Source organism: Sorghum bicolor, chromosome 6 (assembly GCF_000003195.3).
Source record: "Sorghum bicolor cultivar BTx623 chromosome 6, Sorghum_bicolor_NCBIv3, whole genome shotgun sequence".
Lineage (NCBI taxonomy): Eukaryota > Viridiplantae > Streptophyta > Magnoliopsida > Poales > Poaceae > Sorghum > Sorghum bicolor.
Window position 1 is genome coordinate 46,249,397 of NC_012875.2, and position 58,410 is coordinate 46,307,806.

The following is a 58,410-nucleotide window of genomic DNA, read 5'->3' on the forward strand; positions in this document are numbered from 1 at the left end:
GTCTACATACACTTCATCGGGCCATATACACCATAAATCTAGAGATATGCACCCATGTTCTCCAAAATCCAAATAACTTGTCCTCCTCTTCATTCAATCTGAAGTTTTCTAGCAAAGATATCAAATTCTCCCATTCCAACAACATATCCTCCACCCTAAAAGCTCTACTGAATTTCACCCTCCAGTTATCCTCCACCCAACGGTTACTTACCAAGCACTCCTTATCGCCACACATAAGATATAATTTGTCAAATTCCAATTTCATGGAACTTCACAAGCCATATATATCATCCAAAAAAGAGTATTCCTACCACTATTTACTTTAGCCTTGACCTCGTTCAAATTGTGTTTTACTTTAATTAGCCCTTTCCAGAATTGCAAAACTAGTGTTACTCTGATATTGTGCTAGAGCTATTGTGTGTGGATATTCCCTCCTCAGGATGTTGCAACCACTATTACATGCATGCTTTTTAGAAGTGGATGAAAACAATTTGTAGAGGCGGCTATTCGAGTTGCCTCTACTTATGCCTATCTAGAAATTAGTGATTTCTAGAGGCGGGTATACAACAGCCTCTAGCAAGCAATTTCTAGAGGCGAACTTAATTCCTACTGCCTCTACAAATCATTTTCAAGAATTGGTAAATTTGGGAAAAAAGCAAAAAAGGGAAACCCTTAGTAGTACCCCACTTAAGATTTCAAAATTAAAAATAAAAAATTTTAGGCGAGCCACCTCTAAAAATTGATTTCTAGATAAAGTAGGTTGGCTCTTAAACAATTTTTAGAGGTAGATTTTAATAGACTCGCCTCTACCCAAAAAGGTAGGAGCATCTGAAAATAGTTTCTATAGTAGTGAACACATGTCCTTGCCATCAGCTTTCAAGATTCTCCAAACTCATTTCCCTAAAAGAGACCTCATTGATTAACCTTCTGTTGAGAATTCCAAGGCCTACATAATCTTCTGGAAGGCATAGGATATCTCATTGGGTCATATGATATTTGAACTCTTCCTCTGCACCCTTTCCCAAAAGTCTTAGCTCTAATAATATCAAACTGTTGATAGGTGCCCACATATATCATGTATAGCCCCCATGGTATCAACAGATATGCTGCTTAATAAAGAGGTATTCGTCAACATCAACCCGCCCTAGAAGTTAGTCTTTTCCCTTTCCATGACTAGTCTTTTTCTCAACTTCTCAACTACACCTTGGAAGGCCGATAGACCCAAATGTTTATCACTAATTGGAATCCCTAAGTACTACATTACAAGTAGACCAACTTTGCAATTAAACATGTTAGCAATCTTTAATTGCTCATCTCCATTATTTTCCTCTAAACAAGCACATCTGTTTTTGTGATAACTTATTTCCAGTCTAGTCAATCACTCAAAACGATATAAAAGAAATTTCATGTTGATAACTGTTGTGAATGACGACGGATAAACAACGAAGAACACAATATATCAAAATACAACGGAGACACAAGATTTAACGTGGAAAACCCCTCCAATGCGAAGGGGAAAAACCACGGGCTCCAGCCAGCAAACACTCCTCACTATTATCAAGAGTTGGGTTACAACGCCGTGCGGCGGCTTACAAAATCCTATATTCGGTGCAACCCTAATTTGGGTATATGTAGCCCGGGCTACTCCCTCCACTCCAAATTATGAGCCGTTTCGATTTTTCTAGGTACCGAAGATTTGACGAGGGCGACACCATGTCAGAACCTCTGAACGTGACTGTAATTACGGAAACTGTAATGACGAGGGAGTAGCGCGCGTACATGTTATTGCAAATTTGAATCATCTCTGTAACTGTTAATGGGGCTTACATGCATGTGCACGTATACGCACTGCTCCAAATTGCAGCACTCATCCAATCGACGACGGTGTGAAGGCCGATCGAGGAGATGATGCATCCAGACGCTATAGCTCCGAAGAGGTACTAGCTACGCGTACGTGATGTCGTGATGATCACAGGCGGTTCAACTGTCGCTGTTCCAGAAGTGAACGAAGCCCCCCTTCACATGATCAGATCGATGGATCTCATTACTCCTCAGGTCTTGTTTAGTTGGCAAAAATTTTCAAGATTCTCCATTACATCGAATCTTTGGTCACATACATTGAGCATTAAATATAGGCAAAAGTAAAAACTAATTGCACAGTTACCTGTAATTTGTGAGATGAATCTTTGGAGCCTAGTTACTCTATGATTGAACAATATTTGTCAAATGAAAATGAAAGTGCTACGGTAGCCAAAAACTAAAAATTTTACGAACTAAACAAGACCTCAGCTGAGCTAGCTAGCTGGTGACTATCTAGATGGTAAAGGAGGTCCATCCTAGCTATACTAGCTCCGATCCATCGATAACGCATGCATATGTAGTACAACGGGAGACAGGGAGTCAGAGAAAGGCACACCATGCAAAAATTAATCAGTGCATTGCATGTCGCAATGTGTGTGTGTGTGTACCCGCGCGCGAGCGAGAGCGAGCGACTCAGATCAAGCTAGAGCCCCCGCGCGCGCGCCGGCCAGTACGTACGTACGGTGCAGCAAACTCGATCGAGCGATCGAGCCAGTATAGGTACTCCAGATGACTAGCTAGCTAGCTGCTTGGATCTCGGTTTCGTTCCAACGCGCGCCTTCGTCGTCGTCCTAGCAGCAGCCAGCAGCTAGCTAATAATGGAGGGAGCCTGCCGCGGCCGGCCGATCGATCGATTCGAGCGACGTCGTCTGCCTCCGCCCTGGCTCTGGCGGTGGCCTAGCTATAGCTATAGCCAGTACGCGCGCGCGCGAACCCTAGGTAGCTAGCCCGGCCATTCGGCGTGGTCCTCTCGTCCTCCCCCGGTCGGCCCGTCCCCGTGCGAGCGAGCACAGTGCCATGCACATACGCGCCAACAGTTGAGAGGGCGAAGAAAGGCGCGCGCCCCCGCACAGACAGACGACGGCACGAATCGATCGAGAGATCGACCGAGCAACATAGCCCTAAGCTAACCTAGCTATCTAGCTAGGAGTACCACAGCCTAGTCCGGCGATCGATCGACCAGCTGCAGTGCAGATCATCGAGCAGGCGGAAAGAGAGGCCGGCGCGCCGCGAGTTTAACCATATAGGAGTTCTCCGTACCTAGGCACGCGCGCCCCTGATGGATTCCCCTGCCGGCCTCGCTCGGCGGCCAGCAGCCACGCACCGAGCGATATGATTTTACTGCAAGCGTTTCCTGCGGCACCGTCGACTGTTGTGTTCAGGCAGCGGTTCAGTTTCCCGACAGGGACAGGCCAAAGGCCGAACGACCACGTACCCCACCATGCGGCCGGCCAGTCCTCCGATCCAGAGTGTGCGCCAGCGGCCCTCCCGCCCGCCCGCCCGCCCGCGCCCCATGATATATCATATCATGCCGCGCCGGAGCCTCCCTCGGCTCCCTCCTCCAGTGGGGACTGGCTGGGGAGCTGCCACATTCCTCCTCCACCCCGGATCACGATCACCTCGCGTGTGTCCGGCCGGCCGGCAGCTGCTTCCTGCCTTCCCCCGGCCCTCCCCGTTGCAGTTGCATTGCATTGGCTAGCTCCGACTCCGACTCCGATCCGATCCATCCTGCTGCGCTTCTGGTTGGTTGCCGTGAGACCCTGACCTCCGATCTATCCGTCCTGAGGCGCGGTACGTCGTACGGCAGCCAGCGGCAGCAGCAGGCGGCCGGTGAATTAGTTAGCCAGCCAGCAGCGGGCCGCCGCCTAGCTAGCTAGCCCCACCAGGCCAGCCGGCGGACACAGCCCCAATGGACAGGGGGATGGCGGACAGGCTCCTCGCCTCCTGTATACCGGGCGGCATGGAGGCGGCGGCGGCGGAAAGGGAGGACGAGGGGCTGGAGCTCAGCCTCTCGCTGCACCCGTCGCCGTCGTCGCCGCCCAGGTTCCAGGCGGTCTTCGCCTGCTGCTACTGCCCCAGGAAGTTCCGCAGCTCGCAGGCGCTCGGCGGACACCAGAACGCGCACAAGCTGCAGCGCAACCTGGCAAGGCGAGGGCGGGAGGCAGCCTCGGCGCCACCCGCGCCGCCGGTATCCGACCACCACCAGCAGCAGGGCAGCAGGGCGCCCGGCGGCAGCGAGAGCGCGCCGACGCCGCGCTCCAGGCCGGAGCAGCCCCCGGCCGGCGCCGATGCGTGGGGAGAGGGGAGGCACCACCGCCGTCATCAGCACCACCACCTTTATCAGCGCCCGCCGGCCCCGGCGGGGGGTGCGGAAGCCTCGTCCGGTGCGTCAAGGGGCGGCGGAGAGGATGCTGCGGAGGAGATTATTGACCTGTCCCTCAAGCTATGAACTGATCCATCCATCCATGAGCTCGAGCTAGCTTATTAGCTAGCAGCCCAGCACTACTAGCAGCAGCTCCTCCTATCCTCTTCGTTCTCTTCCATTAGCTTATTGCTTAGTTGTTTCTTCATTATTACGTCATTATTTCTTGTTTAATTTGATGATCTACCGTATGATGCGTGTTATTCCCTTTTGCCTCAGCTTTTGTGGACTCATATGCGTGCATGGTTGAGATATTCTCGTGTTCAGTTCAGGGAGCACGTTGGGTGCACGCATCAGAAGCTTCTTCGCAGAACTCTTGTAGTACTACTATGATCGCTCGCTCTGTAAATAATGTTCTGTCCTAGAATAATTGCTACCTAATTTGGACTTAGCTTTCCTCAGGTTTCAGGTAACTGACTGCCTTTATTTTGTTGCTTTAGGTCTTGTTTGGATGTTGTTAGATTCACTTTAATTCACATGTGTTGAGATGGATTATGGAAAGATTTAGTTAAAATTTCACTTCAATCCACCAAACACAAATATAGATTGATGTAAATCTAGCTACAGACCCAGAGATTCTTTATTCTTCCTTTCCATGTCCATCGTATCTCCCGCTCCACTAGCTAGTCCAAGTAGTCAATTTGTGCCATAATAAACCTCATGCCTAATGCTATGTTGAGTTAAGAACTATACTTAAGATAAATCCATGTTGCCATGCTTTTTTAGGATTATAGTTACTGAAAAAATACTTTAGACAAACACTATCACATATACATTCATCTAGATATTCTTTTATTCCCTAATAAAAAAATCCTTATTGTTTAAGAACGTATCCCCTTCATCAGAATAATGTGCTCTTTGAGTCCATATGGAGTAGTGTACCTGCTATTGGTGAATTTATTAGTTCATTCTTCATTATTGGGCACAGACATATATCCCTCACGTCTCATCAGCTAGCACTAGAAGCCTAGAAGGTGCTATTGTAGCTAGTCACATGCTGTGATGGCCAGAGATGCCCAGATATATATACATTATGCATGCATTCCCTGCTTATTAATTATCTCCTGAGTGACCACATATGAATGACAAGTACGTGGAACCACAACTTCAGGTGCAAAAACACTAGCTAGCTTGCACTGCATCTCTAGAATATCTACATAGATTGCCGCAGCCAGCATACAATTGGTCGAGTGAGCCGTGTTGTATGTGCATGCTGAGAAAGTAAGAGGGAAGCTGACACAATCACTATGAAAGAACAGCACCAGCATAGATGTTTCATGTTTCTCACTGCTCATGCATCTTCTGTTTTTCAAATTAACGTTTAATTAATTTGATCTTTCTTGATGTCATACCACTAATTACAGTTTCAAAGACTGAATTGAATAATTCTGATATTTTATTATGCATGCTGGAGATCGATAACAAGAGCTATTTTAGTTAATTTAATTTGATGGTGCAAAATAGCTCTTCAACTAGATGCATCTGAAGTTTTTTTTTGCTCAGTTTTAGAAGCAAATATAAGGAGCTAGTTACAACCTACATTCTGAAATATAAGACATTTATAGATTTGTTCTAAGTCAAAGTATCATAAATTTGACCAAGTTTACATATAAGTGGCATCTATCACATCAAAGAGATCGGGTATGAAAGTATATTTGTTAATATGTATCGAATTACTCTTATTTAATATCATAGATATATCATTGTTCTTTTTTCTATATACTTGATCAAACTTAGGATAGTTTGACCTAGAACATAATCCCTTGTATTTCAGGACAATTAGCTAGTGTACTACTGATCGACTACTTAATTAGTGGGTTCTTTTTTTCATTGTGTGTTTAGATTTTCATGGGTGCTGAGATATTAGACTCAGCAGTTCTTATTATGACCACACGCATGTTTCTCCATTTTTAAATATATGATTTTAAGACAAGCCAATTAATTAAAAATGTAAATAGCTTGTCCTGAATGTCATATATATAAAAACAGAGAGTAGTAAAAGAATTCTAGTGAACCTTCATACAGTTAAATGTATATTGCATGTTATTTATTTTCAAAATAACAGTAGTCCACACGTACTCCAGGCAAGAAAAAGGGGCGAAATGGGATATTATTAGGCCATCTATTCATTTTTCCCATTATATCTGCCTTTTCTGGAAGAAAATTAACCAAATGTTTGATCAAGCTACTGGAAAGAAAAAGGTTCTGCCAAAAATGGGTACAAACTATTTCTACACCCCAAGTTACTAGTAGTAGATTGTAAAAGATTCTCTTGGTACGGTGTTGCTAGGAACAAAAGTGAGCTAGAGTGTGATTGGTGGACGAAAGATGATGATAAGCCTTTTTGTGCTGCAGCCTGCAGCTCTGAGCAACCAATCAATAGCCCTTAATTACTTTTAATTTGGAGGATTTGCTCTATAATAATAATAATAATAATAATAATAATAATAATAATAATAATAATAATAATAATAATAATAATAATAATAATAATAATAATAATAATAATAATAATAATAATAATAATAATAATAATAATAATAATAATAATAATAATAATAATAATAATAATAATAATAATAATAATAATAATAATAATAATAATAATAATAATAATAATAATAATAATAATAATAATAATAATAATAATAATAATAATAATAATAATAATAATAATAATAATAATAATAATAATAATAATAATAATAATAATAATAATAATAATAATAATAATAATAATAATAATAATAATAATAATAATAATAATAATAATAATAATAATAATAATAATAATAATAATAATAATAATAATAATAATAATAATAATAATAATAATAATAATAATAATAATAATAATAATAATAATAATAATAATAATAATAATAATAATAATAATAATAATAATAATAATAATAATAATAATAATAATAATAATAATAATAATAATAATAATAATAATAATAATAATAATAATAATAATAATAATAATAATAATAATAATAATAATAATAATAATAATAATAATAATAATAATAATAATAATAATAATAATAATAATAATAATAATAATAATAATAATAATAATAATAATAATAATAATAATAATAATAATAATAATAATAATAATAATAATAATAATAATAATAATAATAATAATAATAATAATAATAATAATAATAATAATAATAATAATAATAATAATAATAATAATAATAATAATAATAATAATAATAATAATAATAATAATAATAATAATAATAATAATAATAATAATAATAATAATAATAATAATAATAATAATAATAATAATAATAACAACAACAACAACAACAACAACAACAACAACAACAACAACAATAATAATAATAACAACAACAACAATAATAATAATAACAACAACAACAACAACAACATCAACAACAACTTGACCTGGCTGAGCTACATGACTAGAAACTTGTTGATTTGAAAATTAAACTAGTCGACCGGCTTTGTAAAAGTTTTTAGCGTTGTTCAAGGCTTCAAGCACCAGGAAAAAAGTGGAAAAAAAGTGTAAAAAGCTAGCAGGATGGATTGCATGTACTCGGAAAGCTAGCAAGTCTACTATTTACACCCGGACAATTTATGACATTTAGGGCAAGTTAACAGTTAGTTAAATTTTAGACTAATTAGCTTATCTCAAATGTCATTTGAAAACAAACGAGTATGGGGTAGTTCTCGGCAAGCTCAACTCCATCAATGCATGACATTATCGAAGACATGCCCCCTCTCCAATTTCTCAACTTGTCTATACCTTTTGTTTCTCTTGTTGAGGAGTTAACTTTAGAGTATAGGACATTATATTGTAGGGACTTCCCAAATACATGTGTGTCGTGACTTGTTGGCACCAAGAGCCTATTTCTCTAGCAAAGATCATGCACTCACTAAAAGGGTCAGTTTCGCATAATAATACTAGCTTTGGCTTCATCATCAATAGCTTCATAAACAAGCTAGAGAAGCTATATCAGATATCCTAAAAGGAGAAGTCATTTTTTTTGTTGTACGAAGAGGAGCCAAAGTCCTTTTTATGTATAGAGGGGTAGTTTCAATTTGTGACTCCTCTCTTTGGTTGTGGCTCTTTCAGATGAACATCCAAAAGAGAAGCTATACCAAACAAACACTAAATAACACCAAGAGTGCTTCCATATACAGGATAGACTAATAGGTTCTACTTCATCTATATGGTTATGTATCATCCCAAAAGTGAATAGGGGGTCAGCATTAGCTAACCACTTTCTTCGTTGGTTACTGCAGGGTAATTTCTATAGCCCTTCTCCTTTTTGTAGTATAGTAAAAACCCTTTCTACTTCCTAGCAATTCACTGCTATATTACTTCACAACTTAGTTTCACTCTCTAGCTAAGCTATGCAATAGGTTTAGTTCCACCCCTGTAATTTGCGAGTTGAGCCTAGTTAGTCCATAATCGGACAATAATTGATAAATACAAACGAAAGTGCAACAGTACCCAATTTTTTTTACTCCACCAATTAAACAAAGTTCCTCATCCAAAAACTTTTCACCCATCACATTATTCTTTAGACACATGTATGGAACATTAAATGTAGACAAAAACAAAAATTAATTACACAATTTGCTTGTAAATTGTGAGACAAATCTTTTAATTCTAATTAATCTATAATTAGACACTAATTATCAAATAAAATAAAAATATTACAGTAACCAAATCAACAACTTTTCAAAACTAAATAAGGCTTAAATTAAACTCACACGTACTCCCTCTGTCCTAAAATAAGTGTCGTTTTCGCTTTCCGAGAAATAACTTTAACTAAATATATAGTGAAAAATATTAATATTTATAGTACATAATTAGTATCATTGGAAAGATCTTTAAGTCTAGTTTTTTAACAAATTTATTTCGAGATATAAATATTGCATGTATTTTTTACAAATCGAGTCAAACTTGTGGCACAAAAATCTAAAATGACAATCTTTTTTTTTTGAGTATGGAACAGCATTAATAGTTCCACGCACAGACGAGCCACACACACGCTGCCATTTGCGACTCCTGTGCTGCAATCACCGACTCTGGCACTCTGCCAGCCTTGATCATGTCACACATGTCCACCTGCGGGTCGGCCCACTAGTCAGCGAAACCACTCGTCCCTCCAATCAAATCTTCTGACCGGTGGGTCCCATAAACATGGTCCCACTTGCCAGCGGTAATGGTAGCTCAGCACGGAAGTGCGCTATCGCCGTGGCAGAAAAGTTGTGTGTGGTCAGAATATCCCACCCAGCCGCCAGCCACCAGCTCCACTTCTCCCACTGACTCTGGGTCCCGCATAGTCCTACCCCACCTGTCACTCAAAATTCCAGCCACCACAGCGTATCCCGCCGCTTCCGTGGGCCACGTCCGTCAGCGACTGCGCACACCTCGTACGCGGACCAAAAGCAATAAACCGGTGGCCAAAGGCGAAAGCCGGGCACCCACACGGCCACACCCACCCCACAGATCTCCCCACCTCTCTCTCTCTCTGCCCTTGCTGTCACCGTCGCTCGCGCTCGCCCAAGTCGTCGTTGCCCAGTCGGCAGTCGCCGCGCCGCTCAGCTCCGACGCGAGCTGAACGACGCAACCGCGCGCGCGTCTCCCTCCTCCGCTCCGCTCGGCGCTGCTCTGCGCGGCGCCGCTGGACTGCTACGGGGACACGGGGTAAGCAGCTGTTCCTTGCGCGCGATCGCGCTCCGGTGACGGATTTTCCTTGGTTTATTTTTTGGGCGGGTTTTTTTTTTTAATCTCCGGTTTTGTGGCGGTGTGCGCAGATCTGACTGGCGGCTCCGGGCTTGGGGAAGGCGTGGAGGCGATGCAGAGGCAGGGGCGGCACCTGGAGCGGTCCAACTCGAAGCGAGCGCTCGACCATGGCGCCGGCGGTGACGACGACGACCGCCCGTCTAAGCGCCCGCGTGTCCCCGCGCTCGCCAGGTGACTGCGTTGAACCCGTCTAAGTGACTCTGTTTGGATTGTTGACTCTGTTTGGGAAGAGTGTTTCGTCATTCGTGCTAGCTACCACCTGCTACCATACCATGTATGTAGCCTCACTGAGGAAGCGCTGATTCGTGATACTGTGATAGTAAATGTTTGTTACACTTGAAAGTTAACTCAATCACTAATGTCTAATGGAGGTTCTAGTTTCGTGTGACAGAAGATGGAACAAGTCTGGGATTAATCATTTGAGCTGAAAGACGTGCTTAAAATGAGGGGATGTCAGCTCTATATTGTAGCTTCTTCCACATAGAATCTGTGCCTTTGTTTGGGATTGTGAAAGAGAGGAGAGCACTCCCCAGTTCCCACACCCTTCCAGACATCCTTGATCTTACCTATTTACCTTTAAGGCCCCCTTTGGACTGCTGTTTGTTTTCCCTGTTTTCTGCATTTTTCCGTGAAGATGAACTGATTCCTGTTAAACTTGTGTACGATTACTGTGAAGTTTCTGCGTTCCAAAGGGACCCTAAATGTATAATCAAACTATATCTGCATACACTGTAATGTATAGTTACTTTCTAATATAAAGTATACATGCACATGCACTTGAGGAGCACATAAACCATGTTCCTTTCTGTTTAAAGTGGCATTTTACCATTACTAATTTGAAGCTCATTTTGGAACCTCCGCCTCAATCCTCATCATATGCACTAGAAAAGAGATAAATTCTAGAAACATCTATCTATAAAATCGGCATACTATAACAACCATTGACAATAATAGACATTGTAGCTATTCCGCTTTTTTATTAAAAATAATTAGCCACCTCCACAACTTTTAGAGATAGTCTAAAGTAATTTTCCTAAATTTATGTATTTATATATGAATTACCACCTCTGCCATTTTGAAAAATAATCTAAAGTTACCCCCCTAAATCTTCATTTAATTATCCACCTATGCCATTATAAATAAATAACCTCCTAAATTTACATCTAAATTATCCACCTCTACCATTATTAAGACTGACTTAAACCAAGCCCTAAGCCTGCATCTAAATTAACTACCCATACCATTATAAAAAATCCCAAAGTATTCCTATATATGCTTCTAAATTACCCTTTCTTCTATTGTTAACATAAAAAAATCAAGGTATATATGCATGATGTGTGTCACCATGCAGGAAGTGATGGCCATGAGATCAATTTCCATGTCAAACACATATATAGCCAAAACTAAGGGTTCAAATAAATACATGTCAAACACACATGAAATCTTTTGAAATTACTATCCTCTGCACGAGCATAATCTATGATTTAGCCAAATTCTAGAAATGGTGTCATTTTTTATTATATAAAGTTCTGATTGCCAAATGATGTTCTTAAAAGGTATTTGCAGCTTTGCAGTTTCTACGAGTCATTGAATATCCATTTATGCAGAACTGTGTGAAAACAGTGAAATATGCCTCAACAAATATCTGTAAATCCAGACGAACAATTATTTCAGTTGTGTTGTGTGGTGAGAGTTGAAGTTCATCCCTACCATGCCTTAATATATTTTCCTGATGGTTGCAGTGTCATTGTAGAAGCACTCAAGGTAGACAGTTTACAGAAGCTTTGCTCATCACTGGAGCCAATTCTGCGCAGAGTTGTGAGTTGAAGTCTTTGGACAACTTTTTATATAACCATCTGATTGCTTTTCTTGTCATTAGCCAACCAACGTTTGCTGTGTAGGTCAGTGAAGAAGTAGAGCGTGCTTTAGCCAAATTGGGTCCTGCAGGTCCTGCTAGGATCCAAGGAAGGTACAAAATCTGCAACTTGATCTTTATGGTTGTTTCTGTAGTTTTACCTGGATATGCTCCAATAAATTGTGAACTTCATATACCAAATAAAAACAGGAGCTCTCCCAAACGAATTGAAGGCCCTGATGGTAGAAACCTCCAGCTTCAGTTTAGGACTAGGTTATCCCTTCCACTCTTTACTGGAGGCAAAGTAGAAGGCGAGCAGGGAGCAGCAATTCATGTTGTGCTGCTTGATGCGAACACTGGACATGTTGTCACTTCAGGACCCGAGTCATCTGTGAAACTGGACATTCTGGTACTTGAGGGTGATTTTAATAAAGAGGAAGACGAGGGTTGGACCGAAGAAGACTTTGAAAGTCACATTGTTAAAGAACGAGAAGGCAAGAGACCTCTTTTAACTGGAGACCTGCAGATAACCCTTAAAGAAGGTGTTGGGACTATAGGAGAGCTTATTTTCACTGACAATTCCAGCTGGATAAGAAGCCGAAAATTTAGACTTGGGTTGAGAGTCTCCTCAGGGTTCTGTGAAGGAATTCGTGTTATGGAAGCAAAAACAGAGGCTTTTACTGTTAAAGATCACAGAGGCGAATGTATGTTTATTTATTGTGGTGTCATTATTAAATGATCTAACATATAGTTTTTAAACTTGATATATGTTATCTGATTCTTTTTTAGTGTATAAGAAGCACTATCCTCCTGCACTAAAGGATGAGGTATGGAGATTAGAAAAGATTGGAAAGGATGGTTCATTCCACAAGAGATTAAACTCAAGTGGAATCTATACAGTTGAACACTTTCTTCAATTCCTTGTTAGAGACCAACAGAAATTAAGAAGTGTAAGTTTAGCATCTCTACTTTTAACTATGATTCATCCACTCGGTAGTCTTGTGACCCATACTATTTTATTTATTCTTTCTGGTTACGCTGCAGATTCTTGGCAGTAACATGTCAAATAGGATGTGGGAAAGTCTTATTGAGCACGCAAAGACATGTGTTTTGAGTGGCAACCATTATATATATTACTCAAGTGATGCAAGAAGTGTGGGTGCAATATTCAACAACATATATGAGTTCACTGGTTTGATTGCTGATGATCAATTCATTTCAGCTGAAAATCTCACTGAAAACCAGAGGGTTAGTGTCTTTTCAATGCCTTTTGCAATGCTACTCTTGGAATCTCATAAATTTTTGGCACTCGGTAATCTATGGATTTAGATTATTCAAGCTTCATTTCTCTGATACGTAGTTTTCATTGCATCCATAATCCGTATCACCCACTATAATTTCACTTTTCACAGTCTCTGAAATTCTGTTGTCAGTCTTGCCTAGAGTGGTCTGCTATGCTCATTTTTGACTTAGGCACAGCATTCATTACAAACTTGTACACTTCTTCTTTAAGTTTGGCCATTTCCTAAATTAACTGTATTTAGGTGTTTATTACCAACAGGAAAGTGGGAAACAAGCAACGACAACCGCAAACGCATTGCCTAAATTAACTGCATTTAGGTGTTTATTACCAACAGGAAAGTTGGAAACAAGCAATGACAACCGCAAACATTTTAAATATCACAGTATAAGAACACATGCATATATTTGTTTATAAACCACCACCCATGCTTCTGATACAAGTTCCATGAATGATGTCTACAAATCCTTTAGAAAATGTTATATATTTTTACAATTTATTAATGGTGTCATAGGAATATGCCTTTTTCATGATGAAAAATGCATTCAATCCCATTCTAAAATAAAATGCATTTGTTTCTACAAACTTCCATTTTAGTTAGAAGATGTATAACCATCTCTTCTATTTATGATATATTTCTTGTTAATTAATATGCTGATTGAGTTCAATATGCTGGCCCTAGTTTTATACTCCCTCCATTCCAAATTATAAGACATTTTGTCTTTTTTAGATACATTGCTTTTACTATGTACCTAGACATAGTGCATATCTAAGTGCATAGCAAAACTATCTATCTAGAGAAGTCAAAACGTCTTATAATCTGGAATAGAGGGAGTAGGTGACATGACATACTAGGGATGCTACAATATGAATCAGTTTTAGTGTAGAGAAGGATGGTAGGGTGCTTGGGTTGTCACCATTTTTGTTTGAGAAAACAATATACTCCCTCTGTTCTAAATTATAAGTCATTTTGACTTTTTTGGTACATCCATTTTGCTATGCATCTAGATATCTTTTTGCATATGGTCTTAGTTAAAGCTGGCATGCAGTTGTGTGCTACATAAAAAATGAAAGAAGTTAGTATGTTTTTTAACAGGTTCTTTCAGTGATGTAATGATATATCAGGAGTCTTTTTTTCATGTTGCCTTGAACTTTTAGTTTTATTTCCCCTGTTCACTTGCCTCAATTGCTATCATTATAAGATGTAATAAGATGTAAAGCGTTTGGTCCTTTTTATGATAAGAAATTAAATATTAAATCATTTGTTGCAAAAGTCACGATCTCACTCTACCTGGTCACAGGTGTTTGCTGACACATTGGTTAAGCAAGCATATGATGATTGGATCAATGCTGTAGAATATGATGGCAAGGCGCTGTTGAGTTTCAAGCAGACAAAGAAAACTGTTACAACTAGAAGTGAAACAGCGAAAGCTTCAGCAAGCTACCCTGCATCAAACGATTTAATGAACTCACAGAAACAACTGGCTGGAGGTCCTGTAAATACTGAGCAATCTTCCCTGAAGAATACCAGAGAAGGTATCTGGATTTGTTCTCTAGTAGCATAACATTCATATCCTGTATGTTTCTTGGATACTCTTTTCTTTCAACTATTCCTGAGCTGCTATTAATTAATTTTGAAACATAAAAATAATGAACTTTCCTTTTTTTTGTATGCACTTTCTTACCCTGTGTTTGAACCTGTGGAGTTATATTGTTTATAGGACCTATTTTTGTAACAAAACATGGATTTTTTTTGTGTGTGTCTGAGAGGTCGTTCTTGATTGAATTTAGCTTAATCCTCAAAATCAATGCTAACTCTAGTGTTACTTTGGTGAAAATTAACTACTCCCTCCGTTCCAAATTGTAAGTCGTTCTAGTTATTCTAGATACATAACTTTTGCTATGCAATGTCTAGATACATAGTAAAAGCTATGTATCTAGAAAAGCCAGAATGGCTTACAATTTGGAATCGAGGGGGTAGTTACCTGCTGATCATGATTCTGCATCTATATGCTCACTTAGCAGTTTCATTTTTCACTTAGTATGTTGCTAACTACTGCTAGCTTGAACTTATAAGCTTATTTTCTCTGTTCAGCAGGTGGAACTGGAATCCCATCCATGGGGAACCAGGTAGCAAGAGAGTATGCAGGCAATCCTCAGCACGTGGCACCAAGTATCACCATGCAATACGACATGAGTTCATTGGTCCCCGGAGGCCAGTTCAGTGGTTCCTCCGTGCAGACTCAAACTTCACGAAGCTCCAACATGCTTGCACTGCGGCCAATGCAGCAGCCTCAAAACTTCGAGTTCTCTGGGCTTGGTCAGTCCACACAACCTTCAGGGCTCAACCCTTTCGATGACTGGTCTCGATTGCAGGAGAACCGCGGAGGCGGCGCCGATGACTACTTGATGGATGAGATAAGGGCAAGGAGCCACGAGATATTGGAGAACGATGAGATGCAGCAGATGCTGCGCCTCCTGAGCATGGGCGGGGCACCGACCGGCCTGAATAATGTTGACGGTTTCCCTTCATACCCGTCTCCTGCCCCAGCCTTCAGCTTTGAGGACAACCGTGCTCGCTCGTCCGGCAAAGCTGTTGTCGGGTGGCTGAAGATCAAGGCTGCGATGCGGTGGGGCATCTTTGTCAGGAGGAAAGCGGCCGAGAGACGAGCTCAACTTGTTGAGCTGGAAGACTAGCGGGTGCTTGGGCTCAGTGTTGCACATATTTATGTGGCGAGGCAAGTAGAACTGCAAAATGTTGTATGTATAATACGCTTCCCTTTTGGCTGCCCTTGCACAATATATAGCTCCATTGATATTGTATATTAATGGGTAGGGGTTTTTTCTTTTATGAATTCAGGAGGGGTTTCCCCCTACTGTCTTCTATTACGTGGAAGACTTGAAGGACGATCAGGATCCTGTCCTGAGCTCATGAGCTTTTACGAATGAACTCACGTTGGTTGTATTACTAGTAGATGGTGCGCGCATGGGTTAGCATAGCATAGGTGTTAGCATTATATAAAAAAACATAATACGTTTAATTTGTAGATTGAAAATAATTAAGAATAGTATACAAATATGTGTATAGGTATATATGTTACATATGTTATTATACATTGGAAATAAAGAGCAGTAATATATTATATGCAGTTTTGCAGCAGTTTTTTTTACATGAAGAGCAGTACAATATAGCATAAAAAAACTGCTATATCTAAAAAAACACAACCACAATATCAGTATAGAAAATGAAAAAGTATGCTTGATGGTGTGCACCAGGCTTGTTGCCGAGGAGACCGGGTGCTAATGATTGCACTTGTCATCCTGTTTGTATAATACTTTATTAGTGATATATATAGTTCCAATCATGAGCAGAGAAGTATCAGGTTATGCAAGACATATTTCAGTGGCTAAATGAAGTCTCTATAGTGATATATGTTAATTACAGTGCGGTTATTTTACCTATAATTTTGTTTTAAAGGAAGCATATAATAATAAGAGAGCAATTCCAACTTTTGCAGAATTCTAGGGAGAAAAAGTGTAGCACAGGTCCATAAACAAGGAATGGTTTTAAGAAATGCTGTGAGGAAGCATCTCCTTCAACTGCTATGATAGAAGCAAAATAGGAAATGACATACTATACATAAGACAAAGCAGTAGATTGCATTCATGTTTTATGGAATCGACTTATGTCATAGTCACATTGGGTATGGGAGTCCAGTTGACTATGATTAAGGACAAAACCAATAAAGTAAGTACGTGGACAATATTTTTTTCTGTCTATATTCTTCCTTTTTCATTTCATTTCAGTTTTTGTTTTTCGATTTTATTTTATTTTTTGTCCTTTCCTTATTCTTTTCTTGTTTTAATTTTACCTTTTATTTCCTTTTTCTTTTGGTTTTATTTTTATTGATCTTCCTTGCTTCTATTTGTTTTTCTTTTTTCTTTTCAGATTTTCTATGTTTCTTCATTCTTATTTTATATTTTACTTTCTTTTAATCTTATTTTTATCCTTATTTAAATTATTCATGAATTTTATTTGTTCTATGCACTTTTTATCATTTGTTAATTATGTTTGTTTTTATATTTTTTTTCTTAGTAATTTTATTTTTTTTTATTTTTATTTTCTATATATATGTGATATTTATGTAGTATATATTTAGTGTTCTATATTGTGTTATGTCATGTTTACGTAATATATATATATATATATATATATATATATATATATATATATATATATATATATATATATATATATATATATATATGTGATGTTCTATGATGTTTCTTACGGTGTTCACTTAGTATACATGTAATCTATAATAGATGTGATGTTCTATAATATATTTAATGATGTTCTATGATGTATTTAGTGATGTTAATGTTCTATAAATATATTTACGATATTTAAAAAGTAACCCTTTGACATTATTTGAAATTTTTCTCCATTTTGTGTATTTATTTTTTTTATGCTTTTTACTCTAGATTTTTTTATTATTTTTATCTATGTCATGTATTTATGTATTTTTATGTATATTGTAATATCAGTTTCATAAACCTAAAACCAAAATACTATTCTTCTAAATCGATAACATTTTTTTTACAAAGACAGAACATTGTCCATTGAACCTAGAATATTGTTTCTACTTAATAAAAGAAAATATTTTATCTCTATAAGATAAATATTCATGTGTGATCTTGTTTTGAAGAATTTGTTATAAAAAATTTAATGATGCAATCAGAATTTAATTTATATCTCTAGTTTAGGAGGTATGATTTTTTTAATTCGCTAAAACAATTTTAGGTGAGTGAGGCCTAGGTTGATGGGATAGTGTGTCATCGCGCAGTAAAAAAACCACCAAAGGGATGAAAGTTTTGGATAGGTCCTCTCCATAATTTTTAGTTGTAGAGATAAATATTCATTAATAAAATTTTATCTAAATATATCCATGTGCGATCTTGTTTTGAAGGATTTGTTATGAGAAATTTAATGGTGCAATCAAAATTTAATTTATATCTTCGGTTTAAAAGTTATGACTTTTTTAAATTCGCTAAAACAATTTTGCATGCGTGATGCAATCAGAATTTAATTTATATCTTCGGTTTTGGAGTTATGATTTTTTTAATTCGCTAAAACAATTTTAAGTGAGTGAGGCCTAGGTTGATGGGATAGCGTGTCATCGCGCAGTAAAAAAACCACCAAAGGGATGAAACAATCGAAATTTAATTTATATCTTCGGTTTAAAAGTTATGACTTTTTTAAATTCGCTAAAACAATTTTGCATGCGTGATGCAATCAGAATTTAATTTATATATTCGGTTTTGGAGTTATGATTTTTTTAATTCGCTAAAACAATTTTAAGTGAGTGAGGCCTAGGTTGATGGGATAGCGTGTCATCGCGCAGTAAAAAAACCACCAAAGGGATAAAAGTTGTGGATGGATCCTCTCCATAATTTTTAGTTGTAGAGATAAATATTAAGTAATAAAAATTTATCTAAATATATCCATGTGTGATCTTGTTTCGAAGGATTTGTTATGAGAAATTTAATGGTGCAATCGGAATTTAATTTATATTTTTAGTTTAAAAGTTATGACTTTTTTAAATTCGCTAAAACAATTTTGCATGCATGGTTGAGTGGGGCCTAGGTTTATGGGATAGTCTATCATGACTAAAAGGGATGTGAGTTGTGGCTTCACCATGGGTGTGGTAGATGGGTCCTTTCCAATTTTTAGGTGTAGAGATGGATGGAGCGACGGTTCGGGAAGGAGATATTTTTAGACAGCAAACAGTAACACAGTAGGGGGAGTTTTCTGAGCCACACGATGGAGATCAAACGGTTAAAATCTTTTCAGGTGACGTGTCGTATGTCTCCTGCGTCCTTTCATCTGGCCATTGTAGAGAGTAAATCCCTTTACGTTGACGCTTGACCTTACCTGTGCTTTGAAATATTCTTGTTGGAGGCTTCAGGATGACAGAATGAAAGGAAAAGTACAGAAGGTCATTTGTTCTGTAGCAATTGAAGGCAAAGTTCAGAGTTTCCGGTGTCCATGAGTGCACCGGAAAAATTCGGAATAGAGCTTTTAAGTGGATATTAGAGCTGTGCTTTTTGTACCATTTGATGGCGATGTCCACTAGCAGTTGTAGCACAGTAATTGTGGAACGGATCGTTATTCGTGTTTCCCATGCGACTCACGTGGAGCATGACTAAATCAAGGCTTCTGGAATGTGGTTGTGGAAGGTAACATCAAGAAAGTTTGTTGTTCTTGTGTAACACGCGAGCGTAGGACGTCAACTTTTTTTCGTTCAAAAAAGGACGTCAACTTTTCATATACCTTAAGATGCATATATATAAGAAAGCTGCGACTTAATCCTTGTGGACTAGAAGTATAATAAGCACCGCTAACGAGTATGCTTGGTTGCTTGCTATGTTTCGGGAGAAGGGTATGCTTTGCTAGCTATAGTCTAATGAATTGACGTGCTGATACCTTCTTATAATTAGCCTTTTGTTTCCTGGCCAATTTTTACGAAACCCACCTGCTATAGATTGTGAAGCTCTGCATGATTCTTGACTTAAATACAGTCCTTGGAGACACGAAGAGCCGAGCATGCTAAATTAACCATAGCGGATCATCCTAACTAATAATCCAGCTAATAATAACTTAATTGAACAACTTATCTATAAAAAGCAACTAACATGTTTTCTCAAATTAAATACCACTAACTATTAGCTAATGGTTATGGTTTTAAACAGGCCGGCTCATCTAATAGATTAATAGTTTTGCTAATAAAAAAGCTACTATTAGTTGGCTTTTCCTGCTATCTCAGGTACTTCCTCCGTTCTATTGTAAGTTTTGTTTTTTTAAATTTCTTGTTTGACCGTTCGTCTTATTCAATTTTTTGTACCAATAGTAAAATAAATAAATTATTGTTACAATATTTTTATTGACAAAACAAGTCATAATAAAATAAATAATATTTATACAAAAAATATAAATAAGATAAATGGTCAAAAAAAGTCTGAAAGTCAAAAACAACACTTTTAATAGGTACTAATTAGCAGTATGTAGGGTGAGCTAGGACCGGTGCTAAGGGGGTGTCATATCGTAGTCCCCGATCCTGGTTAACCTTGTAAACGAAGATGGAACCGTGAATGCTTTGTAAGTCAAGTTTGTAATCGTTATATATATATATATATATATATATAACGATTACAAACTTGACTTACAAAGCATTCGGTTGGATGAGATATCAGGCTAACAAACTTAATCTAACAACCTTATCTAGATCCTAACCGAATGCATTACAGGACAATACATATCTGATATCTTAACACCCCCACTCAATCTATACTTGTCTTCTCTACAAGATTTAGATTGCTCTTGAATTCTTCAAACTTGCGCTGTGAAAGAGCCTTAGTAAATCCATCTGCCACTTGATCTTCTGTGGATACAAACCTGACCTCCAATTGCTTTCTTGTTACTCTCTCACCCACAAAGTGAAAATCAATCTCTATGTGTTTAGCTCTAGCATGGAACACAGGATTTGCACACAGATATGTTGCTCCTAAGTTATCACACCAGAGTCGTGGTTTAACCTTTAAACTAACTCCCAATTCACCAATTAGCTGTTCCAACCACATCATTTCGGCTGTTGTGTTAGCCATTGATTTATACTCTGCCTCAGTACTTGACCTTGACACAGTAGGCTGCTTTCTAGCACTCCATGAGATCACATTTGACCCTAGAAAGACAACAAAGCCACCGGTAGACCTTTTGTCATCCCTGGATCCAGCCCAATCAACATCAGAGAAGCCACTAATAATTAGTGGTGACTTCTTCCGAATCAGCAGTCCTGTATCCTCGGTGAACTTCAGGTATCTGAGAATTCTTTTGACAGCAGACCAGTGAACTGTAGTGGGAGCATGCAGATATTGACAGACTCGGTTCACAGCAAATGCCAAGTCTGGTCTTGTAAGCGTAGCATACTGTAATGCACCGACAGTACTTCGATAATTCGTACTGTCTCTAGGTCCAAGAGGACTTCCATCATGCTGTGACATCTTCTCAATAGATGACATTGGAGTGGGAACCGGTTTACAATTGGTCATACCAGCTCTCAACAAGATGTCCCGAGTATACTTCTTTTGAGTTAGTAACAAATGACCACTTGATTTCCTTTCAACTTCAATTCCTAGGAAATAGTGTAAATCTCCAAGATCTTTTAATGCAAAGTCTTCCTTCAAGGCCTTTAGAAGTATCTTTACTGCATCTTGTGAGGAGCTTGTAACAATTATATCGTCAACATAGATAAGCATGTAGATCTCTATGCCTTTATTTCTATATATAAACACTAAGGTATCAGACTTAGAGGAAACAAAACCAAGGCTTACTAGTTTGGAACTCAACCGAGAGTACCATGCTCGTGGAGCTTGCTTCAGCCCATAGATAGCCTTCTTCAGCTTACAAACAAATGAAGGATGTCTTGGATCTTCAAACCCAGGTGGTTGTCTCATATAAACCTCCTCTTCCAGAACACCATGAAGAAACGCGTTCTGAACATCTAGCTGTCTTAAGCACCAACCTCTGGTTACTGCTATGGATAGAACCAACCTTACTGTGGCAATTTTCACTACGGGTCTGAATGTATCCTCGTAGTCGATGCCATACCTTTGCTTAAACCCCTTTGCAACAAGTCGAGCTTTGTACCGATCTATCTCACCATCAGCTTGTCGTTTAATCTTGAACACCCATTTACAGTCAATGAGATTCCTGCCCTGAGATGGCGGTACTAGAGACCATGTACCATTTCTCTGCAGTGCTTCAAATTCATCTTGCATGGCATCCCTCCACTTTGGAAGTTTCAGGGCTTCATCAACTGAATCTGGTTCACCAGTAGTGCACAGATTCGCATACCTCACCGTCCCATTCGTATACACCTTTGGCTTCACAATGCCATTTTGGAGACGGGTGCGTGGACGTGGACGCTCAGCCTCAGAATCAGGCATTACTCCCTCTTGTGTCCCAGCAGTAGCATTCAAATCATCGACCGTGACCACACTGGATCCTGAAGGCATCGCAGGATCGACCATCACCGGGGACGAAGAACCCGAGGACGATCCTATCTCCCCACGCAGCGTGTCCCCATTCGCGGCCAGCTTATCAGACACAGGAGCAATCACACCAGGAGTCTCCGCCGCCGAATCTGCCAGCACCCGGATCAGGTGTAGCCACCAAATCAATAGCCTCTCCATCTGATATCTCTGGCACTTCCTGCATATCACCCTGTTCCTGAATCGCAACAGAGTTTCTTGGCATTGTAGAGTTAGTAATATTGGGCACATGACAAAATACATCCCCAGAAGAATTATCAGAAAGAAGAGAGATCTCGTTTCTCAATCGTGCACCAGCATTTGGATGTAAGTTTGAAAAGGGAAACACATTTTCATCAAACACCACGTCTCGAGAGACATAGATTCGTCCCGACGTTGGTTCCAGACATTTGAATCCCTTATGAAGAGAGCTATAGCCCAAGAAGACACACTGTGTAGATCGGTATGCAAGCTTTCTAGTGTTGTAGGGTCTCAGATTTGGCCAACATGCACACCCAAACACCCGAAGAGAATTGTAATGGGGTTTTTCCTTTAGCAGGAGTTCCACAGGAGTTTTATTTTCTAGAACTTTTGTTGGAAGAATATTGATAAGATATGTGGCGGTAAGAAAAGCTTGGTCCCAAAATTTCAGAGGCATGGAAGCTTGTGCTAAGAGAGATAGACCAACTTCTACTATGTGGCGATGTTTTCTCTCTGCTCTACCGCTTTGCTGATGAGTGTGAGGACAAGACACTCTATGAGAAATACCTAATTGGTTGAAGGTGTGAAGTTTCTCATACTCTCCTCCCCAATCGGTTTGAACATGAATAATCCTTTTATCAAATTTTCTTTCAACAAGTTTTTGGAAATTCTTAAACACTTGAAAAACTTCAGATTTGTGTTTAAGAAGGTAGATCCATGTATATCTACTATAGTCATCAATGAAAGAAACATAGAAGGCATGATTGCCAATAGACACGGGAGCAGGTCCCCACACATCTGAGTGTATCAACTCAAGAGGAGCACAACTTTTATTCATCGAGCTAGAATAGGGAAATTGACGACTCTTTGCTCTTTGGCAAGAGTCACATACCTACTCACTATCATGATCAAAAGAACAGGGAAGGGAATTGTTTCTAATAACTCTCTCGACAACAGGAAAAGATGCATGACCCAAACGGCTATGCCATCTCCATGTAGATGGTCTAGCAACACGACAGACTTGTTTGTGGCGTTGTGCTCCTGCCTCTTGTGACTTCAAGGGATAGAGGCCACCCTCACACTTGCCGCGATGGAGGACTCTCTTCGTGGCCCGATCCTTTATAAGAAAATAGTGAGGGTGAAACTCAATATAGGTGTTATTATCAGAAGTGAGTCGATGGACAGATACAAGGCTTTTATTTGCACTTGGAACATGAAGAACATTTTGTAGATGAAGGTTCTTATTTGGGGTATGTAAAATTGCATGGCCAATATTACTAATCTGCATACCTAACCCACTTGCAGTATGGATCTTATCTGAGCCCTTGTACTTGTCTCTGACGCTCAGCTTCTCCAATTCTGCCGTGATGTGATCAGTGGCTCCACTGTCGGCATACCAGTTCGTGTCAACGCCATAGTTCATGGATGCAGCTCCAGCAGTCTTGACGTTGGGCTGGTAATCCTCCTCAAAGCAGTGCCGGCAGACGTCAGCTTCATGGCCCTTCTTCTTGCACACCTGGCAGATGGGCTTGGCACCTCCCTGTCCACCGGCCTTGGGAGGTGGAGAGATGTTGTTGTTGTTGTTGCCGCGCCCGCCATAGCCTCGACCAAAGTTGCCACGCCCACGACATCCTCCACGGCCACGCGAGGCAGCGTTCACGGAGGAGCTGTGGCCTGCATTATCCTGCAGCATCTGAAGGCGCATGTCATAGGCAAGAATCTGAGCATAAAGTTCACTCAGTGAAATTGGATTTGTGCGCCCCACGACCGAGGACACCAGCGGGTTGTAGTCGAAGTCGAGTCCAGCAAGAATGAAGGTCACCAGTTCCTCATCTGGAACCGGGCGACCAGCGGCAGCGAGTTCATCGCCAAGCGTTTTCATCTTGCCGAAGTAGGCGGCAGCAGTTTGGCCACCCTTCTTGCAGTTGACAAGCTGCATTCGAAGGTTGGTGACCCTGGCCTGCGACTGCGCAGCATACATGTTGCTGAGCGCAGTCCAGACATCTGCAGAGGTGGTCATCATCGCCACCTGCCCCAGCACCTCCCTTGAAAGAGAGTTGTTGATGTGGGCTAGCAGTTGTTGATCCTCCTTCAACCACCTTTCGTAGTCAGGATTGATGGCGGTGTGCTTCGTCTTGTCTTCCTTGATGAGCTCCACTAGCTTGGGCGGTGCAGGTTTGGTTCCATCTAGGTAACCTTCATACTGCGCCGCCTTGATGTCGGGCATGATCTGCGCATTCCATAGAAGGAAGTTGTCGCGCGTGAGTTTCTCCGAGATGGCAGGGCCAAACGGAGAGTGGTGGGAGTTGCTTGACGAGGAAGATGAGGAGGCCGCCATTGATGCTAGATGTGTTTATGGAAGAGCGGCTCTGGTACCATGTAAACGAAGATGGAACCGTGATTGCCTATCTTGGCTCATCACGTGTACGTGTTGAGATATATATATATATATATATATATATATATATATATATATATATATATATATATATATATATATATATAACGATTACAAACTTGACTTACAAGGCATTCGGTACCGAATGCATTACAGGACAATACATATCTGATATCTTAACAAACCTCGCTACCCTCAATAGGTACTAATTGTAGCTTCACCACTATTTGTAGCTTCAATGGATGAGGTGAGAGCGCATTAGTTAAAGTACACTTGACACCCCACGGTTAATGGTATTTTGAATCATCTCCATGGTTTAGAATAGAGAGACTCTGATAGTCTGCTACCAAAAGCATTAGGCTTAGGCATCATGAGACACGCACAAGTGCAACTACAACCATTTGATTCGCGATAGATTAAGTGCTTGTTTGATGGGCTAAAAGAAAGGTCAATCGAAATTAGCAATTGGCCGTCATCTAAGCCTTTGAGGACAATAGCAGGACTAATTTTTTGTTTTTGTTTATACACATTCTAGCTATTACTAAAATATTAGCCAGCTAAAGATGGCTAATTAACTTGAGCTAACTTAAACTGAGACTACCTCTTTAGTCTCGGATTGTAAGTCGTTTTGACATTTCAATGCTATGCATCTTAATTAATATACACTGCGTTTGGATTCATAGTAAAAGTTAATTGTGTTTGCTAGAAGTTTATAATTTTGAATGGAGTGAGTATACTAGTACTATAAAAAGTTAGCGTATCTTGTGCTCTAAAGGAAGAACACCATTTAATTACTCCATTATATTAGGACAGATGATCCGCGCGTATCACCGCCACAGACCGCTCAAATATGTACTATCCGCGATAATGATTCTCCCAGCTTTATATAGCTCCTCCTCGCTTTGCCGAGACAAGCAGGCAAGGCCAGCAGCTAACCACGCCTGTGTCTAATCCCTGGACCGTACATGATTAGATTAGATTAGATTAGATTAGATTAGATTAAACACGTAGTACATCGCCCCTAGATTTCCGGCAGAATTAACAAAACCGCGGGCAGCAGCTAGCACAGAGCCGATGCCGATGACTACAAAGAAAGCCGGAGCCTGCTGAGGCGGCGGCAGCTATGGCATTGGCAGGCAGGGGCACGACGTCGTGGGGGCCCCCGGGCGCATAGAAAAACCCGAGGAAATGGCAGACTGGCAGCGAGAAGCACGTCCGAGACCAGGCAGGCAGGCAGGCGATTCAGCGTGGGGTGGGGGTGGCCAGGGGAGACGAACCCTGCCTGGATGGCTGCAGGATCCCTCCCTCTCTCCGCGCTTCCTGCATAATATATTCGCCCACCATCGCCACAACTTGCACGGGGGCCGATGACTAATTTGCGCCAGATGCACTGCATCGGTGCCTCCAACGTCTCCAAACCTCTCTGTCGCCTCTCTCTTCTGCTTGTCTGCGTCTGCGTCTGCGTCTCCATCTCTATCGTCGCTGCGTGTATCAGGTTGACGACCACCAGCTAGCCGCCGCAGCATCGGTTCGGTTCCTCATACGAACCAGCTAAAACTGGCATGGACATGCTATGCCGCGTCAATCGATCTCACCAGGTATGCCGCAGCTGCTACAAGCCTAAGCTAGTACGATCGATCGCAGTATACTCTATGCCTATGCTCGATGCTGATGTTTATTTTGCATGTGATGTGATCGTATGTATGGTGTGGCCCTCGATCCCATGTCGCGTACTATACCTTTTTTAGTTGATATATCATATAATCCATCGTCCTATATATATACAGCAGGATCATTAGTTCACTGATATAAAAGATTAATTGCTGGGTTGATAATACTATATATGGTGCCCGCTCGATCTCTCTTTCTTGTATATTCTTTCAGCTAATAAAGGGTTGGTCTAGCTCTTTTCTGGAAGAACAAGGAATTGGGTGTGCCTGCTTTTGCCTCCTACCTTTACGAGTTCTCTTCCCTTTGTCTATGGCTTTTACCAGCTTTTTTTTCCTGCTGATAAAATAATTTACACGTATGTCTTACGCATAAGCTAGCAGCAGGTGCCGATGTCTGAATATCTGATCATCATATCGCTTCATGTGCTGATGAGATATTTTTTCGCCGAAACTGCAGTGCTAATAGCAAGATCTGGCCTGATTCGGCGATCCAGCAGTCAGAGTTCATGAGATCGAGTGCTTCAGCTCCAAGACTGCAGGCTACCTAGCTGTGTGCACTGTGCACTGCATGCGTGCCTTGGACTTGAAGACGGCACACGCAAAGTGCAAGGCATCGACTGAACCGAGCGCTCCGATCCGACCCTTCTCATGGTTCTTCTTGAGCCCCAGAAACGATGAGCACCGGCCGGCCGGAGGACATCCAGCAGCTAATCAACAGTGCCACTAGTAGCCCCAACCGCACTAGTCCATCCGCCTCGCCCAGCGACATGGAGAGCGGCGGCGGAAGCGCGTCCTCGCCGCGCGCTTCGACGTCCGACCGGCGCCTGCAGAGGGCCGCCCACAGTCACAGGGAGGAGTGGGAGCCTGCTGCTGCTGCTAGCGGCGATGGCGGCACGGGTAGCCTCTGGTCCAGGTACTTCTCGCTCCCGGTCCTCCTGCTCGTCGGCGTCACCGCGTCGCTGGTGATCCTCCCGCTCGTGCTCCCCCCGCTACCGCCGCCGCCGTCGATGCTGATGCTGGTCCCGGTGGCAATGCTGGTCTTGCTGCTCGTGCTGGCGTTCATGCCGACGTCGAGCGTCCGCGCTGGGACGGGGACGGGGCCGACCTACATGTAGATAATCACATTGTTTTTTTTTTCTTTTCTTTTGTCCTTTCGTTTGAATTTTGTGATAGAGAGAGGTCATGGGATGGATCAATTGGTCCTCAGCTTCAGCTTTTCTCAATCGTACAATGTCTCTCTGTTCGGCTAATTAATTTGCTTAGTTATAGCCGAGAGTACAGTATATATATGCTTATACTAGTCACAGCACAGTAAGGGGGTGTTTAGTTCAAAAAAAATGCAAAATATAAAATACCAACTATTTTGGAATGGTGGAATGCAAAATGCTAAAATTTTTAGGGTCATGTTTAGTTTCATCCAAAATGCAGAATTTTTGCCTCATAAAAGCCTCTTGAGGATCATTTTGGATTCTTTTGCCTCTTGAGGCCAAAAATCCAAAATGAAGAATAACCATATTTTTGTCAAAAATTTTGTATGGTGTTTAGTTCCATTTTGCAAAATGGTGGATCAAAACCTAAAATTTTTTGGGAAAAAAGAGGAACTAAACACCCCCTAAGTTCAGAGAACGTTAAATTATTTAAACTTTTTATTTGTTCAAGTTCTCAAATTTCCCAAATAAACCAGTATTTCTTACTTTTTGAGAAGTCGAACTTTTTTAATATCAATATTTGTATCTCTAAATAAGTTTATTATAAAACTATACTCACGATCAATATAATGATGTTTATTATACATCATACATATTAGTATATATTTTTGTTAAATTTTAAAAGTTTGACTCCTCCGAAGTGAGATGTGTATTTATTTTAGGATAGGGGAGTATACTAAGTACTGGCTAGATATAACACACAACATTTGGTTAACAAACTACATTATTACAGATTCTTTTGCTGGGCGGGTCTACAAATTCAGACTGTTACATGTATATATTTCCGAGGCCATATATCAATTTCCAGGTGGTAATCCGTGTGAATGGTGTGATATATAGGCGACCGAATATTACCAGCTCACCATGACGAGAACGCGTCACAATATCAAAGCGATACTTTCCTGATGATAAATAATATATATATTGTATTTTCTTTTTCAAAGACATTACACGTGCAGACCTTTTGTAAGAGGATGTTTTTGGAATGACAAATTTTTTGCCTCTAATCTAAGCTGCAAAACTTTTGCTTATTTAAATTTTTATATCTTAGTGTTTAGATACATAGTAAAACTTTAAGCATACAGACACAAACACGTGTGCCCATGATGTTTTTGCCATGTTTTGAGTTTCTTGGGTCCTAAATGCCAAAAGTTTAGTAGCCTAAGTTTTACTCGGTTTTGCCTATACTGTTGAGATCTATTTTGTCGCAAAAGATAGGGCAAAGCAGTAAAAGTTCTGGCAAAAGCGGTGAACTAAACAGGCCATAAACGTAATACTGCTACAGTACATTCACGACCTTCCTTTCATTACCGAAAAAATGTCATCACCCCTAAAATGCTCCTTCACCAGTTCACCGTTGTTTTTTATCATTACTAGCAAAACATGCCCGTGCGTTGCAACGGGTATAGAATTTATTATTTAATAATTGTACACTTTTTGTAAAATTTAAATGAGTTTAGTCCAACCTTGAATCAAATAAATATAACCCCACCAAAACAAACAAAACTACCAAACTAATATCGGAAATCACTTTGAGAAGAAATAGAAAAAAATCATGTCCCATAAAAAATCAGAAATCTTCATGTACAGTGGAGGAAAAAGAGTAAAAATGATATAAAAAATATGTATAGAAATTAAAAGGGGAAGAATATTACGTAAAGACAACATAAAAGCATCACATGAGGGAACAATTCCATCAAACGACACGTCAGATCAGTCCACTTTTATTGTCGCTCAGTGCAATCCAAAGCAAAACCAGCGGCGCAATTAGTAACAAAAGCCCACAGCCACAGCCGCCACATAATAATACAATTAATAGGTAACAGTTCTCAACATTCTTTCATCACAGCATTTGTTTGAGACATACATGAACAAAGCATATGTAATTCCGTATGATTAAGAGGAAGTATCTTGTGGCCAGCATTGATGCGTCACAAGAGAAGGAACAGCCGATGAGAGGGCGATCATCTCCAATCTCGCTACACTCCAGGACAAACTCCCTAGCCTGCTTCACGACGAGTTCGGCCTCCGCCTCTGGGTCCTCATCGGAATCCTCGTGGCAGCGCTTGGCCATCTCAATCCTGGCCTTGGCACGGGGCAACAAGTACTATGCAATGTCGAAACGCGCCTTGAGAAGCTCCTGCGTGCCCTTGGTGAAGAAGGGGTACTAGATCGGCTCCTCCTCGCCGGTGCGTGCAGTGTGGTCGTCCTCCTGCGCGCGGAGGAGACGGTCGATCTGGCCATCGGCCTCGAGCCGGACCATGAGGGCTCGTAGGCGGTCGTGGCGCTCCATTTCCCGCTCGCCGAGGCGGCGGAGGCAGGCCCGCACGGCCATGCCGTAGGCGCGGCGCCGCTAGAGGAGCTCCTGCACCGATTGCTCGTGACGCTCCCACGCGGCGTGGTGGCGTCGAAGACCTCGTAGTCGGCCTCGCCTCCGCCCCCGACGGAGGAAGTGGCGGCGGCGGGAGGGGGATGGGAGCGATTGGCGGGTGGACGGGGACGGGGAGCGGAGCCATGGGAGGAGTGGGGGCCGGGGGGCACAATTTTTTTAAAAAAATTGCTTTTCCTCAATTTGGTAATATTGCAACGGAAGAAAAACATCAAATAACCCTAGAAAGTGATGACATAATGTTACATATCTATTTATATTTATCCTTTTTATAAAATTTAAAATCCATAATATATTTTATTGATAACCATAACATCTATGATATTAGATAGTTAATATTTACAATAATATGTAGCTTAAAGACATATTTATTTAATAATAAAAATAGAAAATAGTTAAATCTTATCTCACTCTAATATTACCTCTTAATATGCCTCAGTATTAAATTAAAACATGAGAAGTTTGATGCTAGCATTATTTTTTAATTTAGATTAGGATTGCTATGAAATATGAATCAAGCATCACATTAAATAGGCTACCATTAAATTTTTATAATAATTAGAATAAGATAACTACAATTTTAATTTTACAGTAAAAAGTATAGGCAAGCATTTCCAAAAAAAGTGTACTAAAATTTATGATATTTTTTGTTTACTGCATGGATCTACATATGTGGAGCTGAACAAAATTTGTTTTATGATTTTTAGATTTTTCTATAAATTACTATGTATTTTTTAATTTTCAGCCGATTTAAAAAAAATAAAAGAAAAGTAAATTGGAGAATTTACATTGGGAACCCTAGAAAAATTTTTATTCTTTTTTCTCTCTTCCATTATACTAATTCCGGTTGGGCTGATTGGGCCTAGTAATATGAGATTTTGCATTAGGAACCTTAGAATGTTTTTTATTTTGTTTTTTCCTTCTAGAAACCTTGGATGGAGGAGGCGATTGGTAAACCGACACGGACAGGATTCAAGAAAATATTTGGCAGACTGAAATTTTAACTCTTTATAGATAGGTATAGATGGGTGAAAGGGGTCGATCGGTGATGAAAAACTTACCATCGTCGGATCAAACATAGCTCCATTGTGATGAGTTTTTCATCACCACCGGTAAACCTTATTGTCAAGGATTTATCTAGGACCTTATTATCACCATCAGATCAAACCCTTAGGCCTTAGCCATTTGGTTGGACCCCACCTCTGTCTAGTGTGATGGTTATTGCTTCAATAAAAATACCTAGGGTAACTTAAAATACTTTGACTTTTAACTTATTTCGGTAAGGCAAAGAATTGATAGTGCAATTTCTATTAAGTCAAAAGTCAAAGTATTTTAAGTTTGATCAAACTTTATAGGAAAAAAAATCAATATTAATACCAAAGTAGTAGGAAAACGCTAGATATACTATGAAATATTTTTATAATACACTTATTTGGTCAAACTTAGAGATAGTTGAACTTAGGCCTTGTTTAGATGCGAAAAGATTTTGGATTTCGCTACTGTAACATTTTCGTTTGTTTGTGGCAAATATTGTTCAATCATGGACTAACTAGGATCAAAAGATCCGTCTCATGATTTACAGTTAAATTGTGCAATTAGTTTTTATTTTCGTCTATATTTAATGCTTCATGCATGTGTCGAAAGATTCGATGTGACAGGAAATCTTGAAAACTTTTTGGTTTTTGGGGTGAACTAAACAAGGATAAGTGATTCTAGTAATTAATTTATTTTGAGAGAAATATGGGAGTACAACATAAGAATGTCAATGTTTATGGCATGAACATAGGCAATTATGATTAGCGATTTTGTTACAAAATGATGCATGCAGTTGGATGTTTAGCGATTTTGTTACAAAACGATGTAATTTTGATTAGCGATTTTGTTACAAAATGATGCAATTATGATTAGCGATTTTGTTACAAAATGATGCAATTATGATTAGCGATTTTGTTACAAAACATGGCTGACTGCTTATTTGGCTGATGCTGATACTAATACTAATTTGTTGTGAGGAAAAAGTAGTGTTCCATGTATAGTAACTTTCTCATGGCTACAAACCAAACAAGTTATGTCAGCTTAGGGCAAAATGCACGTCCGTAGAGCTGGCTACAATATCAACATCCAAATAATCATCTCTAACAGTTTTATATGGAATTTGCATTCTTGTAATTTGCCAAAAATCACAAAATAAGGTATCCAACAGTTTTGTATTTGAAGTTTGTATTTTAGGCAACTTGGCAAATGAGAGAGCAAGCTTGACATAATTGCCAAGCCGCGGACAGCTTGGCAAAAGCCCGATCGTGCACGTCTTCCAGTCCCCCGCGCGATCCGGACTTCTTCGCGCCATATATGCTCCATTGTTCACGACAGAAACCCCCCGGCCCCCCACGCGCCGCCATCCGCAGCCGTTCCAAGTCGCGAGGGACTCCATCGCGAGCACCGGCCCTCCACGCACCGCCGTCCGCTGCCGATCGCGACCGACTCCATCGCGCAGAAACTCCCTTCCCACACGCCACCATCCACTAGGAAGCACTCGATGCAGCAGCAGCGAAGCACTCTGATGCCTTCCCAGGGCAGCAGCTATGGGGAGCAGCAAGGCACGAAATGGCGACGACCTGATTTGCGAAAGTACTGGCGGCGATACAACTGGCGCGCGAAGAAGTCGACCGCATGGAGCCATGTATCATCATCACCATGATTTACCAAGAAGAAACCAAGCCTCATGGCATCATAGTCATCCTGTGTTAGCAATCCGTAAAATTGCTTGAAGAATGAACGCTGAAAGCCAAAAGAAACGTAACTGAAGTCCAGGCATTGTTCAACACTAGTAATGTGCTCAAAGAAGTAACATAGTATATGGGATGATCAGTGCTAGTTAAGACCATCCATATGATGACCATGGCGACTTTCTCGTGTCCCTTAGCTTGCACCAGTCCTGTACGTATAAACTTGATTTTCTGCACTCGAATGATCACCTTAGGAGCTGCAGTTCATTGATGCATGGCATCTGTTAGTAATCTTATTCAGTCGCTGAAGTCAAAAAAAGGAATTCTGAATTTCTGATACGCTTGTTGGAATCGATGTCCTACCACTGTCCCCAGTGCATCCATTTGCACATCTGGACATATAAATCTTAGAGCTAGCTGCAGTTTAACCTTGAAAGATTCAGAATGTTATGGAATAGGCTAGTGATAACCTGAAGAAGGCCCAGGAGCACGGTGATGGCGCTGAGAACAACATGAGTGATGGCCAGCACAAAAATGAAGACGTGGATCTGTTCCAATGACGGAAGCGAGAGCAGTGGGACTTGTCCCTGAAAGGCCGAGCGAGGCATGTCAAAAGGCAGGCAGGTATTGGCCCAGAACTTTTTTTCTTGGGCCTAAAATTGGAAGAGAACAAAGAAAGGCCTTCGGCCCGTTTGGTTTATTATGCTGAGTTAGCTTTTTTCTTTGTGTGCGTGTAAATTTTTGACGAAGTCAGCAAGAAAAACAGTCTATTTTTTTCATTTTTTGATAATGCAAAACTCAATCTATTTTTTTCTTTTTTGATAATGCAGATCTATTTAAATTCGTTCTCATGAGAAGTGGAACCCAGGCCTGCTGGTGCTACGAGGCCCTTTCGCGTGTGTGTAAATTATACAGAGGAAGCTTATGATGCTCATGTGAGCTTAACTGATCATGATAATCTCGAGCTTATAGCATGCAATCTGAACCACTGAACAGCAGACGTGTATATCCATTACTACCTTGTTTGAGCAGTGCTCCGAGGCTAGCCTTCCTTGGAGCATCCTCCTCCTCGTCGCGCCGGCGCCGTCACGACCGAAGATGGAAAAGATGCTGCGGTGATGGTGTGCCGCCGCTCAAAATGTCAATGGGGAACCGATCCCCGATTCCCCGCGGGGAATTCCCTTATTAGGTGATGGGTTTGGGGCAAAATCTCTCTCCACGGGGAGCTAAATGGGGCAAAATCTGTCCCCGTCAGGTTTCGCGGGGGCGGGTCTGGTGTGCCTCCTCCGTCCCCGTTCCCCGTGAAGACCCGATAATAATAAACCTATGCTCGATGTTTGGATTCTTAGTTGCTATTTCTAGTTGATGAATCACTTGTGGTGAATGTATGAACAATGTGATTGTTTCTGTGTTGTTATGAACTATGCAGTAGGCAATTATGGATAAATGACTGTTATTTGCATGTGAATTATTGGATATTTGCTGCTGTTTATGTAAGTGATTTGTTATTGTTTATATAATTGACGCGGGAACGGGGATCCCCACGGGGATTTAATCCCCGAGCGGGGACGGGGATGGGGCAGAAATTCTCTCCGTGACCCTTCACGGGGACGAGGATGGGGGAGAATTTACCCCCGCGAGGACGGGTTTGGAGCAGATGAGCAGTAACCTCCGACGGGGAATTCCCCGTTGTAGCCGCCGCCGACGAGGTGCCCCGGCACGGGAGCCAGCGCTCCATGAGGCTCTCGTCGATGCAGATGTCCTGGATCACGTCCTGGAACTTGGAAGACGACGAGCAGCAGCGAGACGAACCGCAGCAGCATCAGCTCTAAGACGGAGGAGGATGAGGACGATGACGGAGCACACGGACGCGACGATCCACGTCGGAGTGCCCTCGAGCGACGTCTCCTCCGGCTCCGGCATCGTTGCCAGCGGCCGAGATCTCCGGCAGCTCCACCCACGGGCCAGGGCCACGGCCCAGGATCGGAGCAGCGCCCCTCGATCGTGATAGCCTAGATAGCGTGTGCTTCCAGACAAGTGATCGACTTGACTTGCTATGCTGCAGATAGCTTGGAGTGGCCCTCAACAACAACTATCATTCTCAGGCTGAGCATCAGGTTTTAATTTACTCCGGTATATTAATTAGTATTATCGTTTCAAGCGCTGTTCTTTGTTTTTTCAAGAAAGAAGGCAGTTTTATTCTCCGATCCCTTTTTTCCCTTTTCGGTGGATCAATGCGCATACCGTGCGGTACTTGAGCCAACAACTGATTTAAAGCTAGATATATGTGTATGGATTGTTCTTATACTTCAATGTCGAAATGGCATGCATGAAGTTGGTTATTCTATTGCGTTGCAGGTCACCTACTCACATGCAATTACTTAATATGCAAGGAAGTGCACAGGTTAATTAATTAGGGAAGTGTCTAGATGACATTTAGTTGTTTTGGGTCTCTTCTGTTAACTGACTGAATTTTTCCTATATACTTACACCGTCATCTAGCTATATTGTTTTATACTATATTTATAATAATTTTTTAGTGTAATTTATTAGATAGCGTGATATAATTTGGGGATAACACAGAGATGTCAGGTAAATATATGTCAAATTTTCAAAAGAAAAAATTACAAATTTTTTTATGGATTCCAAAAAAATAAATGTCAAATTATTAACAAATTATATCATCAAATTGTTCACAAATTTACAAATTTTTCTATAGTTGTGCATGTCAACAAGGAGAAGGATGCATGACAAACTCTTCTTGTGACGTGTCCTAAACCGTATTTCCTGCATGCACGCACCCAGCTAGCAGGCACGACGGCCGCTGCTTGAGCGCATCCACTTTTGCCATGTAATACAGCACAGATGATGGATGCACTCACCTGACCACGTCGGAAGCATCGGACGGCCAGGGTCATCGGCTGACGGCAACGAACGACACAAAAATCAGTAGCTCTTAAATCAACCGCGGTTGACAGATAGCTTCTGTTAATTAAAGCATCTCCGAGTACCCACAATTTTTTGGCATTTGGAAAAAAAATACCCTCTTAAAAACCTCCTTAGCGTGGCACGGAGCCCCATCAGCAAGCGTGGTAAGTGGACGCACACGATCGAGTACGACACTGAGGACACCGAAGGGTGCAGAGGAGCGCCTTCTGCTACCACACCACCGCCTCGACCGCTGCCGTAGCCACCCTAGCGCACACGGTTGAGCCATTGTGGGCCTTCCCCAATAAAGCCCAGCGCTCTCACGGGTGTGCGTAGTCCTTTGGCATGCCTCCACGCCACCCTTTGCTGAAATTTGGGTATTTCCACTTATATGTCATAAAAAAATTCAAATTTATAGACTTAAAATATAGCAAATAACACTGCAAATCAGCAACTTTAAATCAATATTTACTCTCTAGAATTTAGACTTCTAATTGAATGACTAGTTTTTTACATGTTTTGAGCTCAAATGTGATAAAACACTATAGATTATAACATTATACATTCATATATATAAGTATATATACATATTTACATAAAAGTGTACCAAAATAGTTGGGTATTCCCAGGAATACTGGGGAATACCCTAGATCCGCCCATGGCCCTCTGCTAGCTCTTGTCCACACATGCTCTATTGTGAGCCTGAGAAGAAGAAGAAGAAGAAGAAGAAGAAGAAGAAGAAGAAGAAGGGGGTATGGGAAAAGAAAATGAGAAAAAAATAGGGTTCCAGGAGAAAAAAAGCACAAAACAGAAAAATGGCTAAAAGGGTTTTTAAAAAAATAGGATTTCTAATGCAAAATATCACAAATCTTGAGACCGACCAAATATTAATTTTTTTGGAAGTGGAATATTGGAAACTCTTAAAGATAACCTTCTTTATTTCTCTTAATACTTTTTTGAAAGTCGCAAAACTCTATGTTTTAGGATAAACATATGAGATATTCTTGGAGATGCTATTAACTAGCAAGAGTATCATTTGTTTGGATCTATGCCGAACTGTGGAAGCTGGATTGTAGGGGGCTAAATTAAACTATCAATGTATACATGTTACAATGTTTCAGTCAAAGTATATAAATTTATCTAAAAAAATAGCAACTTATATGATTTATTATCATAGAATATTAATGTAACTCAAAACGATCGATCATGCCATTGGCATGTCTCTAACGTGAGTTGAAATTTTACCCTAAAATTATATCAGCTATTATTGTAGGTTGTAGCTTTTCACAAAAAAGTTTTTTTTAAAAAAAAAGTTATTGTGATCATATAGCTAATGTGTTCGTGAGTTGTGACGTCATGAATATAGATCTTGGGTTTCAATTTTTGATCATATACTAGTTGGGAGTTACAGCTTAAGATCAAATTCGAGCGCTTGATGTTGCACCTTTTATTAATTTAAACCCTTGTTTCACACTTTATTACTGAAAAAATAGGAGTAGATTCTAGGACCTAGCTACGCTACAATCTTTAATTCAAATTAAAATGGTCGGCATTATCAACCATTTCCCAAAAAAAAAACAAAAAACAACAACAACAGCAAACAAACAACGCTGATGAACAGAGCTCGGCCTCTCAAATTAGGAACTAGCTAGCTAACCTCAATAGTCAATCCTGGAGCAAAAACACAATCACATATGCAACCTCTTTAACTCTTTCAGTCAGCTGGTAGTGGTAGTAACCATTGCTCGCTGTCAAACCCAATACCCAAATGAAGACGGACTTCATGTTTTTTTTTTTTTTTGAGGTAAACGACTGACGCCCTTCGATTGGATTCCTTCCTCAGTCAGAAGCCAGAACTCAGAAGGAGATGCTCCGAGGCTGCTGCGTTGGGCGGCTCCTCCCGGCCACCAATCTCCAGCCGGCGGCAGCGCCTTCCCAGCCCCGTCGTCCCGCCGCCGGCGTACCCAGGCAACTGGCGGTGGCGTCGACATCCGTGGCTGATCTTCGCACGCGCCTCCGAGCGCCGTCGGCCCAGCCTCTGAGATGCTCGGCGACGTCGTCCGCGAACACGGCGCTCTTGAACGAACTCCCCATCTGACAACAGACATTTATTTCACACATACAGGTGTTTATTGTTAGAATTAGAATGCGAAACACACACACAGACACACTGACGTACAGAAGTAAACATAATCATGTAAGCATGCGTCCTACTACTGACATGGGACACAATGGCGTAGAGCGGGAGCGTGCTGTAGCTGCAGAGCACCTGGACGACGACGCTGATGAAGAGCAAGAATAAACCATGCATGCAACCAACAAGAAACCGTCATCAGATTCAGGTCGATGAACATTGACATCTGAGCATCTGACAAAAGATGGCTTGAAGATCAGGAGAAATCAACAGTGATGTTCTTGGTACCATATGATGATTCGCGATACGCTGTATCCTAGACTGTCCATAATGCAGGAGTTGACGCCGAACATCGCCTGCATGCGTTGCAATTGCAACATGCACAGGAATCAGGAATAATTCGGCAAATCGTCAGTGGTCACTGGCCAAATGGATCGACGGCGTAGCGTAGCTAGCTACATTTGGAACAGAGATTGCATTGCATGCATGATGCCATATGCATGCCCATATGTTTACCAGTGTCCAGAAGAAATACGCGAACTCGAAGGCGTTCTGAAAGAGGATGAAGTGGATGAGGACGAGCACCAGCCGTGGGCTGTGAAACCAGAACAGCTCGTCTGAAGGGCTCACGACGATGCCCCCTTCACCCCCTTGCCCAGCGGCGTGCTTGGAGGCCACCTCGTAGGCCAGCTTGTTTATGATGTGCTCCAGCTTTGTTCCAATCAGAAGCAGCAGCTGTGTGTGACAAATAAAGAGCATCATATATAGTAATAGTAATTAGCACAAATTAATAAAGAGGCAAATCAATACTCTTCTAGTATGAGAGTATCAGTAAGGATTAGTTCTTACAGCCAACGGAACTAATGAGATCCAGAAGTAGGAATGCCACCCTGAACCAACAAATTGTAGGTTATCGTTGTAACTGCAACTAAAATACAGGTACTAGACCAAAAAACTGAGGACGTATAGATGGCTGACGTCAGGAAAAAAAATTAAGCATACCGGTGATGTTGAGTAGCAAAAAGATCATCACAAAAATCCAGTAATACCATCTACATACATTAGAACAAAGGCAAGTCACTAATAATGTGCCAGTTGTTGTAGAGAATAAGTTCTGAGGCTCCTAGAGAAAGCATAAATTCCGAAGAACAACAACCTGCACCCACCAAATACACAGGCTTACTTTATACTAACTACTCTCTTGAAATCTTTCTCGAGAGCTTTGATCATGTAGTCATAAAAATTGAACTTGGGGTGCCCCCTAAAGTGCTCCTGCATGTCACCCATGAGAGAGATCAGAAAGAGCACAACTGCACATGGATGAGAGGTCTGAAAGAGAAAACGACAGCATGAACAATGCCAACTGCTAGTAGAGTACTAGTATATATGTACCATGACGAAACCAAGCCTCATCGCAATGTAGTCGTCGTTGGATACTGATCCGTAGAACTGCTTGAAGAAGGAACGCTGGAGGGAAGAAGAGCTCTCTTACTTAATTAAGTTCAGACATTCATCAAGAAATGAACCAGAGATTTGTTCTAGATAGTAGCAGACCAGCCATATTATGACCCAAGTGACCTTCTCGTACCCCTTACACCAGTCCTGGACGAACCTGATTTTCTGCACACGGGCGATCATCTTGGGAGCTGTGGTTAGTTAGTAGTGTGCATCAGTTTTTCAGTTAGCCTCATTATATTGGACTCTCAAAAGGTCACCAAACAAGAGAGAGTGAGTGAGAGAGAGAGAGAGAGGAAAAATGGTCGCCCTACCAGAGCTGCCCTCTTCCTGAATGGTGTTCTCCCAGTGCATCCATATCCGCATCTAACATATGTAAATCACTATATTAGTGTCAAGTAAAGAGGAGCCGACACCCTTTCCGCACTGGTGGTTTGGGAGATCTGGATAGAGCGAAACACACGATGCATGCTTCCGAAGCGCCTCTTCCACCATCAATCAGCTATTGTCCACCATTAAGCATACCGCCGATCTATGGATTAATGCCGGTGCATGAAACTTGGGTTGTCTTATTAGTGAGTAGTAGGTTTTAAGCAGAGTGCGAGAGAGGCTTTGCTATGCCTTTAATATCTGTTAGACCCTCCCCCGTCCACTTTTACAGCATGTCTGTAGGAATTTTTCTACTTAGTACAAAGATGCATAAACCTTTTGCGCATTTGAGGGGAAAAATATTAATGTCAAGTTAACATTTCGGTTTAGGAGTTTTCTCTATGGTCCTTTGAAAGGTACCAAGAGATGTCACAATTTATAACTAGGGAGAGGTACCATTTTTACCGAATTCGTTAAGTTGTACTTCTTATTCAACCATTTTCTTTGGGACGTCAACGATTTTGCTATAAGTTTTATTAGACGAGAGAAAACCAAAAGAGATAGTACAAAAAAGCCAGTTTTTTCTGGAAATATTTTTTGAAAAAAAGTAGGATACGCACAGGTAAACGTTTATGTTCGGCCGTATTTTCTAATAAGCACGAGAGGTTAGAGCCTCCTAATAATCTCTTTCTTTGCGTGTGTAATACTAAGATACGATGAATCATGTTTGGGAAGAAGATATATAGACGAATTGTTAAGATAGAATGGACTAACCTGTAGAAGTCCCAGGAGGACGGTGGCGACGCTGAGAACGACTTGACTGATGGCTAGGACGAAGATGAAAATGTGTACCTGCTCCAAGGCGTGAAGTGATAGCAACGGGACTTTTCCCTGAAACACACACAAATAAAAACAAATTGATGAAGCTCAAATCAGCTTTTCCATGAAACATTTTCTAACTAAATTGTGCACTAATAAATTACTTGAGTAGTTGAGTTTATTGCATATATACAGTGACCGTTTTGCTGATGCATACGGAGATTACGTGCTTAATTAATTACCTTGCTTGAACAGTGCCCAAAAGCTGCCCCGCCGCCTTTGAGCATCCTCCTCCCGCCACCGACGACGACTGCGGAGGAGGAGACGCCGTGACGAACCGTCGCCTCCGACGCCGAGGTGGTGGTGGCGCTCGCGCCCCGGCACGGCAGCCAGTGCTCCATGAGGCCCTCGTCGATGCAGATCTTCTGTATCAGCTCCTGGAAGACGACGAGCAGCAGCGAGACGAACCCCAGCAGCATCAGCTCTACAAATCGACGGAGATCGATGAGCCACCGTTACAAAGCAGAAGCAGCTGGCAAGCATATCGATCGAGATGCTGCACAAACGCATGCATGCAGAGCACACGATGATGACGACCACCGCCAAACTATATATACTAACCTTCTTTGAGCTTCAGCAGCGCCTCGTACAGGGTCTTCCTCCGGCGCTGCAGTGCCTGCGCTCGCAACACGTGCCCGGATCGGATCGGATTGGACTCGTCAGCTCGCCGGCGGCGGCGGTGCTGCGTGGATGAAGGTTTTCAAGGAGGGCGCGGTTGGGTTTCGTTTCGTTTCCTCACCTTGCCGAGGCGATGGAGCGCGCGCTCGAAGACGAAGGAGATGAGGACGATGACGGAGCACACGGACGCCACGATCCATGTCGGCGTGTCCTCCAGCGTCGCCTCGGACTCCGACATGGCAGAGACGACGTCGAAGAACTCCCTCTATAGGTACGGTACTGCTACTACTAGTCTACTACTGCCCTGAAATGAAGTGTGGTAGCTGTGAACACAGCTGAGCTCTTCAGTGTTGCATGATCTAGTTCATATACACTGACAAGCAGCTGCTTGAGCCACTCATCAACCGGCCGGGTGCTTTTCACACGCGATCCCCCAGTGCTCGTGTACAATTCCTTTCGCTGTTTTTTTTTTTTTTGTTCCTCAAGATGCTTTGTCTGTGTATTAGTATGCTCCATACAGTATTTTAACGAACACGTACTGGCTAAAGATATAAAGTGAGAGTAGACCTAAAATAATTTGAATATTTTAGTAATTTATATAAAAGCGGCTGTATGGTCATGGACCGTTGCTTAGATAATTGACATGAGTGCACGATTATTATATATATTCATGAAACCACACTTTTTTTCCCCTTCAATTCAATCCATCAACGCGGAAAAGCTTCCCTTGTGTCTTTGCGCTGCATGCCACCACAGCGATTACTTCAAGTGCAAGCTAAGGATGTAATGCATGCACAGTGGCGAAGCCAGAAATTATGTATAAGAGGGGCCAACAAAAAAAAATTATCAAAACTGAGCACAACTGGTGGCGGTCTAACTCAATTTATCAACTTGACACAAGTGCTCGTATTTTCTATATGTATTTAGGATTCGTTATTATTTCGGTGGTACGCGATAAACCCTTAACGACAAGATGTTTGAGATGATTTTGTAAACCTTAAGATCCGCGTCTCAGTTTTTCTAAGGTGTTTCGTAGTATTATCTAGTTATATTTTGTACTTCCTCCATCCCAAATTATAAATCATTCTAAGAATCTTGGAGAGTCAAAGTATCTTAAGTTTGATGAAAACTATAGAAAGAATGGTAAAAATTTATGTTATTAAATAGATATACTGTAAAAATATAATTAATAATAAATATTATTATATTATTATATAAATTTGATCAAATTTAGGATGCTTTGACTCTTCAAAATTTTTAGAATTACTTATAATTTAGAATGTAGAGAGTACGATTCTATTATCTCAAGAATATTAATAAGTATATATGACAAAATTTTGAATTAAATGGCGATGAATTAAATGGTCACTTGAGACTACATATTAATGACCATAGGCCATTATATGAGATTATTTTATTGATACTTGTTCTAATTGTTTTTTAAATGTGTCATGGATTGCCACAATTTATGTGTTGAAAGGTGGAACCTTATCAACACAAAAAAAATAGTTGTGATGCAACTCATCCTCACATCTATATTACAGTGACAAAACTCTGCCTCGCAAAATGATTTTTTGTAGATAAGTTTCAGTTTGTGGAATAGCAAATGTTGTGGCAAACAATTTATCATTATCATTCTTGTTGTATCGACAAAAATGGTTGAACAAATATATTTATATGGCTCAACAAATATTGAGAAATTTATTTCAACATCTTGAGAAAAATTAATTCCAACATCGTGAGGGAAAAATCCAACATAAGGAAAGTGTTATAGATTTTGGAGAAAATGACATTTATTTAAAATAATAAGGCTATAAATTAAATTAGAACACAATTTGAAAAAAAGACATATCAAAATTTATCCCTAAGCAACGAAAAAGGGGAAAAATAGTTTCACCAATGGATATGAAAAAGCTAGAAACGATTATAATAAAAATAGTTATAATATGAAAAAGAAAAATAGGAATAAAGAAAAAAAAATGAACCAGTTTCGTGGCCCGCTCGAAGGAAAAGAGAAATCGGCCCAATAGCCCAGGAAGAATCGCTCTCCTAAATTGATGAAATTCAGCAAAAAAGTGTTTTCTTCTCCCGTTCACCGCACCTACCCCGAGACTGAGACATGCCCTTGCTTGCTTGGGATCGCCGCCGCCCTATTCCTAGCAGCGAGGCCTCGTCGGGCTCAAGAGCCCTTTGCCGGCGACGAGCACTCACCACACCAGGTATGCGTGCCGCTAATGTTCCCGTCCGTGCAAAACTGAGCACATGAATAGCTGATTCCTAATTTAAGCTATTTGACTACCTGTATTCGATCGGACCTGATCTAATCACAAGTGTATGCATGTATATGCCTACTAACTTGTTTTTTTGGTAAAATTTGCGTGTACATTGCCCCTACTGTGTGCTAGAGTAGTCGATTGGATTTTGTTGGTAGTGGAGCTGGCAGTTCAAGTCTTTTATCATGTCTTTCTGCTACTTTAATTTGGCTGGATGTAGTTTTAGGGTACTTGTTTCTGGTTCAGGTTTAGGAATTGTGTGAAAATTAGTATGATTATCGAGACTTGGTTTTGTATGTACTGGTTGAGGGTTAGTTATCCCCTATACTGGTGTCTAGTGGTTAGATATCTCTCGTGCCGGAACCAAAAGTTTTATAAAGCCTGGACGTAATGTCATACTAATACTAACAAGATAAGATTATAAGAGGGGTTAAGTGCTAAGCAAGCAGTGACTTGCTGACTAAGTTTAAGTATGCTTAAGCGTTGCTAACCCTTTAAGAGTTTTGTGATGTAATAAATATTACAATTTTGATCTTAAACCGGATAATAAATAGAAAAGAGAGTGAAGAGTAGTTGAGAAAGAGCAAATGAATACATAAGTCATTGTCTATCTCTCATATTTCCTTTTTATAGAAAAGGTGTGAGGGAAATTTTTCATAATTTTCTCTAATAGGGTTTGTATTTTAAAAAATATTTTTAGATGAATCATTATGTTACAATGTTATGTGATTAGGCTTTGGAGACAGTAGTATGATTCCTTACATATATTATTTCAGATATTAATTATATAGGTGCTAATTTGTTAAAAGATATTAGAAAGAAAAAAATGAAAGTTACTAAAAATGAAACAAAAAAGAAAAGAGAGAAAAAAATTGGATGGGCTTTTATTTAGTGGCCCATCAAACCCACGCACCGCCGGCTCGTTGCAGCGCAGCGCAGCGCCGGCGCTCCATCAGTCCATCTTCCTCGCAGCGCCGCTCAGGGCTCAGGCTCGGTCCCTCAGCCCAGATCTTCTGCTCCTTCCCCCAACTCGCGGTCTCGCGCTCAGGCTCGGTCGCGGGGATCGGATCTTCCGCGCGTCGGCGGCTCCCTCTCGGCGGCGTCCAGCGACGGAGGGGCAGTCCCAGGCTCGGCGGCGGCGTCGGCGGCTCCCCCTCCCGCCTCTCGCCAGTCGCCTCGCGCCCTCGCCTCCGTCCTCCGCGCACCGGCCGGCGACCCTGCGTACGCACCTCCCTCTCCCCTCCCGCCTGTGCTGTACCGTGGGAGCCCGGCCAGGGCCGGGCCTTGGCTCCGACGGTGGATATCTCCTATGATTCCTTGGTTAATTGAAGCAGTCCTGTTTTCTGGGACGTTGATTCATTGGTGTTACTATATTTTAATTCTAACTAGTATATGTTTATCTGTCAAGGCAGCGTTGAAATTTCCTATGACTCAAACTATTAAGTGATGTGTTTCGATTTAGTGATCTCTCGATGATAATTTCTGTGCTTCTGTGTCAAATTTCCACCTACAGGAACTAGATAATTGATCTTCGCTAAATTGATAATTTCTTGCAAGCATCGTCGCTAAATTGATATTAATTGATCTCCTTTCTGGGTTTTATAATGATTTAAAGTTGTTAATGGAATATATGCTTGCTTTTCCAGATGTTGCATTATTTAGTCTGAAATGATTTCCCCCTTTTGTTCTGGCTGATTCTTAGCTCATTTTCTTACAGTACCTTAATGTTTGTTATGTTGGTATGTAGGGAGTAGCTATGTCTTCTTCAGTGGAATCATCATACCTTCCTGCTACAACTGAGTCATTGGCCAAGGCTCAAGAGGCTAAGGATGCCACAGAGTCCATTTCAATCCTTTACCGTGTCATTCAGGATCCATCTTCTTCTGCTGATGCTCTGAGAACAAAAGAAGTTGCAATTACAAATCTTACAAACTACCTCACTAAAGAGAACAGAGCTGAGGAGCTGCGTAATCTTTTGACCCAGCTCAGGCCATTTTTCGCAGTTATTCCTAAGGCAAAGACTGCAAAAATTGTCCGTGGAATAATTGATGCTGTCGCCAAGATACCTGGAACATCTAGTCTTCAAATTTCACTCTGCAAGGAAATGGTGGAATGGACCCGTTCGGAGAAGCGTACTTTCCTCCGGCAGCGTGTAGAGGCGAGATTGGCGGCTCTCCTGTTAGAGAATCAGGAGTATACTGAAGCCCTTACCCTCCTTACTAGTCTTATCAAGGAAGTCAGGAGGCTTGATGACAAGTTACTTCTTGTGGACATTGACCTTCTGGAAAGCAAACTCCATTTCTCCCTGAGAAACCTGCCAAAGGCCAAAGCGTCCCTAACTGCTGCTAGAACAGCAGCAAATGCCATTTATGTTCCACCTGCCCAGCAAGGCACTATTGATCTCCAGAGTGGAATCCTCCATGCTGAAGAAAAGGATTACAAGACTGCATACAGCTACTTCTTTGAAGCATTTGAAGCTTTCAGTGCACTGGAGGACCCGAAGGCCATTTTCAGCCTGAAGTACATGCTGTTGTGCAAGATAATGGTTAACCAAGCTGATGATGTTGCAGGGATAATCTCATCTAAGGCTGGCCTAAAATATCTGGGTCCTGATGTTGATGCTATGAAGGCTGTTGCTGATGCATACTCTAAAAGATCTCTCAAGTATTTTGAAACTGCCCTTCGCGATTACAAGTCCCAGCTGGAGGAGGACCCTATTGTCCACAGGCATCTTTCTTCTCTGTATGATACGCTCTTGGAGCAGAACCTCTGCAGGTTGATTGAACCCTACTCAAGGGTGGAGATTGCGCATATAGCAGAGATGATTGAATTGCCGGTTGACCATGTTGAGAAGAAGCTGTCGCAGATGATCCTCGACAAGAAATTTGCTGGGACTCTAGATCAAGGTGCTGGCTGCCTCATTATCTTTGAGGATCCCAAGACGGAGGAGATCTTCCCTGCCACTCTCGAAACCATTTCGAATGTCGGGAAGGTTGTGGACAGCCTTTACGTGAGGTCGGCCAAGATCATGGCTTGAAAACAGCTAGTCTTACCTGTTTGCTCTGATTTCATTTTCAGTTCTGTGTCGATGTCCTCAGACATTTAGTCCTTCATCAATATTTGACAGTTTATTGTGCATGTTGCCTCTCAATTTAGTTCAACCAAACATACTGTCTTGCTTGCTACTTACTGCTAGGAACAAGACAGTTTGCTGTTTCTGCGTGGTGAAAGTACTGTGAACAGTTGCTGGTCCCAAGCAAAAATTATACTTATTGTGCTACTGCGGTATTATTGGCCCAATGCCGGGCTGCCTAGTCTTTAGACCAGTCTAAGTGGCCCGTTTCAATGCACTATTTCCAAAACAAATCTGCTGACAGAGTATCAATGAAACGAACAATGAAACAACCTCCACAATGCATGAGTTTCACCTTGATGTTTTCTAGGCTGGGCAAAGCATTTAATTACTGCAAAATGATTGGATCATATGCAAGATGGTGAAACGATTTAGTCCTCAGTGGAGATTTCATCCCGTTTCACCGCGTGGGAAACAACGTCCGTGGAGTTTCACCACTTCCTTCTCTCTCCTCTTCGTTTCATGCAAAAAGTGTAGTTTTGCTGACATGGCGCTCTAATAAATGTGTATGACATCCTGGTGAAACCCCCCACCCCCACTGAGACTGGCTGACTACTTTTATGATTGAATGAGTTATTCATGTATTTGATCTTTTGATATCAGCGTGCAGAGTCGGATGGATGTTATTGTGTGTGCTAATTAATCTACTATTTTTATCGAAGTGCATGTCTGTAGCTCCCACTATGGCTTGTGCTCGCCATATGAATCCATCCACATTACGTTACAGGGCTTCCATATATCTGAGTAGAGGATGTTAGTGTTCCTGCTCATGCTGCCAGTTACTGATTAGCGATTACTGTTTGAACTATCAGGCCACGCCCATCCATCAGTTGGTACTGCCACACCAAAAGCAGAAGTACCGACTGACGTAACGGTTGTTTCGTTGTGCTGAAGAAAACGATCACGCTGAAAGGATTAGCAGGGAATGCCACATGTGAGTAACTGATCGAGCTGTGGACTGTTAATAGCAGCAGACAATAATGTCCTAGAACAATTAGCAGTGAATTAATTATTTCATGAAATGTTTTAAAAATCTTCTAAATTTTACCGCAATTTCGCCGGTAAACCCAACAACAAACGCATTACCGAATGAAACGGCGCCCCGACCCCGACAGGGAGATGCTCACTCAGGTCATGGGTTTCTCGAGCAGCGCCGACACGTACCACTCGTTCCTCTCGGCGCCGAGGTCGAGCTTCCGGCCGGCCTTCCACCGGAGCCGGCGGAAGCCGACGCGGTCGAAGATGGGCACGTAGGTTGCGTTGAGCTGCGGCCCCAGGCAGAAGAAGTGGTCGAGCCAGAAGACGCCGCCGGGCCTGAGCACCCGGTAGATGTCGAAGAGCGTGGACTCGAGCACGGCGTCGGGCACCCAGTTGCTGAGCGCGTTCATGGAGTGCACCATGTCCAGCACGCCGTCCGCGAACGGGAGCCGCTGCATGAGCGTCAGCTGCAGCGGCACCAGGCCCCGGGAGGCCACGAAGCGGCTGAAGGGCGCGTCCATGTCCAGCGTCGTGGTCACCACCGTCACGTTCCGCTCCCGCATGCGCGCCGCGAACGTGCCCGTGCCGCCGCCGATGTCCAGCCCGATCCGCACCGTGCCGGGCGGCCTGGACCGCAGCACGCTGTCGACGCTGAACCCCGGCCCGCCGTTGTCGGTCTGCCACCGCCGCCGCTCCTTCCCTTCCAGGTCGAAGCAGTCCTTGCAGAAGTAGGGCCCGCCGCCCCTGGTGCGCGCGCGCTGCACGAGGCAGGTGTAGTTCTTGCACGTGTACGGCGACCACCGCACCGTCGTGTCCGGCGGCACGGACCACAGGCTCCGCGGCAGCGGCGCGGGCTCCACGTACCTCGCCGGCTCCCTCGGCCTGCAGCGGCGGCGGGGCAGCGGCTCGCACCCCTTGAGCGCGAGCTGCAGCGCGAGCGCGTCGTCGTCGGGGCACTCGCCGCTGACGTCGTACGTCATGTACCGCGCAAGCTCCTCCTGGAAGTTGCGGCAGGCGAACCCCAGCCCCGGGAAGAGCTCGTCGGTGCCGAGGTTGGGGTGGAAGCCGAGCGGCAGCCGGTGGGGCTCGATGGCGAGCTTGAGCTCGCCCTGGGGCTCCTCGGGCCAGCCGCCGAAGTCCCTGGCCTCCGGCGTGTCCCCGTGCACGGCGCCCAGGCCGGCAAGCACGGACTCGAGGAGGTACGACGACGCGTTGCACTGCGCCCGCAGCGCCGCGAGCTCCGCGCGCGCCCCCGCCAGCGCGTCGCGCGTGGCGTTGAGGTCCCGCAGCAGCGCGGACGAGTCCCACAGGTGGATCATCCGCGGCGCGGACGCCGGGATGTGCACGGACAGCGACGCGCCGGAGAAGAGGTAGACGGAGACGAGGTTGGTGGCGATGACGACCAGCAGGATCTTGAGCTTGGCGCGCCGAGGCGCCGGCCGCGGCGATGGCCGGTGCCCGTGGCCATTGGCGGTAGCAGTACCACCCATCCCCTCGTCGATACTGTGCTGCTGCGATGAGTGGCCCCGGTGCTTGGCCGCGTACATGGCGGCCGCGCGCGCCGGCGATCGGCGACAGCTAGCTAGCAGCGACGATCGATCACTTCTTCACTGTACGCCGATCAATTCGACATGCGCCCGGGATGGTTTTTCCAGATGTGAAGTACGTGAGCTGTGCTACGCGTGTGTTTGACTTTGGATATGTGTTTGCATGTGTTCGTGGATTGCAGATTACACATCGTGGTGGTTGCTTTGCTTTGCTTTGCGAGGAGAAAAGCGGACAATTTTGCTTCGCAAGTCAAAGCTGTGCTACGCTCTTGTGCATGGTATGTAGCTATCGCTGGACGCTCGGGGAGCGAGCTGTGCGGCCGACTTGTAGGCCCTCCAACGCAGCGATTATGTAGCGGATACGTCATGGGCGTACGCGTCCTCGGGCACTGCTCTGCGGCATAGAAAACGGAAATTTGCCATTATTGTTGGGGGTGACTGATCTTGAAGAAGCGAGAGTACGTAACATTGGCAGTTCATTTCTCAAATTGCACTTCATTGTTATTTTATCAAATTGCACTTCTCTATTTCAGGTGTCTGGATTTTAACATGATTCTACACAACACTCCTGTATCACCAACTATTACAAATAAATTGTTATTTTTTTATTGGTTATTTGTCTTTGTATCATAACATATTAAATTTTTGTCCTTGTCTACCTATAGATTTCGTACCTATGATTTTGTCTAATGGGTTTTTTTATTCTCGGTACCAAAGTTTATAGATGGCGTCTATAAAAATTGCAATGAACGAAATCCGTAATTTTAATTATAAAATATATGCAATAATTGTCACCCAAAAAGAAAACTAAATGTCAGACACCTTAATTTTAGCAAGTTCCATTAAACTATTAAACCTAGACTAGGAACAACGAAAAAGATGTTTGGAAAGAAAAAAGAAAATAGTAAAGAAACTCCTCAAAAATAAACATAGAACTGGCTACCACTATGTGCGTCCTTGATTTTAGCAGGCCAACATCTCAGCAGCCCATGTTCAAAACAAAACAAAACAAAACAAAACAAAGCAGAGACTCGCCGGCTTCGTAGGTACTCTGCTAGTCCAGAAACCATACATGGTTTTAGGCCTCCGTTTAGTTGCAGAAAATTTTGCAAAATGATTATTATAGTATTTTTATTTATTTTAAATAATTATTATCTATAATTATAGACTAACTAGGTTTAAAATATTTGTCTCATAAATTACAGATAAACTGTACAATTAATTATTTTTATCTACATTTAATGCTAAATGCATATGCCACAAGATTCGATGTGGCGGGAGAATTTTGAAAAAAATTGCAAATTTTTTGAAAACTAAATAGCCCCTTAAGATCTAGAGCTATTCACAGCTTGAGTTAGTTTAGATAAATTTTTTCTAGATATTTGTGTAATCCAAAAAGTAATTGTAACGTGTTTACATATCTAGCTGTTATCTATATCTAATAATAATAAAAAAGATTTCAACCTTTTTTGGTCCATCTATTTTTTAGCCCATCTCCCTCTAACTACTAATGTGCTCATACGTATATAAACATACAAGGCTTTTTAAGGTAATCTGAATAGGAATCCTAATTCAAATAGAGTCCTTTATCTAAGTAGTGAATAGGAGTCCTAATCCTAATAGCTCATATATATGTAAATATACAAGGCTTTTTAGGTAATCTGAATAAGAATTATAATCCAAATAGAGTCCTTTATCTAAGTAGTGAATAGGAGTCCTAATCCAAATACAAAAGAATCTATATTTTTAGTTTCGTTCCTGTTTCTTTCAAAAACGCTCAGACTTTTATGTTTTTTTGACTAACTGGAGACTGTCCGTCACGAATAAGAGGAAATGAGTTTTTTTCCTGCTTCCGTATATTTTGTCTTTTTTTTTGTTTCAGATATATTCTTTTCCTATTTTGATGTATTTTTAATTACTGTTTTCCAAGTCACGTCTTTCTTTTTTCAGTTCCGTTTAGAGTCCTTTTCTTATTGCGATGTCGTTTTTATTTCTGATGTCTTTTCGGTTCAGGTTGGAGTCCATCGTCCATTAAATATTTTCCGTTTAGAGTTTTTTTTCTGTTTTGATATGTTTTATATTTCTATTTTTTCTATGTTGAGTTACCGTCCATTGGTGATAAAGTTTTTTTAATGCTAAAGTGCTAAACAAAAAATTTCTGTTTGGCCTCCCACTTTAATTATCAGCTCCATTCCGCAGTCATGATGATATAACAAGGACCTCATCTCTAATGTGGACTTTCATATATAATAGGACAAAACAAATATTGTACAACGACTCAACAAATTGAATGCAAAATTGTGGGCACAAATTATACCATATACACACAGCACCATATCGGTGCAGGCTAGGTGGCGCAAAAAGATATGTTATGGAACGAGAATGACAATGGCATAAGGCGCGGAGATGATGGCAAGGTCAAGCAACGGTGGTACAACATCATGGCGTCACGACTCGTAAGCGAGACCGAGGTGAGGATGAGCGACGACAACAACATGGGGTGGGGTGAGGAGACAGCAACACCGATGAGGTTGCCAAGTCGTTTGCCTTGACAAGGCTTCAGGCGGACGAAGCTGGAGGACTAGTGCGAGTGGACGAGGCCTCGTGACTTCAAGCTAACAGATAATAAGAACAAGGAAGAAAAATAAAAGAAAAATAAAACAATATAAAGGGTATCATGTGCATTTTATAGAGCATTTTACCAAACATTTCAACAAAACAGCTTCATCTTCGTCCTTGGAGCTGCTTGTGGAGTTGAAATAAAAAAATGCTTCAATGGTGATATTCTCCATTAATTAATTTTGTGTTATTGCTCTAGATCGACTTCTTTAAAAAGTTGCAGCATGAAATATTTATACCCTAAATAAATTCGCCGCCGATATGTAGTATTATGATTTGCATTTGTTGATTCTTTGATGTTATAGTAAAAGGTGGAAGTGAAAACATGCGCCCTTATGTCATAGATGTATTTGATTACTTAAGTAGAATAAAATATATTTACTCAAAATTATTTACGTATGTTTTTTAGCATAATGTTGATTGCAATAAAATATAATGATGTAAATAAAAAATCATAGCTTCAAAAACAAAAACAACACATATAAGTCAAGGCTTTAACACTATATGTTTTCTTTCGATACAACGTACGAGTATTTTTCTAGTCTAACTAATGTAATTCTTCTTTCATGGAAAAAAAAAAGAAACCTTAACTTGCCCAACAGCCCGTTCTGCTCGACAATTCGATCCGGAGGAAACAAAACAAAAACAAAAAAAAAAATCTCCAGGAAGACTAGCGGCCCAGGAGAGACGGAAGACGTGCGGCTCGGACAGCTCGCTCGTCCGTCTGGTGGGCCCACGCACTAATGTTCATTTGGTAGGGCCCCAGCGAGAGCTATGGCCCGGGCCCACCCGTCCTCATCTCGCCCCCTCGCAGATGGCCATCGTCTTGGACTGGACTACCTGATCCATCCCTGGACTCTCGTCGGCGGTTCCGATCGCCGTGATGCCGAGAGGAGATTCCCACGGCGCACGGCGCTGGGGATGCAAGGATAAGCAGCGGCCACCGCGGAGCGCTCTGTCTCCCCGGCAATGGGCAGACACCTTAATTTCCTTGGTTCGAGTTTTTTGTTTATTTATTCTGTTTTGGAACTCGGCTGGGATATATATTGTGGTCTTTGTCGGAGGATGAATGCGATGTTGCTAGGGGAAAAGTCCTGGTCCAATCAATGAAAAGTCTTTGTGGGATGATAAGAAGAATGTCTAGATGAAGGACCATGGGATGATAAGGACGAGTAGAGGAGGAACGACGGCAGGTAAATACTACTGATTATCACATCCAAATATATATATGGCAAAAAATATTTTCCATTTGAATTTCTATATGACACTTGTCTGCATGCTTGAGCCTGCAGGATACTCCGTAAACATTAAGCACACCTTGAGCATCTCCAAGAGACTTTGTATATTCTTACTAAAGGTTAGGAATAGCAATTTTAGTGAAAAACTACCCTCCAATAGCTTCTTTAAATGGTCATCCAAATATAGTCATTGTCTATTCTAGATTTTTCGCTAGCCAAATATAGAAGACGAGAATGACTCTCTAGAGTGCGCATGAGATTTAGCAAAACTGTTGGAAAGTAAAAAAAATATAGAAAATCATTTTTATGCAAATGGCTCTTCGAATGATGATTTAGAGAGTGAGATTTAGAAAGGCTCTTGGAGATGCTCTACCTTAGCTAGTCCCTCAGAAATATGGATTTTTTTTTCATTTTTAGTCATTTTTATTCAATATTTTTTCTAATAATCACATCTAAAAAAATTGCAAATCTACCTCTTTTGGTAAGTTGAGTCTTGGCAAAATATGTCATGTTGGATGACAATTCCTACATGAAAAACTTTCTCGCGCCACCCATATTGATGTGGCAGTGTTGTTTTGTCGCATCATCTGGAGTAGCATGACAAGACTTAATTTTAAAAAAATCATAACTCTTTAATACAGTGTCAGATGAAGATAATTTTTATATAAAAATTATAGATAGCAATGCGATCTATAATTTTTTGGTTTTGATTTTTTTTCATTTGAGCACATTAAAATGCTCAAAAAATAATATAAAACTTTAGTATCATAATAATCGCGTACTAGCATTTGCCATATTAGAAAAATAATATCTTTTTCCTATGGTGTCAAATGAAGATACTTTTTATATCTTTTTATTTGAAGTTTTTAAGATGTTCGATAACATAGTATAAAGCTTCAACAACATATTAATCTTGCGCCGGAACTTGTCGGTTCAAGAAAATTATATATTTTTTTTGAAAGTTGTCAAATGAAAATACTTTGTATATCAAAATTATGTCTATCGTTTATGCAGAGTTTCTTTTCCCTTGACCGTGCCTTTTTATTTCTGGAGCTAACCACACTATCTGTCCATAAATTGATTGTTTAAAAAGGGGGACAATTTTGCGTTAAAGAATTTAATAAGTTCGACCAAGACCCTACTTCCATCTATCCATATGGATGACCTTGTCGATGGACAATTCTTCTGTTAGCACTTAAATTTAGCTTGGATCATATTTTAGGTGAACACCGAATAGCCAAATTTGACACATTAAATTATTATGTGGTTGATTAATCCGGATGTTATCTATATCATCAATGTTCTCCGGTCGATTATTTGGGTGAACTGGTGATGAAGACATGCTGCTACAGCAACGTATGTATTGAAATCGGCTTGTATGACATATCTTCACGGTGAAGCCAAAGCAAGGATTAAGATAACGTCTCCAGTTCATCACATGTCACTAGTTTTGTTGGGCGCTGGCTGATGCCTGATGGTGTTCATATACATGATAGAAAAGGAAGCAAGCAGGCAACAGACAATTAACTAGCTAGGGTCGTTTATGCATCCAAATTTTTTCACTAACTAAACAAGGATGCAAGGATATGCAGCAGCCACCGGGCAGCGCCGTCTCCCCGGCAATGGCAGCCACCTTGATTTCCTTGGTTGGAGTTTTTTTTTCTTCTTTTTTTGGAACTCACCTGGGTACTGTGGTCTACTGGTCTTTGCATGTCGGAGGATGAATGCAATGTTGCTAGGTGGTTAACGGAAAGGGTCCTCTAGCCCAATCAATGAAAATCCTTCGTGAGATGAAGAATGATAAGAATAAGGAGAATGAATGTGATATTGCTAGGCGGAAGGGTCCTAGTCCAATCAATGAAAAATCTTCGTTGGATGGTAAGAACGACTAGACGAGGAACGACGACAGGTAAATACTGATTAACACACCTCGGTAAAATCCTGATAGAATTGTTTCTATTTGAATTTTTGTGGCACTTGTCAGCACGCTTGTGCCTACAAGATACTCTATAAACATTAAGCACACCGTAAGATAGTCCCTCTGAAATACGAGGCATACAAGCATTTAAACTTTATTCTAAATAAAATTTAAGAAATTAGTATATGTGGAACTAACCATTAATTCAGTTTTAAAATATAGTATATTCACATGTATATGTCTATCAATCATCTAAATATAGTAATCGCAATATATTTTAATGATTAAGGAAATATTGCATATATATGACATTTGCTTTACCTCATAAGATGTTTTAGAATTCTTATTAGGATAATATGTTTCTTTCAAGACACGACAAATGGAGTAACATTTAAGATCACCAGTTTGAAAGACAATTGTTTGTAAAGTTTTCTCATAGCTATCAGTCATAGGGTGTTGCTAGGTGAAATAGTCCACTCTGATATGAAAATATGACAATAACATTTAGTGCTAATGAGCATGGTACATAAATACAGGTTACCGCGTAGTGCTGTGTCCCAGCAATGGCACCCACCTTAAATTCCTTGACTGGAGATTTTTTTTTTTCTTATCTTCTTTTGGAACTCGGCTAGGGTACTATTGTCAACTGGTCTTTATCGAAGGATGAATGCGATGTTGCTAGGCGGAAGGGTCCTAGCACAATCAATGAAAATCCTTCGTGGGATGAAGAATGATAAGAACAAGGAGGATGAATGTGATGTTGCTAGGCGGAATGCCAAACAATGAAAAATCTTTGTTGGATCATAAGAACAACTAGACGAGGAACGATGGCAAGTAAATTCACACCTTGGTAAGTTCTGGTAAAATTGTTTATGTTGTGGCACTCGCTAGGGCACTTGCCTACGGTACAAGATACTCTATAAACATTAAGCACACCGTAAAGATAATCCCTCTGAAATACATGGTATACAAGCATTTAAAATTTATTATAAATAAATTATAAGAAATTAGTACATGTGAACTAACCATTAATTCATTTTTAAAATATAGTATATTCACATGTAGACCATTAATGTCTATCAATCATCTAAATATAGTAATCACAATCTATTTTAATGATTAAGGAAATATTACGTACGGCATTTGCTTTACCTCATAAGATGTTTTAGAATTCTTAGGATATGTTTATTTCAGGACAGTTCAAATGGAGTAACATTTAAGATCACCAGTTTGAAAGATAATTGTTTGTAAAGTTTTCTCCTAGCTATCAGCCTCCTATGTAATAGGGTGTTGCTAGGTGAAATGGTCAGGTCATCCGCAATGGTTATCAAATAACTAGCTAGGAGAAATTCTATTGGCTCTCAATAGCACTTTACAAATAGCTAGCGAGATGATGTATAAAAATAATAAAAAAGTAGCACTATCATTGGCTATCAAGGAGAGAGATCAAATAGCTAGCGACTTCCTAATACCTAGCGAGCATCTCCAAGAGCTTTTTTAAATCTCACTCTAAATCATTATTTGGAGAGTCATTTGCATAAAAATTGCTTTCTATATTTTTTTTTACTTTCCAACAGTTTTGTTAAATCTCATGCGCACTCTAGAAAGTCATTCTCGTCTTCTATATTTGACTAGCGAGAAACCCGGAATAGACAATGACTATATTTGAATGATCATTTAGAGAAGTTGTTGGAGGGTAGTTTTTCATCAAAATTGCTATTCCTAGCATTTAGGAAAAATATACAAAGTCTCTTGGAGATGCTCTAAATAGCTAATCTAGCACGATCTTCTATAAATAACTCTCTCACAATACTCTCTACAATAGCTAGCAACTTTCTAATAGCTAGCGACTTCCTAAGCTAGCTATTTGTAAATTGTCATTGAGAGCCAATAACATCCTTTCTAGAGATCAAATAGTTAGCGATTTGAATATCATTGTGGACGACCTCACTCTGATATGTACCAATGAACATGATAGATAAATATAGGTTACCGTGCAAAGCTGTCTCCCCAGCAATGGCACCCACCTTAATTTCCTTAGCTAGAGATTTTTTTTCTTTTTTTTAATTTTCCTTGGTCATAGATTTTTTTTCCTTTTTTGGAAGACGGCCTGAAAACTGTTGTCTACTTGTCTTTATCGGAGGATGAATGTGATGTTGCTAGCAAAAGGGTCCTAGTCCCATCAATGAAAATTCTTAGTGGGATGATAAGAACAAGATCAGGGACGGCAGGTAAACATTGATCATCACACCTCTATAAATTCTAATACAATTGTTTCCATTTGAATTTCTGTGCCACTCGTCAGCGTTAAGATAGTACAAGGTATACAAGCATTTTAAATTTATTCTAAATTATAAGAAATTACATGTGAAGTAACCACTAACTCAGTTTAAAAATATAATCATTGTCTATCAATCATCTGAATGTAGTAATCACGTGAACCAGCGTAGCGGGCGCACCTGGTCATGCTAGTACTAATATGTTTTATAATGCTTATTATGATTTTTTGTATTTCAGAATAGGACATAAGGAGTAACAACTAAGATCACCAGTTTTGTCGATGTTTGGACTTGTGGTTCTACCACCAACTAGTGAATTTGTGTCTGCGTGCCCAGAATTCGGATGATGATGCAAGAAGAACATAAGTGATTTATATTGATTTGGGCCGAGAATGCCCTACGTCCAATGGAAGATGGCGATCTTGTATTATCTTGCGCCGGAGTACTTGTAGTAGGGGATACAAGCTAGGTGTGAGAGATGGAACATGTCCTAGGTCTCGGCGCCATGAGCGAGGAGTGTCTGAGTGCGGAGTGTTTGGGTTCTAACTTCTTGCCTAGAATGGGACCCTGCCTCCTCCTTTTATAGTTGACAAGGGGAGACAAGAAATACATGTGTACGAGTCGTAGTGCTACAGTCTGATCCGAGGCTGCACCGAGGTATGGCGTTTTACGACATTGGAATGACCCCCATTCTTGGCGCTGTAGCTGGTTGTGGTCACCGTATAAGGTATGTCCGTCTCTGTGGCGGTCGTGTCGAGCCATGCCTCATGCCTGCACTGTGGGATGGGATGTCCGTACATGTAGCAGTCGTGCCGACCCTTGTTCGTTGATTGGCGTAGAGTCCTAAGACCTCCTTGGTCGTGGACCATGCTGTGTCTTCTGACGAGCACGTGGCCACAGGAGCTAGGATTGACGTTTAAGCGTCTCCTTTGGTCTTGGTCGTACGCATAGTGATGGGAGCAGGTGGCACAGTGACAGAAGTAGATAGCACAGTGATCGTCATACTATGCTCTGCGCGGCGTGGGCATGGGTGTGGGGATTTAACTCAGGTCCTATCCTGCCGTACCGTGGCTCCATGGCGGATGATGTCATATGCGGTCTCGAGCACACTAATGGGGGA

The 58,410-nt window shown here is 41.2% G+C and overlaps 7 protein-coding genes across 9 annotated transcripts; 4 read left to right on the forward strand and 3 right to left on the reverse strand.

Moving 5' to 3' along the window:
* Nucleotides 3,434-4,485, forward strand: LOC8075855 (zinc finger protein GIS). The gene has a single exon (XM_002446490.2). It carries the CDS (start codon nucleotides 3,770-3,772, stop codon nucleotides 4,307-4,309), a length of 540 nt encoding a protein of 179 aa, XP_002446535.2. The 5' UTR covers nucleotides 3,434-3,769; the 3' UTR covers nucleotides 4,310-4,485.
* On the forward strand, nucleotides 9,756-16,311 carry LOC8075856 (calmodulin-binding protein 60 D). 2 transcript variants are annotated; one of them, XM_021463290.1, is made up of 9 exons: nucleotides 9,756-9,986; nucleotides 10,097-10,256; nucleotides 11,828-11,903; nucleotides 11,987-12,054; nucleotides 12,151-12,644; nucleotides 12,730-12,890; nucleotides 12,985-13,188; nucleotides 14,542-14,776; nucleotides 15,339-16,311. In XM_021463290.1, the coding sequence occupies exons 2-9, from the start codon at nucleotides 10,138-10,140 to the stop codon at nucleotides 15,935-15,937; spliced, it is 1,956 nt and encodes a 651-aa protein (XP_021318965.1). In that variant the 5' UTR covers nucleotides 9,756-9,986; nucleotides 10,097-10,137; the 3' UTR covers nucleotides 15,938-16,311. The 2 variants fall into 2 exon arrangements, with proteins under 2 accessions (XP_021318965.1, XP_002446536.1); XM_002446491.2 differs by having other exon boundaries at nucleotides 9,757-9,986; nucleotides 15,336-16,311.
* On the forward strand, nucleotides 26,054-28,814 carry LOC8075857 (protein AUXIN-REGULATED GENE INVOLVED IN ORGAN SIZE). Of its 2 annotated transcripts, none has more exons than XM_002446492.2 (2): nucleotides 26,054-26,527; nucleotides 27,057-28,814. In XM_002446492.2, exon 2 carries the CDS (start codon nucleotides 27,274-27,276, stop codon nucleotides 27,712-27,714), a length of 441 nt encoding a protein of 146 aa, XP_002446537.1. In that variant the 5' UTR covers nucleotides 26,054-26,527; nucleotides 27,057-27,273; the 3' UTR covers nucleotides 27,715-28,814. The 2 variants fall into 2 exon arrangements, with proteins under 2 accessions (XP_002446537.1, XP_021318298.1); XM_021462623.1 differs by lacking the exon at nucleotides 26,054-26,527 and adding an exon at nucleotides 26,534-26,860.
* Nucleotides 32,777-34,745, reverse strand: LOC8075858 (MLO-like protein 1). Its single transcript, XM_021463596.1, has 4 exons — nucleotides 34,555-34,745; nucleotides 33,942-34,032; nucleotides 33,393-33,509; nucleotides 32,777-32,974 (listed from the first exon to the last, which is right to left on the reverse strand). The coding sequence occupies exons 1-4, from the start codon at nucleotides 34,743-34,745 to the stop codon at nucleotides 32,777-32,779; spliced, it is 597 nt and encodes a 198-aa protein (XP_021319271.1).
* On the reverse strand, nucleotides 37,544-41,773 carry LOC8080356 (MLO-like protein 1). The gene is made up of 14 exons (XM_002447863.2): nucleotides 41,427-41,773; nucleotides 41,249-41,303; nucleotides 40,870-41,111; nucleotides 40,583-40,699; nucleotides 39,754-39,805; nucleotides 39,539-39,630; nucleotides 39,377-39,451; nucleotides 39,168-39,256; nucleotides 38,987-39,036; nucleotides 38,834-38,874; nucleotides 38,501-38,719; nucleotides 38,273-38,340; nucleotides 38,072-38,132; nucleotides 37,544-37,944 (listed from the first exon to the last, which is right to left on the reverse strand). The coding sequence occupies exons 1-14, from the start codon at nucleotides 41,541-41,543 to the stop codon at nucleotides 37,708-37,710; spliced, it is 1,515 nt and encodes a 504-aa protein (XP_002447908.1). The 5' UTR covers nucleotides 41,544-41,773; the 3' UTR covers nucleotides 37,544-37,707.
* On the forward strand, nucleotides 44,512-46,858 carry LOC8080357 (26S proteasome non-ATPase regulatory subunit 11 homolog). The gene is made up of 2 exons (XM_002446493.2): nucleotides 44,512-44,799; nucleotides 45,326-46,858. The coding sequence occupies exon 2, from the start codon at nucleotides 45,335-45,337 to the stop codon at nucleotides 46,613-46,615; it is 1,281 nt and encodes a 426-aa protein (XP_002446538.1). The 5' UTR covers nucleotides 44,512-44,799; nucleotides 45,326-45,334; the 3' UTR covers nucleotides 46,616-46,858.
* LOC8075859 lies at nucleotides 47,695-49,798 on the reverse strand. Its single transcript, XM_002447864.2, has one exon. It carries the CDS (start codon nucleotides 49,234-49,236, stop codon nucleotides 47,839-47,841), a length of 1,398 nt encoding a protein of 465 aa, XP_002447909.1. The 5' UTR covers nucleotides 49,237-49,798; the 3' UTR covers nucleotides 47,695-47,838.

What these genes read in the sequence shown, in the direction of transcription:
- LOC8075855 (XM_002446490.2), top strand. Translation starts at nt 3,770, where the DNA reads ATGGACAGGGGGATGGCGGACAGGCTCCTCGCCTCCTGTATACCGGGC.
- LOC8075856 (XM_002446491.2), top strand. Translation starts at nt 10,138, where the DNA reads ATGCAGAGGCAGGGGCGGCACCTGGAGCGGTCCAACTCGAAGCGAGCG. An exon ending in ACCAACAGAAATTAAGAAGT is followed by an intron (nt 12,891 to 12,984) that starts GTAAGTTTAGCA and finishes GTTACGCTGCAG; the next exon opens with ATTCTTGGCAGTAACATGTC. An exon ending in ATCTCACTGAAAACCAGAGG is followed by an intron (nt 13,189 to 14,541) that starts GTTAGTGTCTTT and finishes ACCTGGTCACAG; the next exon opens with GTGTTTGCTGACACATTGGT.
- LOC8075857 (XM_002446492.2), top strand. Translation starts at nt 27,274, where the DNA reads ATGAGCACCGGCCGGCCGGAGGACATCCAGCAGCTAATCAACAGTGCC.
- LOC8075858 (XM_021463596.1), bottom strand. Translation starts at nt 34,745, where the DNA reads ATGCTGCTGCGGTTCGTCTCGCTGCTGCTCGTCGTCTTCCAAGTTCCA. An exon ending in CCAAACCCGTCCTCGCGGGG is followed by an intron (nt 34,033 to 34,554) that starts GTAAATTCTCCC and finishes CCATCACCGCAG; the next exon opens with CATCTTTTCCATCTTCGGTC. An exon ending in TGCTCCTGGGCCTTCTTCAG is followed by an intron (nt 32,975 to 33,392) that starts GTTATCACTAGC and finishes TTTGGCTTTCAG; the next exon opens with CGTTCATTCTTCAAGCAATT.
- LOC8080356 (XM_002447863.2), bottom strand. Translation starts at nt 41,543, where the DNA reads ATGTCGGAGTCCGAGGCGACGCTGGAGGACACGCCGACATGGATCGTG. An exon ending in GCTGCTGAAGCTCAAAGAAG is followed by an intron (nt 41,112 to 41,248) that starts GTTAGTATATAT and finishes GTCGATTTGTAG; the next exon opens with AGCTGATGCTGCTGGGGTTC. An exon ending in CTTGGGTCATAATATGGCTG is followed by an intron (nt 39,452 to 39,538) that starts GTCTGCTACTAT and finishes TCTTCCCTCCAG; the next exon opens with CGTTCCTTCTTCAAGCAGTT.
- LOC8080357 (XM_002446493.2), top strand. Translation starts at nt 45,335, where the DNA reads ATGTCTTCTTCAGTGGAATCATCATACCTTCCTGCTACAACTGAGTCA.
- LOC8075859 (XM_002447864.2), bottom strand. Translation starts at nt 49,236, where the DNA reads ATGTACGCGGCCAAGCACCGGGGCCACTCATCGCAGCAGCACAGTATC.